At 34.9% G+C, this 66,946-nt stretch overlaps 6 protein-coding genes and 1 long non-coding RNA gene across 11 annotated transcripts; 3 read left to right on the top strand and 4 right to left on the bottom strand.

Annotated features, from left to right (window-relative positions):
- Positions 1-1,027: 1,027 nt before the first annotated feature.
- Positions 1,028-4,190, top strand: LOC110228915 (DNA repair protein RAD51 homolog 2). 3 transcript variants are annotated; one of them, XM_021027238.1, is made up of 12 exons: positions 1,028-1,184; positions 1,258-1,371; positions 1,465-1,593; positions 1,779-1,882; positions 1,956-2,019; positions 2,120-2,175; positions 2,410-2,490; positions 2,603-2,662; positions 2,763-2,854; positions 2,947-3,066; positions 3,149-3,292; positions 3,466-4,190. In XM_021027238.1, exons 1-12 carry the CDS (start codon positions 1,101-1,103, stop codon positions 3,504-3,506), a joined length of 1,089 nt encoding a protein of 362 aa, XP_020882897.1. In that variant the 5' UTR covers positions 1,028-1,100; the 3' UTR covers positions 3,507-4,190. The 3 variants fall into 3 exon arrangements, with proteins under 3 accessions (XP_020882897.1, XP_020882896.1, XP_020882895.1); XM_021027237.1 differs by having other exon boundaries at positions 1,459-1,593; XM_021027236.1 differs by having other exon boundaries at positions 1,441-1,593.
- A 19,369-nt stretch (positions 4,191-23,559) lies between these two features.
- On the top strand, positions 23,560-26,356 carry LOC9315231 (ethylene-responsive transcription factor RAP2-7). Of its 2 annotated transcripts, XM_021028948.1 has the most exons (10): positions 23,560-24,324; positions 24,449-24,474; positions 24,566-24,596; positions 24,678-24,765; positions 24,843-24,988; positions 25,123-25,167; positions 25,274-25,377; positions 25,450-25,577; positions 25,655-25,765; positions 25,848-26,356. In XM_021028948.1, the coding sequence occupies exons 1-10, from the start codon at positions 23,816-23,818 to the stop codon at positions 26,037-26,039; spliced, it is 1,380 nt and encodes a 459-aa protein (XP_020884607.1). In that variant the 5' UTR covers positions 23,560-23,815; the 3' UTR covers positions 26,040-26,356. The 2 variants fall into 2 exon arrangements, with proteins under 2 accessions (XP_020884607.1, XP_020884608.1); XM_021028949.1 differs by lacking the exon at positions 25,123-25,167.
- A 3,323-nt stretch (positions 26,357-29,679) lies between these two features.
- Positions 29,680-35,481, bottom strand: LOC9315230. 2 transcript variants are annotated; one of them, XM_002879117.2, is made up of 13 exons: positions 35,212-35,481; positions 34,769-34,867; positions 34,149-34,276; positions 33,912-34,062; positions 33,705-33,814; positions 33,432-33,515; positions 33,303-33,351; positions 33,115-33,206; positions 32,674-32,806; positions 32,472-32,551; positions 30,982-32,393; positions 30,500-30,613; positions 29,680-30,395 (listed from the first exon to the last, which is right to left on the bottom strand). In XM_002879117.2, exons 2-13 carry the CDS (start codon positions 34,859-34,861, stop codon positions 29,938-29,940), a joined length of 2,904 nt encoding a protein of 967 aa, XP_002879163.1. In that variant the 5' UTR covers positions 34,862-34,867; positions 35,212-35,481; the 3' UTR covers positions 29,680-29,937. The 2 variants fall into 2 exon arrangements, with proteins under 2 accessions (XP_002879163.1, XP_020883993.1); XM_021028334.1 differs by having other exon boundaries at positions 35,250-35,479.
- A 704-nt stretch (positions 35,482-36,185) lies between these two features.
- Positions 36,186-43,100, bottom strand: LOC110229269 (putative disease resistance protein At4g10780). Its single transcript, XM_021029033.1, is given in 7 exon segments — positions 36,186-36,218; positions 37,594-38,843; positions 38,846-39,170; positions 41,240-41,289; positions 41,560-42,292; positions 42,294-42,332; positions 42,334-43,100. Coding segments are annotated over 7 exon segments (2,631 nt in total). The 5' UTR covers positions 42,535-43,100.
- A 90-nt stretch (positions 43,101-43,190) lies between these two features.
- LOC9315228 (V-type proton ATPase subunit a1) lies at positions 43,191-49,332 on the bottom strand. Its single transcript, XM_002879115.2, has 18 exons — positions 48,967-49,332; positions 48,575-48,619; positions 47,750-47,872; positions 47,510-47,617; positions 47,251-47,364; positions 46,989-47,162; positions 46,772-46,909; positions 46,443-46,550; positions 46,219-46,326; positions 45,989-46,137; positions 45,609-45,762; positions 45,046-45,206; positions 44,732-44,938; positions 44,455-44,638; positions 44,274-44,357; positions 43,990-44,192; positions 43,834-43,893; positions 43,191-43,758 (listed from the first exon to the last, which is right to left on the bottom strand). Exons 1-18 carry the CDS (start codon positions 49,108-49,110, stop codon positions 43,554-43,556), a joined length of 2,469 nt encoding a protein of 822 aa, XP_002879161.1. The 5' UTR covers positions 49,111-49,332; the 3' UTR covers positions 43,191-43,553.
- A 3,030-nt stretch (positions 49,333-52,362) lies between these two features.
- On the bottom strand, positions 52,363-53,983 carry LOC9315226. Its single transcript, XR_002332887.1, has 8 exons — positions 53,812-53,983; positions 53,476-53,519; positions 53,310-53,374; positions 53,126-53,189; positions 52,961-52,999; positions 52,778-52,853; positions 52,547-52,621; positions 52,363-52,419 (listed from the first exon to the last, which is right to left on the bottom strand). It is a non-coding gene; the product is annotated as an uncharacterized LOC9315226 (long non-coding RNA).
- A 7,480-nt stretch (positions 53,984-61,463) lies between these two features.
- On the top strand, positions 61,464-62,477 carry LOC110229427. Its single transcript, XM_021029573.1, has 4 exons — positions 61,464-61,655; positions 61,740-62,010; positions 62,092-62,176; positions 62,257-62,477. The coding sequence occupies exons 1-4, from the start codon at positions 61,518-61,520 to the stop codon at positions 62,471-62,473; spliced, it is 711 nt and encodes a 236-aa protein (XP_020885232.1). The 5' UTR covers positions 61,464-61,517; the 3' UTR covers positions 62,474-62,477.
- Positions 62,478-66,946: the final 4,469 nt, after the last annotated feature.

The raw sequence follows: 66,946 nt of genomic DNA, 5'->3' as shown, positions 1-66,946 counted from the left end.
GTCATATAATTCGAGTTAATTTGAAAGTTGCTTTCAAATAGTTTCCATGTATATTGTTAAATCTAGTGTGTGTTTTTGGACCAACCCGTGAAAATAATTTATAATTGTATCTTAAAATACTAATTAGGATTTCACCTGTGATATACTGTCCCATTTTAGATAATTGTAGATATACTGTCCCATTTTAGATAATTGTAAAAATTAAAGAAAGATCCGAATGACTCAATTTCGGGTCTGAATAAAATAACGACATGATTAAATGCTCAATTTGTTCTTAAAAATGTTAATATAGATTACACACATATTTTTATTCATCGATTGAGTAATATATGTCCGTTTTAAAAAATTTGAATTGTAACATATGCAGAAAAAAAAAAACTAAAATTTACTAACTATTTATATATTTTATAATAATTTAAAATAATATAAATATAAGATCAAATAAAAGTGAAATAAGAATCATATATTTATGTTTAAATTAGGTAGAGAAGTTTTAGGAAATTAGTGTAAATTTGTTATATTAGCATTAAATCATCATATTTGATTTCTTTATCTATAAAAATCGTGGAGAATATACCATAAATAAAGCGTTTAAATATAGTAATTAGTTGAGAAAGTATATATATTTTAGATTTTATTAATTATTTTCGTTTTTTAATTTTGCCAAAATTTAAGGAAAGATCCGATTGAAGATTTCCGGGTCAAAATTAAATAAATTTGACCCGATTTGGGTACCCCAAAAACTGCTGCAAAAATGTATAGTAGATAGTGTTTTAGCATATATATATATATATATATATATATATATGCATAAATAATTAATTACCCGTTAACGGTTAACCTCATCATGTCTAGAAACAAAAGAAAATCGATGAATTTGGTATTTTTTTTTATTTTAATAGCCAAAACCCAAAAGGCCCAAAACTAATCATAAATCTGGTCATGGATAATACAAAACGGATCAGGCCTAGTATCTCTTTCAGGCCCAAATTAATTTAGTAAGGACTCTCAAAATGGCGGGAGAGGGAGAGAGAAAGCTTCTCTAAATCTCTCTCCACCGTCTAAAGAATCTTTCCGACGCCGGAGACGTAAAACCAAAAATGTCAAACAAACTCATCGGAGAAATGGGTCTTCACACCAAAATCTCAAACATCTTCGCCGCAAGAAACATCATCACCGCCAAGGTTTTCTCAATCAACCCATCCTTTTTTTCTATTTTTCCGATGAGAGATTCTTACTTAGGTTGTGGTGATTCAGGATGCATTATCAATGACAGAGTTTGAACTAATGGAGCTTTTAGATGTTGGAATGAAAGAGATTAGATTAGCAATTGCATTGATTAGTGAAGCTACTTCTCCGCCATGTCAATCAGTAAGCTCTCTTTTGTTGTTACAAATGATGGATATGGTTTGTGTGATCTTTAATCTAATGTTGGAGAAGGCTCGATCTTTGTTGGAGAAAAAGGTCGAAAACGAGCACTTATTAGGTCATCTTCCTACACATTTGAAGGGGTTAGATGAAACTTTGTGCGGTGGTATACCGTTTGGTGTTCTTACTGAGTTAGTTGGTCCACCTGGTATTGGTAAATCACAGGTTAGTTTCTTCCAAGATTGAAGATTTCGTAATATCGCATTGTTGTATAGTTAAGTCGAAAGTTGTTAACTTTGTTTCTGTTTGATGAGAAATGCTCATGTATATGTATCTATCTAGCTATGTTTCTTCTATCCTCTTTGCTTCAGTGTGTTTGCATACAGTAAAAGGTTTTCTCTACTATGCAGTTTTGCATGAAACTTGCCTTATCGGCCTCGTTTCCAGTAGCGTATGGAGGATTAGATGGTCGTGTGATATACATAGATGTGGAATCCAAGTTTAGTTCAAGAAGGTAAACTGATTTATTTTGTTTTCCCAGCATGGTTTTATTTTGTGCACAAATACTCAGAGAATGTATCTTTCAGGGTGATAGAGATGGGACTGAAAAGCTTCCCTGAAGTGTTTCACCTTAAAGGAATGGCACAAGAGGTTGTTTGGTACAGCTATCTGGTTTATCTGTGTTTTATTCATGCCTTTTGGTAAAGTCTTGTCATATTCCAGATTGCTTACATGACTATTCGGAGTGCAGATGGCTGGAAGAATCCTTGTTTTGCGGCCGACATCTTTAGCTAACTTTACTGAAAGGTCCGTAAGATTTCACTCATTGTTTTGTTATTGTAGGCTTGTAGGACATATTGGATGAATATGACATAGTCAGTTTTACTTGGTAGCTAATAAGAGCTTGCTCTCAACTTCGGTTACTGGCAATTGAATTACTTATCAAATTCGGTCTATATGAGTAGAGAAATTTTGAGAGTACAGCTAAGAACTATTATCATGCTGTGGTAGTTCAATTTTCATCTTCTTTCTAATTGGCAGTATACAAGAACTCAAGGATTCAATTCTTCAAAACCAAGTAAAGCTTCTAGTGATTGATAGTATGACAGCTCTTCTTTCAGGGTTAGTCTAATTTCTATTTCCTGCTGATCATTTTCAAGTCATTCTTGCTCCCTTGGTGACCCTAGTAACAAGGTATTTGGTTTAAGTTTTTGTTATTTTGATTGATTTTCAGCGAAAACAAACAAGGAGCTCAGAGACAGCCTCAGTTGGGTTGGCATATTTCTTTCTTAAAGTATGAACGTTAGTCTCATGTCAGCTCAAAGCTTGTAACTTTTCTTCACATCAGCTCTTCATCTGTAGAATGATTGACATTGGTTCTCTGACATTTTCAGATCGCTTGCTGAATTTTCACGGATTCCTATAGTGGTGACTAATCAAGTTAGATCTCAAAACCGCGATGAAACTAGTCAGTATTCTTTCCAAGGTACAATAAACAGAAACTGAAGTATCTTTTTTGTTGTTTTGTGATCCTTGTTAATTCCCATTCTCCACAGTCATATATTTCCTTGGCAACAGCTAGACTAAAAGATGGATTTCAAGAACACACAAAGACTTATGATTCACACCTTGTTGCTGCGTTGGGGATTAACTGGGCTCATGCTGTAACGATCCGGCTGGTTCTTGAAGCCAAGTCAGGCAAGATTTAACCAATTTCATGCAAGGTCTCAGTAACTACCAAGAATGTTCGTTCATATGATTGGCTTTACGCTTTCTGCAGGTCAGAGAATCATTAAGGTGGCAAAATCTCCTATGTCGCCTCCTTTAGCCTTCCCGTTCCATATAACATCAGCTGGGATTTCATTGTTGAGCGACAACGGGACTGAACTGAAAGGCCCCGGAATCAATACCATTCATGCTCGAGGTATAACTGATCCTGATTATGTCGCTCCATGTCCTACAAACTTTATTAATGATCACATTTTAGCATGAATCCAACTTGAGCTGATAAAGAGAATCTGCTTAAACAAGTCATAAGCCCGCTGTTGCATTTTGTTGATAATATTTTGAGTAACACTAATGATGCGGAGAATGCAGGGCACAGCGACATGATTAATTTTCACGCGGACTGCTCGTAGTGAAGCAAAGGCGGCCTGTTACGATAATCAACAAGAGACACCAACATCAACTTCCAAATTCTGCATATAAGCACAATAGTAAGTCATAAGTAGGAAAGACTAATAGTTAGACATTGATATATAGGCTTCAATGTTACCGATGAAACAGATGATTAGCGATTAAGTCTCACAATTGGTATATTCATTATATGTTTGGTAAGTTAGATCTATGCACTCTATATAACTTCTTTGCTTTTTTGGTAAATGTTTTGTTTGATTTGTGTGTTCTCTCATATGAAGAAAATGTTTATCTTTCTTGGTCTCTTGTCAAGTCAAAAATTATATTTTCTTTATTTAGTGACAAGAAAAGACTTGATAAAGAGGACGTGATGGTTTATCTTATATTATCTTCTTTTTGCCTCTTAAGTCTAGTGTCTTTTGGTTGGTTATTGCCTTGTTGCTTCTGTGTTTAGTTTAAGGGTTTGTCAACTTTCGTTTTGGCTTTAGTTTTTATGCTCTTTGTGTCATAGTGTCTTTAGTTTCCCTTACATAGGGTCTAGTTTCCGGGGAATTCTCGTTTTCCTCCGGCTTTGTCTCCGGGGACTTACCGTTGTCCGCCGGCTTTGCTTCCCTCTTTTGGACGTTGTATTCTACTTCGGTTCCACAACAAATTTATCAATAAAATTTCAAGTGACAAAAAAAAAATATTATCTTCGTTTCCTTTTTAATATTCCACTGCTCGACTCAATTCTATGGGAATCATCTTCTGAAAAAATGAATCATCAAATGTGTCATCTAGTCACTTCATGTATAGGAATCGGTGAAAGTAGCAACCCCAATTTTAAATTTAATCTGGTCCATAACACTAATTTTTAATTTAACATGTAACGTATTTCCTTACAAAATTAAGGTGATTATGATTTAAGTTGTTGAGTTTAGGAATTGGATTTCACGATTTGGGGTTTAAATATAATAAAGGCAAAAGAAAAAAAGCAAAATACTTGTCAAGTTAACTTCAAAAAATTTGACTTGTCAAAGTTTTAAGAAATTTGTAAAAATTTTGAAAATACATTACTTTTTGAAATATGTGCTAACATAGATATGTTGATGTCATGGTGTGAAACTAAGCTAACTCATTAAGTGCCTATCAACTCAAATGTAAGAATACGACTTACAAGGTTAGAAATTAGCCTTACAAAATTTTAACTATTTCCTTTAATTAACCCTCAAATTCGGATTGGATCTTTCAGATAGTGGCATCATCAGTAGGCAAGAGCTTTAAATGCCAAGTCTTCTCTACACGTCAACTCGTAAAGTATCAACATTAAGGTAGCTTGATTAATGATAGTAAAACATTTTTCATTTAAGCAAAATTTGGTGTAATCAATAAAGAAAGTCAAATAAATTTATTTGTTTAATTCTTTTATATATATTGGAAAAACCTCATGTCAACATCATACATTTCTTATAGACAGTTGTCGGGTTCATCTCTTCTTAAATCTAATTAATAACAAAAAAAAAATTCCCCTAGTGATAAAGAAAAATCTGGTTCTGAAGAGTATGATATTTTACTTAAACCGGCTAATCATAATTAATTCAAGGATGACATCATACTCCATGCCCCATGATTATTATATTAATCTATCTTTTATCGTTATTTTAGTTTAAGAAGCCACTAGAAAACTTCATGGGTACTAAATATACTAAATTGGATACGTTTTTTAATTGATGGCATCCACTGCATTTGGATTCGATGAACCAATTATCTTATTTAATTCGTCTCTTAAATATAATATTAGAAACATATATCTATGCAGATGTATACAATAGATTCACGCATAAATGTTGTTGGAGGCAATGAGTTGATTTGATAATAATGCTTGTGATCACGTTAACATTTTGGTGTGAACCAATAATCATATCCTTTTCTTTAAAATGTTTTAGTACATTTAGACTCTCTCTTTACATAATCATTTTACATAACATACAATTTCTTATTCCATATCTAATATTTTTATCTTTCAAGATGTTAATATATGTGATGTCCAAAACAATGAATAAATTTCAATATAAAGAGAGATATTATCCTCGTTTCTGTAATTTATTTATGTATGCAGGTGCCTTCAGACCCACTTTGGGAATTGTTTTGAAGATAAGCAAACTTATATTTTGATTACTTGAGTGATTTCAGAGCGAGTTAAAATGATTCAAACGAATTATTATTAGAGAAATTGTTAAAAATGCCCCTTTTTCAATACCCCTTTTCAAAAATGCCCCCTTTGAGAGTCCATTTTTAAGTTTGCCCTCTTTTAATTTTTAATGACCATTTTACCCTTATTTGAAACAAAATTAGGTCCACAAAATACAAAATATTTTTTGGCGGGAAAAGTGATCCCGCAATTTTCCCGCCAAAACACTTGTAAAAACCTTTAAAAAACCTTGTTAAATTTTCCCGTAAAAATTTTTCCCGCCAAAAAAATTTTTTTGCGGAAAAAGTGATTCCGCAATTTTTTTTGCGAAATTTTTTTGGCGGGAAAATTTTTGGCGGGAAAAATTTACAAGGTATTTTAAAGGTTTTACAGAGTATTTACAAGTGTTTTGTAAGGTTTTACAATGTATTTTAAAAGGTTTTACAAGGTACTTATAAGGTTTTATAAGGTATTTATAACTTGTAAAACCTTATAAAAAACTTGTAAAACCTTATAACTTGTAAAAACCTTATAAAATAGCTTGTAAAATCTTATAATATCTTATAAATACCTTGTAAATACATTGTAAAACCTTTTAAAATACATTGTAAAACCTTATAAATACCTTGTAAAAAACCTTTAAAATACCTTGTAAATTTTTGGCGGGAAAAATTTTCCCGCCAAAAATTTAACGCCAAAAAAATTGCGGAATCACTTTTCCCGCAAAAAAAAATTTTTGGCGGGAAAATTTTTTGGCGGGAAAATTTTACAAGGTATTTTAAAGGTTTTACAAGTTTTTACGAGTGTTTTGGCGGGAAAAATTGCGGGATCACTTTTCCCGCCAAAAAATATTTTGTATTTTGTGGACCTAATTTTGTTATATTTCCTTATATATTTGTGATATCTTTTATTAAAAGAAGGGTAATTTAGTCATTTTGTACATTAAAAGGGGTATTTTTAAAAATGGACAGCCAAAGGGGGCATTTTTGAAAAGGGGTATTAAAAAAGGGGCATTTTTGTGAGTCTCCCTTATTATTATTTTATTTTTCACAGTGGTATTTTTTGTCGTTTTTCAGACTGATTTAAGAAATTATTCAAACGAATTATGTTTAGTTGTTGTCATGTTCTTTATGATTATTATTATTATTATTATTAAGTCATGATGGTCGCTTGGCATGTTATGTATAATTCATGTAACAAGAGGATGAAAAGAGATACAAATTGATAATTCTGAAAGAGTAACGATTAATGTATTTAGTTTTTGGCTCATATATATTATCAATATTTGGGATGGAATATTGAATCTTTTACATAATTTTGAAGCGTAAAAGATTGAGATGTATTTGATAAACATCGTTCGTTGAAATTGTGTCGATTAGATAGAAACACGTTTGATCTTGATTTTATATTTCCAAAAATTAACAAAAGCAATAACATTACGTACGCTCCTAACCTTTTATCATACGAGAAATATCTGCTAGCTATATGATGATCGTGAATCACATGATTTTCTTCCAGCTATTATTCTAATTTTTAATTAAAATTTTCAAAGCTAAAGTAATATATATAAGAGATATATTGATCCATATATTTCTTTATAAAAAAAATTACACCATTTTGTTTAACCAGATAATCCAATATTTAACAAGAGAAAATAAACATTTAACTAAATAAAACCAAATTATTTTAAAACTGAGTTGCACTATCGATAGAAAAGTATCTGATACATAGCTTGGTTTATGGTTCTACATGTTCAATCTAACTCATAATTTATTTCTATACTCAAAATAAATTTAAGTTTTATCTAATTAGTTTTACGTTTTATATAAGTCTTAATTCTCGAGTTTAAATTATTCATATACATCATTAATCTTTGGTGAAGAAGACTCAAGTATGTGTCTCAAAAGGTTGTTTTTCTTAGAACAAAAAAGGACAGACTGTCTTTTTTTTGGTTGCTGCAAAACAAAAGTTCATTACCAAAAAAACAAAGGTTGTAAGAAAACAAAAAGAAATGAACGGTCAGGAAACGACCACGTTAACCCATAGAGATATCAAAACCTCGTACACTATTCTTGCCGACAAGAGATTCTCACCATTAATGGAAACACTGCTTTTGTACTTGGCTAAATTATTATAAAGAAATTTTCTTATTTTGTCCAATCTCATTAGTATTCATTCATTCATGTTGGATGATGTACACTGCAAGTCCCTCCACATAACTTATTATATTCTATCAAAAGATATCCATATGCTCTTTTTTATATCAATTGCGTAATGGTCCCTTGTTTCTTCGTTGGTTTAAGATGATTTTGAAACTTCGTTTGATATAGTCTATGTTAACAATACTTTATTATAATATAGTGTATTATTGTAAGGTCCTCCACTGTCTTTATACAATTTTTCGTTTGCACTTAGTTTGTCGTTACCCAAATCAACAATGATCCGTTATTTGAAAAGTTGTAGAAAATTGTCGACATCAATTATATATCCTCAATACTGTCGACATCAATTATATATCCTCTTTTCGTAGTATTGATCTTATAGAAAGAAAAAAATTGTTTCATAAACAAAAATATTCTGTATTTATCAATATTACTTAAGAGTAAATGCATATTGATATTTAAGAGCCTAATACTCTCAAATGCTCATAGATTTTCGCATACATCTAAGACAAACAATTCGATATCGGTAAACGAAATGAAGATCGTATATCTCTCAAATGTTCTTGGAAGTGTTTAGGGAAGAAATGTTCAAGTATGATGAAAATGTTACAGAAAAATATGCCCATTCTAAAGGGAGCCAAATCTCATAGTTGTAACTTTGTTTGATATTCACGCAAAATTGGAAGCACCTTGACGTGGTGATGAAAAAATTAGTTTGGAACGTCACATTGCTTTGTCAAATCTTCTATATTGACTATTTTTACTTGATCACCATGAGAATGGTTCCTTCAAAGTTGTATTTTCGAGAGATTTTTTTATTTATTTTTCTTCTCTTTGAGTTTTGATGCATCAAGCATTTAGGTTGGTTGTTTGATTTGTATTACTAGACTTAAAAATAGTACTGATTCATTTGTGAGTCCTTTTCTTCATGTTTTTGATATATAGTGCGTTCGACTAAATAATTAAAATTAAATTAACTTAGTTTTTCTAAAAATACAAGAACATAGAGGCTGTGACTGGTTAAAAAGTTAGAAGAAATGAAAAGAAAAAATAGAAGAAAATAAATGTCACATCAAGAAGAAAAATGAATTCTATGTTGTAAACTGTGTCTTTCATTAATAGAATAGGGGATATATATACAAGGATAATAGTAGGATACAGAGAATAAGGTAAAACCCTAATGGGCTGTGGGCCGGTTATGGAGTCCATCCATATGGTTTATAACACTCCCCTTGGAAGACATAACCGTGCCCGATACTAAACCGGGATCTCTATAATGCGCTGGGGAATGTTGCCTCATTAAAACCTTACCAGGAAAACCCAGTGGGACAAAACCATGGTGAAGGAAAAAGAGTACAACACGCATTACTCCCCCTGATTTGAGCATCACTGTAGATCCTTAAGTCCGCACATCCCGATCTGATGAATGAGTTTCTAGAACGTTGAAGTCGGTAATGATTTGGTGAATAGGTCGGCTGAATTCTCACTTGACCGGATCTGTTGAACTTTGACATGACCGTCCTTCTGTAATTCATGAGTGAAGAAGAACTTTGGCAAAATGTGCTTCGTCCGGTCTCTCTTAATGTAGCCATCCTTGAGTTGAGCAATACAGGCTGTGTTGTCTTCAAATATGATGGTCTTTGATGTAGTAGTAGTAGTAGTAGTAGTAGTAGTAGCTGCGCCTTAAGGAAGGCTGCGCCTTAAGGAAGGCTGCGCCTTAAGGAAGGCTGCCTACGTACCCGTGGGAAGGGATCAAGCCACACGTAATTCCTATTCATTGACCATGCCATAATCTGATCTTATGAATAACCTGCATCAGCAAATCAAGCTAAACCAAAGCAAACTTGACCTTCTTTGGTTAGATCATTATAGAATAAACCCAAGTAAACAACGCAGGAAGAATAAACTTTAAAATTTAACCAAACCTTCCTTTAAACCTTTCCAGTGCCTTGGGTTGATCATGAACTAAATTTAGACAGGAGACTCACGGCAAAACAAATGTTTGGTCTAGTGTGTCTAACCAAATTCATTAGAACTCCTATGGCACTGAGGTATGGCATTTCCAGACTGAATGGATCACTATCCAATCTGAGGCTTCTCACCACCATTGGGCCTGGTCAATGGGCGGGCCTGGTCCTTATTAAATTTCCTTGAGTACTCTTTCAGTGTATGCCATTTGATGCACAAGGATTCCATTATTCACGTACTCAGGTTGTAATCCCAAACAGAACTTAATTATTGCCTAGGTCTTTCATTTGAGATTCTTTCTTTAGATATACTCAACTGTTTGGGCGATTACCCAGAGGTTTAAATCATTCATATACACTTCTATGATTACAAATCCTTTGTTTGCAAACTTCTTGATAAAAATACATGGACTGATCGGATCGTTTTTATAGCCTTCTCTGATGAGATATTCACTTAACCGGTTATACCACATATGTCCGCTTTGTTTCAGTCCATATAAGGATTTGTCCAGCCTTATGCAGTGCTGTTCTCGAGAATCTTTCTTATCTTTGAGCTCATACCCTCTGGTAATCTCATATATTATCCAGTGGACTTATATAAATATGCAGGCATTACATCCATTAGCCGCAAATCTTTCTCTTTTATACAGCCAGACTAAGCAAAGATTTAAATGTCTTAGCATCCACCACAGGGGAGTATATTTCCTCTATTTCTGGTCTTTGTGTGAATCCTTATGCGATAAGCCGTGTCTGATATATTACGCTTTCACTATGTTTATTTCACACAATCACAAAGACTCATTTGTCCCACTGGCTTTACATTGAATGGTGTCCTTTGTATTGGACCAAACACATTCTTCTTCTTAATGATTCTTAGCTCCACGTTTTATGGTCTTGTACCATTTTAATCAATCAGGTCTTTGAGTGCACTCTAGTATAGACGTGGGCTCCTGATCCTCATTCATTTCAGTTGCTACCTTGTGCGCAAATATTTTATCATTGATGTCGACATCTTTTCGGTTCCATTGTATTCTAGACATGATATAGTTTATAGAGATCTCTTTACACCTTCAGGACCTTGAGGTTTGGCGTCCCAAACCTCATTGATTGGTACCTTAGGGTTATGTCTATTAGCCGGCCATGTCTATGGTTTCTTGAACCTTCTCGGTTTCCCTTGCACCTTTCTTTGATTTCCGAGGGTTCTTGTCTTTGGAACCTTTTGGGTCTACCACATTTCTTACGTGTTGTAGCCTCTGTAGCAACTTGATTGTGTTCCTTGTGAACATCAATACGTACTGGTGCATTACAAGCTGGTATGTACGATTTTGTTACTCTCTTTGGGTCATTATAGGAATCTTGGCAACTGTTTTAGCTAGCTTTTGCAGATATATAGTCTTTTGGATCTCTGATGGAGTCCGAGGATCTTGCCATGTGAAGGATGTTTGATTCCATGTAAGTTCTTTGACCAGCTTGTTAGTCTCTCCACCCAGTGTTGGGAAAACGGATTCATTGAGATGACAATCCTTGAATCTGGCCTTTGGCTCGAGATATTTAATGATGGTGGGAGAATCATTGTTAACGTATATTCCCATCCCCTTTTGAGGTCCCATCATTTTCTCTCTGTGGTGGTGCAATGGGTACATAGACTGAACACCCAAATGTCTTAAGATGGGAAACGTCTGGCTCATGACCCGTTAGCAATTGGGATGAGGAATATCTATGCTCACTAGAATGGCCTGATGCGTATAAGCTCTTGTTGCATGTAATATTGTGTGTCCCCAAGCAGCTACTGTCAGTTCAAGTATGGACATGTGCCACGGGGTATACTACTCTCCCCCTCATGGACATACTGTAGCCATAAAACGCTTGGGACATAATTTACCAGCATTATCTAGACATATAGTCTTAAGTATGTGGGCTCACAGACTTATGGTCTGGGCCAGCAATCTAGCAAACACCAAGTTTCTAGTTGCTTTGACTGGTGATGACCTTAGTATGGGTTTCCCTTGTGTACATGTTGCACACGTGAGGTCCTTAAGAAGTGTGCCCTTTTGATTTTAATATCAGCTTTACGCATCATGTTAGAACCAGGCTGGCCAAGTCGGTCATGCCATTAGTGAATTTCTCAGTAAACCCTTTTGTTTACTATATTAGCCTCTATCATATTGACCTTGGCATAATAAAGGTCTATGACGCGGGTATAGTCTCTAAGACCTTCTCATGGTCTTGGGTGCTCTTAGTAATATATGGGAATCCTTTGTTCTCTTCACCCTTAGTTTCAATGTGGAAACCATTCAAACACATTTCTTTGAAACTCAACAAGCCCCTTTGAGCTGGGTGAATATGAAGCATCTGAGGATGCGTGCCCTTGGGAATATGGGCCTGCCATGGGCCTGCCCTTAGCCTTCACTAAATTTAGCTATACTCGCAATTTGGCTAATGAACCATGTCTTTAGATATTTCGTTTATTGAATTCTCATAGTCATCTATCTCATGGTCGAAATCTTCTTCACCATCGTGATGAACTAAATGAGCTTCTAGATTCTTTTCAAACTCTCTTGATAGAGATCAACGAGATGCTTAGGTGTCCTGCACGTCTTAGTCCAATGGTTTCCCCATTCCTCATCAGTGGCAAACAAGTTTATTTGAGTGTTGTGGTTTGGGTATACCGCGGCCTCTACCTCGATTACGACCAAAGTCGGGTCGGCGGCCTTAACCATATGAATGGTTTCCTTGATCATATAAATTATAATTGCCACTTCTACCACGTTCATTCCATTTACCATGACTGTGGCCATGATACTTATCTCTTGGGACGTGGTTAGACTCTTTAGTCTCTTTTAGGCTCTTTAGGCTCTTCAGCCCAATGGGCTTCTGGTAATGGGGTATGACCAGGAGGTCTCATTTCACTATTCATAACTCATTGTTTTGCTCAGCAAGTAGCAAAACAAGAGTTTAGACTTGCATATGTGGTCAAAACCTTTTTCACGATATTATTGCTGAGGCAATATATTGTTTGTGTGAAAGGTCGAGAATGCTTTCTCTAGCAAGTCATTCTCAGTAACTTCCTCACCACGGAATCTCAGTATTGACACTATTTTAAATAGTGATGAGTTATACTCATTCATGGATTTGAATTCCTGGAATCTGAGATTCTTTCGATCGAATCGGGCTTTTGGGTAATAGCACCGTTTTTTTTTTTTTTTTTCAACTCTGTCCTGAGGTCCAGAGGATTCTTAATAGTGAAGTACTGATTTTTGAGACTCTCATTGAGGTGATGGCGTATGTTAGTAATCGCCTTATATCTTTCTCTTCTGGTGACATTGTTTCCTTCCAGAATAGATTCACCAAGCCCTTTTTCATTTAGGACAATCTCATTGTCCAAAGCCCATTGTAAATAATTGTCACCAGAGGCATTGAGTGCCGTGTATTCATAATAGTTGATTTCTGATATCTATAATATATAGAGTTAAATGAGAACTCATGTAATCGGTTAGACCAAGTCATGCGGTATTTAAGACCGAGCCATGCTTGTCTTCAGCAAGTGTTTTCTAAACAATCATATTATATATATATGGATGAAATCAACCCTAGAAGATCGATCTAGTATGCAACAACCAAACAATCGGATCATACTAGATTAGGATATTAGGATTTCGCGGTTAAGTTTTAGGGTTTTAGCATCCGCGATTTATAGTACTAGGGTTTTTGCTAGGATTTCGGTTTTATGTATGGAACTTTCTATTTATGGAAACTTTTCTTATATGGAACTTTCCTTTTATGGAAAATTTCTATTTCTCATCTAGAAAGAAATCCTAAACAATTATGTACTTTAGGGTTTTGGAATATTTCCTTATGAAGGGGTTTCCTATTTTGGTAACTTTCCATTTTGGAAAACTTGCTATTTTAGGGAACCTTTTATTTTGGGAAACTTGCTATTTTACGAAACTTTCTATTTCTGTAAACTTTCCTTATATGGAACTTTCTATTTCTGGAAACTTTCCATTTATGGGAAGCTTGATCTTAAACCGTGACTTAGGGTTTATTAAACCGGTTTAACCTAGGATTTAGGGTTTCGGTTTACTTTCGGTTTAACCTAGGATTTATATTAAAACATTCAATCTATCATGCCATTAAACATCTTTCTATTCACTAACTTCTCAATTAATTCTCTAATCATAAATCAAATCACATGTGCCAATTTTCATGCAAATTTTATCTTATCAAACTTTAATTGGATCATGTATATAAAGCATAATAAATAACACTTATCTTAATTGGAGAAGATAACAGAGACCCGAGATCTGATACGGAGATTGGAAACAATTATGTCTCTTAGCTGGTTGGGACCTTCTACAAAATCTCAATATATATAATCCTGATTCCTGAGAAACTCAAAATTTTGCTCATGGAAACATGGCTATTATATATAGTGAATTAGAAATACATGTTATTATGATCATCAAATCAAACAATTAGAAATACATGTCACTTTACACATGCGTCAATCTATGATTTCGTTAGTCATATTCGATCAGACCAATATTAAAGCACGCATATGCAAGTTCAAACAAATCTTAATTAACAAGCACATATCCTCATGAAATTAAACCAGGGAATACCGAACCACAAAAACCAACGATTTGTTAATTTTCATTATTCATTGGTGATTTTCGAATCATAGAATAAAACATGTGTTACTCAATTATCAAGCAACTATACCAAGTACAATATCAATTAAAAATTCCACTAACAATATCTTTATTGTATATATTAAATTTATTAAGCACATATACTAAAACGTGATGGATTGGTGCTTATCAATTTGATAATCAATATAACATTAAACCAAACAATAAACAATAAATATCTCATACGGTTAGTTTTATCAAATCCCTAAATCAGTTTGTAAGTTAACGGAGATTATACGTAGTGGAATATGATCTAGTCATAAAGCATAACAATATAATATAAACTTAACTATAGCAAATCATAAAGCATGAGAAGAGACTAAGTAAATACTCTAATGGATCTGGGTAATTAAAACAATAGTCATCATAAGGAATAACGATCTCTATAATCAAGTGTGACGCGATCTCTTATATAGCATAATACGAACAATAATAAAAGGATGATGTTACTTATCTCTAGAATAAACCGTGTGATATGTGATCGGAGAACGTAAACGTTAGAATAGAGAGACACGATCGACTAGTGTTTCAAAAGATATTTCTCGTAGTAAAAGTGGCTAAGATTTGGTTTGCTTAGTCGGCTAGGGTTTTGGTTTTTGTGAGAGAGATTTAGGTTTCGGGATTTTTGGCTTTTAGGGTGAGGGACTATCGTGCTGATAACGTGTTGTAAACTGTGTCTTTCATTAATAGAATAGGGGATATATATACAAGGATAATAGTAGGATACAGAGAATAAGGTAAAACCCTAATGGGCTGTGGGCCGGTTATGGAGTCCATCCATATGGTTTATAACATTCTACTAGTTTTGAGGAAGGAAGAATTCCTCTCCTTTAGTTACTTTTTGATGTTTTCATCTGATATAATTTTCTTCTGATTTTTTTTGACTGGTGCATGCCAAGAAAATAAAAAATTTTCTCTTTTTCATTTCTTCTATTAAGGGTGACCAGTCACACCCAGAGTGAAAAAAAAAACAATTGCATGCTTGTTAAACATACATTTATAAATAATTTATTTTTTTCAATCAGTTCTGAAACCTTTATTAATTCTCTTGTTTGAAAAATCGCTAGGCGCTAGTCGGACGTTTGGTATGGGCATAGCGACTAATCGGAAAATCGGATTAAAATCAGAGATTAATCGGGGATTAGTTTTAGGGTTATTTTAATATTTTAAAAATATATTAATCTAGTATTGTTTTCAAAATCGTAGTAAAAACATAAAAATATATTTCAAAGCAAATTTTTATGATTTTTTTATTAAAAATTATGACTTTTATTAAAAATTTGAATATAAATTATTGTAAAGCATCACAAACTTTCAATTCAAATGTTTAAATAACAAAAAAAGAGTTGTTTTATACTTGCAATAAAAAAATACTCGGGATATGTAAGAATAGACGAAAAATAATAAGATTAGGCGGAAATTAATCGAATTTAGGCGGAGAGTAATCGGATGACTGATTTTTTAAGAGATTAGTTATTAATCGAGACGGAGATGATGGACCTAGCGATTAAGAGGGAAGGGTAAGCACGGATTTTTAGAACACGGATTAATTCTATCCATATATGTTCAACAACCTAATTAAATTGCTATATTTAACCATTTATTGCATCAGTTTGATTGGCAATGGAAGAAATAATTCAACCTCCCACGCTTCAAATTCTGCTACCAATCACATCAAATTTTCTTTCCTTTTTTCGGTGTGATTTTGATGTATGATTTTTGTTTTCTAAATGTGTCATATCGGCAATGGTGGTGTTTAGATATAAAAAAGGTCACTGGGAAAAAAAAAAATCGAAAAGCAGGGCAAAGTATCGTCCGTTGGATCATATACGTTGGCAACTCCACTACGTGGCATAACATTATTGGGTAGATAAGATTTTTTACATTATCACCAAAATTGACAAAAACAAAAAAAACTATTTTCTTTTTGATTTGTCTGAATTAAGAAAAAGAAACACTTGGTTCACCTACCGGCTCTAGTAGGTAACGAGGAGACCCATTATTGGGAGTAACCAAAATTGGAATAATTTACGTTTTCCAGATTTATAAGTTTTTATATATTTATATATCTTTTAAGGTAGAAGACTTGGTTACCACTTACCATCATGGGAAAGGGCACAAAAGTATTTTGTTGTGTGACTAAGATTGCAAGAAAAGCATTTCTAAGTTCTTCTTTTCTAATCATTTTCATATTTTTCACTTTCTTTATTCCAACACTAACCTATGATCAATTTATTCTCTTTTTCTTTTCATGTCGACCAATTTTCATTATGGCAGAGATGGTGAAAAACTTATAATACGTTTTGCCTTTGATAAACTCATATGATTTGTAATAACTTCTTTTCTTGACATGTTTGTAAACTTTCTTAGTTAGATTTTACATGCGTATTAAAAAAGTATTTATAAATTCTAATATACTTCTGTTTTGTAACTACATATTAAACGGCTTAAACTTTCTTCTATTTAAATTTATCGATTTTCTCTATATTTTAAGAACCCCCATTTTAAAGACTGGTTTTCTTGCTTTACACTTGGTTAAAAAATAGCATATGATGTTAACTTAAGATCTATACGAATGAGTGAATAGTAATGATGGAATTGTTAAAATGTAAAAAAAAACAGTTAAAGCTAAAAACAAAAGTTTTTTTTTTTTTTTTAAATTAAGGATGGGGTCAATTCTATATATTTGAAGAAAACAATTGGTACTGTGATGCTAATTTTAAAACGGAAAGTACGATGTAGTTAGTACTTAGTACTCCTGAAACGCATGAAAAGTTGAAAACTAAAGATAAGTATTTGGTCGTACCGTTTTTGAGGATACATAACAATGATTTTTAAGGAATTTTTAAAATATACTACTATGGGTCTAAATGGTAACCGAGGAATCTGGCTGAATCCGGTTGAATTGCTGAATCTGGCTGAATTTTTAGTGATTTTTAGCTGAATCTGGCTGAATTTTTACATTTTCAAATGGTAACCGCTGAATCTAGCTGAATTTTTTTGTTATTTTAGCAGAATCTGTCGAAATAATTAAGATTTTAATTGAAAAATATCGTCAAATAATTATAAATATTAATATAATAACTAAGAAAAATATCTAAATAAAATAGATAAAATCATCTAATAGTCTAATTAACTCTTATACTATAAATAAATACTATAATTCATATTATTATTAAAAATATATTGTTAGCAAAATTAAGTTGTTCTTCCAAATTTAATTTTTTGAACTATGTAATTAATTAATAAAAAGCTTTGTCAAAGTTTTATTGAAAATTTAATTGAAAAATAATAATATAGTATAGATTATCTAACTGATTGTTAATTGTTCTCTAGTAGTTTAAAATCATTAATATGATTAGGATGATTAAGAATTTTTTAAAAATTTGATATTTTAAATATTTATTTTAGCATAAGTATGAGTTGTTTTTGCGAAATTTTGAAAAAATATATTTAATTATCTAAAAGTTATTTGAATTATCTAAAGTTATCTACAGTTATCCGAACATAAATTCGTCTCTTGTCTATTTTGATAATGATTTTATGTATCTGAATAATTCATATATCGTATTTGTATGATCTGACTTATTTTAAAATATAAATTTGATGTGTAATTTTTGATATCCAAAATATTTAAATTCGAGTTGTGTAATCGCTATAATCCGAATTTTTACCTGAAATAAATATACTACATATCTTTTGGTGTTAAAAGAACTGTTGAATATAGCTGAATTCAGCTGAATTTAGTTTTATGCAAATGGTAACTGCGGAATTGCTGAATCTGGCTGAATTCAGCTGAATAGTTTTTCGATGTTACTATTTACACTCTATATATATTGAAGAAATAAACAATGTTGGGGAAGTGAATGGGATACATAATGATAGGAAATGTCACAATCATGGGAGCCAACTAATTTGGGAGGATCTTTAGGGAAAATGTGTGGAAGAAGTGCGTGTCTACATTTTGGTTTGGCTTTTCCCATGTAACGAAAAAAATCTACACCATAGATTTTATTGGTAAAACATGTATTTATTAGTTTCTTGTCAAATATTTCAACCACTTACATTTTTTTTTTGTTTATATAAATTTTATCGGTTGATCCGGTCAGTTTCGGTAAAAACGCACCAAAGTGTTTTAGAGTAGACTTCTCCTAGAAAGACTACCACAATGTCTTGAGTTTATAATGCTTTCCGACTAATTCTAGGGGTAGTCAGACTGCTTGTATTTTTGACTACCATGTATACCAGTTGGACAAAAACCCTAATTACAGATTTTACAAACAAATGTGTTTTTTTTTTTCTTTTCAGAAAGGATCGAGAACTCGGTTCTTTGGGAGTTTCACCCTTCACCAAAACTTCTCCTACCCCTAGACCACATATGCTTGGGCACCGCTTGCCTCATTTCTGAATTATAATTCCATTTTGTTTTGCAAATATATACTCCATATATATACTATGAATTTTCAATGTTTTCCTTTCTAATCAGTTTGCTTAAGTTTTTGCTAAGATTAAAGAAGATCTGTTGTTGAGACTCATTCCAAAACATTCGGAAGAGTTTTTAGAATTCTCAATAACACCTTATAAAAACATTTTAACAGTGGAGCATATTATTCACAAAAGCAAATGTAACGATGTTCATCTTTTCTTTTGAATGGAATATAAAATACAGATATTTTCATAAGTTTTTCTTAGTGATACTATAAAATAAAAACAATCCAATAAGATGCTAATATTGAGACGTTATATCCACTTAAAATCTGATTAGCAAACACTAGTTACACCCACAACTTATAAAAGTATGTTTTCATAGATACACTTTTTTTTAATAGATAAGTCATTAACATTTCAAATAATTGATGTCAAACCCACTTGTTGGCGAAAATGGTGATTAATAACCTAGAATTTTCAAGACGTATATTCGCAGACTATAACTTCAGTTTTACTACTGACGAATGATCATGCTATGCACGGGCTACACTGTGCCCCGAATTAATCGGTCTCTGGTTCTACGCTTATGGTGATAGCTCGTTTTGATGGCTTTGTCTCGCTTGTTCTCTACTTCTCTATGGACTTGTTGATTCTTGCTCTCCCTCTCTTTGGTTGGTGTTTATTGTGAGCTCCCTGTTTTGGTCTGTTGCCGTTCTTGTGTGAGTATGGCATTATCGGTTTTACTTCAGTTTTACTACTAATGAATGATTATGCTATGCACGGGCTACACTGTGCCCCGAATTAATCGGTTAAAGATCCAAATTACACAAAGATCCAAATTACACAAAAACCAAAAAAAAAAAGTAGCTAGGTGTTGTTACGGTGAAAATTAGAAATTCCAAAATATTAGTGATTTCTTTCCCCCAAAAGTATAGTCATCTAATCACAAGTCACAACCCCTAAACATTAATTTTTCAGCAACTACATCCTAGAAAATATTATTTCAACAACCTTATCCAATCGAAATAAGTTAACCATATTCATCTTCGAACTATTTATGTTAAACAATGGACATTTAATTTTCCACTTGTATATTTCCCTGTCGGCAAGGTGTCTACATTGCTTGCTTTTAAGTTCTTGCAGATATTTTAATTATACAAACAACTAGCTTGGTATAACTTTTTCCTTGAATGATTGGCAATTGTAGCTAGAAATCACTAAAGATATTATTATAATATATAAAAATTAATATTTTGACAAGTAATTAACTAGTTTCATTAATAAACTAATCTATTTCAATTTTTATATCTTTATTTGGTGATTTTTTATTTTATGTTATCAACGAACAAATAAAAACGCGACTTGTGAACATAACGAATATTAGACACAAGACTCCCATATATATTTCTATGCATTGATCCTCATACGGTTGACAATGTCGTGGAAGTATTTGATAGGAACCACTAAAGATCAATTGATTGCACATCATGTTTCATAGATATTGAGACTATTGAGTTAAGCAAAGCTATCAAAATAGTCGATTTTGGTTTCTCAATCATTAATCAAGAAATAGAAAACTAAGTGAACATAAGACCATGCAAGGAAACAAATAATCAATAAGGTAAAAGTAGAATTTAGGAAAACTTCAATAAAGTATACATTTAATTTTAACTCTACGTTATATATAGTAACGTTGTCGACATAAAACAAAAGCCATACCTACGAGAAAGAAAAAACAGAAGAAACCAAAACTATATACAATGCACAAGTTGTTTACATACGAGAGAATCACATGTTACTCATGCACAGCACATGTAGGAGACGATGAAATAAGGGTAACACCGTAATTGATAATTCCTGATCGATCACATGAAGCCTAATCTTTTCTTAAGATTGGCGTTAAGAAAAATATTCTCTATATTTGAGTCAATCCCAACTGTTGGATCACTGACCTAGCTACCTTATTGACCAATCCCAATCGTTAGTACAATGCCGTCCAAGAGAAAGAGCTCGCAATCGCATGTTTTTTAGATGTATTTTATTAACCATAAACCCTCAATTTCTCGATCTCAATCTTGCTATACGTTAATATGGTAGCTGATATATATTATTCTTGTAATCTGATGTTATGAAAAAGTATGATTTTCAAATCTGACTGGATGTTATGAAAAAGTATGATTTTCTGATTGGATTTTAGTCTATGTACGTATTGTATAGAAAGAGTTTAAATTTGTAACGAACCATTTTAAAACCGTTTCATGCGATCAAATGGAGTTAATGGTTTGGCTCAAACTTAAAGTATAGTATAATATGGGTTGTGATAGTATAGTTGTATCGGTACTAGGGACAAAGTGTATCACGCGACAATAGTAGATTCAATTCTACCGTATGAAAACATTGCATGTGGGCTACTAAAAATCATTTGCGGTGGATTTGCGAATTTTTTTTTACAATGAGTGACATTCACTTCCAAAACTAGTACTAGTCAAATGATTCGACATAACCAGAATACCAAATGCTATATTAAAAAATGGCAAATATTCAACTAAGAATAAATAGAAACTTGTAATTTTCTTATATCAGAAATACTACTCCTCTGTATCATAAAGAATGCTTTTTGAGATTTTATTTTTGTATCAAAAAGATTAATTTTCTATAAATTTTATTAATAAATTGTGAATTTCAAAATTCATTAATTGAGAATTTTAAAATTTGATGAATTACTATTAGTTAATAGCTATGAACAAGGGTTTGATATGAATAAATAGTGTATTTATAACTAAATATTACCCCCTTCCTTGTACAAAGAGTGTCGTTTTAAGGTCTTAATCTCGTTTCACAAAGAGTGTCGTTTTGTATTTTCAATGCAGTTTTAAAGACTAATTCCCATTTATATCCCTACTATTTCAGCTTATTAATTAGAGAGATTATTATTTAGTATATTAATAAGAGGTAGAAATGAAATTTGTTTACTTTTCTTAATTTGTGTGAAAAATGTTAGAATGACATTTTTTATGAAACAGAAAGAGTAAATGTTTTTCTTAATTGGTGTGAAAACTTTATAAAATCAATATTTTTGATAAAGAGGAGTAGATGATAACCTTTGGTCTAACAGTTACTAATAGTTTAATACTTTCACACCAAATTGAGATTCGATTCTCGAAAATATTAATTACTGCAGATTATTGAATTAATGCAAAATTACAAGAGATTTTAAATTATGTGATCTTCTAGCAAATGTCGATTCTACAGTATTTGACCACGTGTTGGTGATGGATCTTCTGAACGGATTATCGGGAAAGTTTGACAACGTCATATGTATCATCAATCACCATTCCACAGCTTCACTGAGGCATGATCAATGCTCTTCATGGAAGCATACAAAGTCAAACCCAAGTCATACTCATCACCCACAATTCCACAAAAATATGTTCATAGTAAACTAGGACAAGGAAACTACAAGAACCATAGACACCGTGAACAAAACCCTACAATTAGTACTCCCTCCGTTTCGTTTTACTTGTCGTTTTAGAGTTAAAATTTTGTTTCATAATAGTTGTCGTTTTAGGTTTTCGATGCAAATGTTTTGTGAAAATTCCAGTTTTATCCCTACTATTTTAATGTTTCGGCCAATGATTTTTTTTATAAAATATATTAATAAAGGGTAAAACAGAAAATTTAATGTTTTTCTTAATATGTGTGAGAAAACCTTAAACGACAACTAAAACGAAACGGAGGGAGTAGTAAATACAATACTCGCTGGTGTACTCACATGATTACTTATACTAGGGTTTTGTGCAAAAAAAAACTTCCAACTCGTCCATTTTTGCAACTTTATACTCCATCTCCGAAAAATGCAGATTAATTATACGAAGTCCAAAATAATAAGCAAAAAGAGTTACAAAAATGGACAAGTTGGAGGGATTTTTGCATAAAACCGCTTATACTAACCATAAAAATATGCCTCACTTCAACCATCAACACTATAATTAATAACACCTCCTTCATACAATCATCAAAAATACCAATATCCACTCATCCTAGACATACGACTCACATATCATCTGCCCGCGTTGAACATCACATCCTCTAATGGAGTCTTGGACCATATGTCCATATCCATCAAGCCAAACTGGTGCGCACACTCAATCTCTATGCACAGTTGCACACCAACACATTCATGCTATCAAGAAAATGTCACCCCCCAAAACCCAAATGAAACGACGTGATACATGTACATACACGAGCAACAAACCATATTTCACTCTTGTTAACGGTAACAAATATCTAAATAATATCTTATGTAACAAGCATGTGTTAAAGAAAAAGAAAAAAAATTTAAGCTTCATTACTCTTGTTCTGGTCGGAACTAAAAAAGTTGATGTTTTATTTCATGTATTGTCTTGTCTCCTTTGAAAACCAAAGCATTGACCAAAAGCAGTGCGTACCGGATTTTAATTGAAAAAGGAAATCTACAAAAAAAGATAACTGGAAACTTACTCAGCCGGTATACCACTGCCAAAAAAGGACCAACAACAATATGTTAAAATTTTATAATAAAGTTATTATACACATTAATAGTTACACAGAGAGAGAAAAAAAAAAAATTGATTATAAATAATGATCGTCCTCTAAAAAAAGAGTCTGAAATGTTCCCTCACACGTCTCCTTCTATCTTCTTCTCCAATTAAAAAAAAAACCGGTTTAAACTGTCTCTCGCCGCCGGTAACATTTTCCGGCGACGAAATTTCTCTCTTCTTCACCGTAATTTCGAAATCATTCTTCATTCTCTTTTTCCGATCATGATTATGTAATCGTTGTTGTTAGTTGAAGACGATCTCTGATACTGATTCCATCATCACCTTCTCTAGATTGTGACTTAACCGTTTTGAGATGTTGGATCTTAATCTCGACGTTGATTCTCCCGAGTCGACTCAGTACGGTGGTGACTCATACTTAGATCGGCAAACATCAGACGGGTCCGCCGGGAATCGAGTGGAAGAGTCCGGTACATCGACGTCGTCTGTAATCAATGCCGATGGTGATGAAGACTCTTGCTCCACTCGAGCTTTCACTCTCAGTTTCGATATACTAAAAGTCGGAAGTAGTAGCGGCGGAGATGAAACCTCCGTCGCCGGAGTTACTAAAGAGTTTTTTCCGGTGAGTGGTGACTGTGGACATCTACGAGATGTTGAAGGATCAAGCTCAAAAAGTTGGATAGATCTTTCTTTTGACCGTTTCGGTGATGGAGAAACGAATTTGGTAGCTCCGGTTCCGGTTCCGACTCCGGCGCCGGTTCCGGCTCAGGTGAAAAAGAGTAGGAGAGGACCAAGGTCAAGAAGTTCACAGTATAGAGGAGTTACCTTTTATAGAAGAACTGGTCGATGGGAATCCCATATTTGGTAAGTTTTATCAGTGAAATTCTTTTTGGTCTAGAAAGTTTTTAGGATCACCTGAGTTATCGGAAAAAAAAAAAGAAAGATTTATTGTGAGATTGATGAAATTGATTCAATTTTTGTTTTCCAGGGATTGTGGGAAACAAGTTTATTTAGGTAACTAAAAGATGTTTCAGTTTTTTTTTTTTTTTTTTTAATGGTTCTTGATAGAATCAAGATTTGATTCATGGTGTCTTGATTCATGTAGGTGGTTTTGACACTGCTCATGCTGCAGCTAGGTAAATTTTGGATTATAGAATCAAGATTTGTTTCGAATTGTTCGGGTTTGGATTTTGATTAATGTTTGTATATTTTTGTAGAGCTTATGATCGAGCTGCTATAAAATTTAGAGGTGTTGATGCTGATATCAACTTTACTCTTGGTGATTACGAAGAAGATATGAAACAGGTTTGGATATATAAGTTATATACTTGTTTTGAGTAGGAAGCTAAGTTTGGTTATAACTGTGTTATCTTCTTAAACAGGTACAAAACTTGAGTAAGGAAGAGTTTGTGCATATACTTCGTCGACAGAGCACGGGTTTCTCGCGGGGGAGTTCCAAGTATCGAGGGGTAACATTACATAAATGTGGTAGATGGGAAGCTAGGATGGGGCAGTTTCTTGGTAAAAAGTGAGCAACTTTGTTCTTTAATTTGAAATCTTTGATTTTAGAAAGGGTTTTTATGAAATGAAACTAGGAATGGTGTCTTTAAGTAGAGAGAAAGAGAATGGTTAGCAATGGTGATTAAGATGCTTGAATTGCAGGTATATTTATCTTGGGCTGTTCGACAGCGAAGTAGAAGCTGCAAGGTCCTTAATGATCATGAATTTTGCTAGAAACCTCTAATAGAACTTTCATTTTGTTTTCAAGTCCTACATGAAGTTTCTCTCTTTCTAAACACTTTCTTGCATACAGGGCTTATGACAAGGCTGCAATCAACACCAATGGTAGAGAAGCAGTCACCAACTTCGAGATGAGTTCATATCAAAATGAGATTAACTCTGCGACCAATAACGAAGGTAATCAATCATATTCGTATGAAAGTTCAACGCAATCTATAAGAACGGCTCTGATTGTTTTAATGTATGCAGGTGGTCATGACAAACTCGATCTCAACTTGGGAATCTCTTTATCGTCCGGTAATGCCTCAAAGCAAAATGGGAGGCTCTTTCACTTCCCTTCTAATACTTATGAAACTCAGCGTGGAGTTAGCTTGAGGGTAACTAACTTCAAATACCAATCTCTCATGAATCCGTGTTTCAAAACGTTTCTTATCGTCTTTTAAACAAACTGCAGATAGATAACGAATACATGGGAAAGCCGGTGAATACACCTCTTCCTTATGGATCCTCGGACCATCGTGCTTTTTGGAACGGAGCATGCCCGAGTTATAATAATCCCGTCGAGGTAAACAGATAGAATCTGAACGCAAATGCAACATTAGTAGAAACCGAGACGATGTAACCATGTATTTATGTTTGGTTTTCAGGGAAGAGCAACAGAAAAGAGAAGTGAAGTTGAAGGGATGATGAGTAACTGGGGATGGCAGAGACCGCAGCCACCGGGACCACAACCACCACCATTGTTCTCAGTTGCAGCAGCATCATCAGGATTCTCACATTTCCGGCCACAACCTCCCAATGACAATGCGGCACGTGGTTACTTTTATCCACAACCTTAACTTATAAGGGGACATATGAGAGTTTTTTACCATCTCTCTCTCTCTCTCTAGTCCCCTTCCAAAAATGTCATTTGGGTTTAGTTTTTTACATACAATGATCAAATTTTTCCAAATTCAGATGAGAAAATGTGGGTTTTTACATCAAATTTGGTTCGTTGAGAGAAACTTGATCAACTAAATGTGTGTATACAATTGTTCATGAAATGTCTTTATCATATAGTATGGTTGTTTATGTGAAAATGTGTCTCTTTGGTAAGAGGACTCTTGAAAGTTGGAAGGTAAATAAAATAAAATATGAGGATGAAGTTTTGTCGTTTTATGAGGTTTTGATATAAGATATCTATAATCGCAGCACTTTTTGTGACGGGTGGATAAAAAAGCTTTCGGGTATATCGGATATCCGACCCATTTTAAAAATTCCTTCACAAAAAATTTGTTGGGTCGGGTTATATTTAACCCAACTCATACACCGGATATTCCATATTTAATAATTTAGATTTTTAGAAGATTTGATTAAGATTTATAATTATGATTCTCCTATCATCTTTGTTTGATTTGTTTCTAACTGTTTTGAATCATCATATAATACATAAAGTAAAAAAAAAAATCATTTTTTTTTCTGCATATACTGTGATTCGAAATTTAAAAAACGGACATATATTATCTAATTGACGAAAATGTGTGTTCAACGTTCTACATCGATTAAAATATTTAGACAATGATTCAGAATCATATCATAAATAAGAACATTAATAAAATAAATGATTTTTTTGGCGGGACGGATTTTTGAATCAACAATAATAAAGAAATTAAAATATCATTAATCCGCCGCTTCAATACGGATTTAATCCTTATTTTTTTTAATACAAATCACAGGACGGGTTAAGAAATTACGGAACGGGTTATATTTCGGAAATGATTTATATGGCGGACGAATTTGAATTAATATTTATATACCACTTTAATACGGGTTAAATCCTCAGTTTATTAATAATTATCTCGTAGACTCGTGGTATACCGTTACTTAATAACAATTGTAAACTATAATATAAATAAATATGTTATAAGAAGATACAATTTACAAAATATTTTTATACTAACTTTAAAATTAAATCATTCCACGGTACACCGAAGGTTAAAATCTAGTTTTTAACTAAAATAACACTGTCGAAAAAAAACTGTGATAGCTGATAGGTTTTGGCTGCCTCTTCGGAACCCGAAACGGTTTGGTAAAAAACATTACATTCCTATTTGTATACATATTCGGATATAGAGCCAAATCAAATTGCTTATTCTATAGTCACGTGTGAAATGTATTGTACTTAACTATTTAGTGAAATGAAATGAATATGGTCGACCAAAAAAAAAAACACTATTTAGTGAGCCATGTACAATATGGACTTTTGGAAATAGATTAGATGCTCTATTTTAAATTTATTTTTATTTAGTTAAATAAATAATTCGAGAAGTGTTTTTAGTCAAATTTTTTTTTTTGAATTATTAAGAGTTTCTATTCAGACACGTACATCCATTTAGCCAAAGATCAGAGCATTTATTTAAATACTTAACGATCTATCTTTACGATTTAACCATTAGAGTTTGATATATTCTTGTAAATCATTAGATATTAATCCGTCGTACACCGCATGCTTATATTTTTGTTAAACAAAAAATTAATTTTTAAAAAATAATCTATAGATATATGCTATTGTTTTGTATGATCTAAATGTATGGTACACTGTATGACGATAGTTTATAACTAAAATTAAAATTTTAAGTTGTATTTGTTTTGTTTAGTGTTTAAGATTGTATATTTGATTGTTAATTTTAAGATTTCACCCATTGTATATTATTCCGTATTAATATCGACCCAAATCCGTTTCAGTAAATATGAAAATTTATATTCCTTCTGTTTTTTTTAAATGACGTTATTTTTATTTTAAAATATATGATATTTTCAGTTTTTAATGCAATATTAATTTGAGTGAAAAAAGTAAAACGTCCACAAATGAAGAAGAACCTAGGATATTTGTTTGCTCAACTGGAATGAAACTTTAGTACTATTTTTATATAACAAGGACGAAACGTGCGAACTACTTTTTTGGGCTACGTTGGTTTTTTTTTTTTTTTTTTTTTTTAAAATATATATATATATATATATATATATATATATATATATATATATATATATATATATATATATATATATATTAGTCAACAAAAAATTAAAAGAAATGTGTGTAGTTGTTTGTTATTATGCCAATTGTCAAGCAAAAAGCAAAATAAGAGATACCCGATCTTCTGCTCTGTCAAATCAAATCTCTACGTCTATCTACCGTTCGGGGTAGTGTAATAATTAATATTCAGTTGTCTTAAGAAAAAACTAAATATTCCAAAAATGGTCCTTTCCTATGACTCGTATCCTATGCCTTCACCAGTAATCTAAAACTCTCACATGTTTCCTTCTTTAAACATATCATTATCTTTCCTTTTCCGAATAAATTAAGAATACCATCATCTTCAATCGACAATTCTCTGAACACAAAATATGCTTTTATGATGAAATGTATTCATGTGATTTACAATAACATTTAAAAGTATTAATCTGGTGTAATTTTTAAGGCATGCAAGATCATTACTAATACATGTGGGTTCGGTCGGCTATGCTTGGCCTAAATTGGCCATGTTTAAGTTAGCTTAAAAAGATCAATTCACAACTTCTAGTTTAGTCGAATCATGTAACGCTAACAAATTTATTTATTCTTTTGGTCTTTCATTAAACTAATCGCTTTATGAATTAGAGATGTTTGATCCAAATCTTTTTATTATTTTGGTAAACCGTATGAGTTCTGACCTTTTAGTCCATAACCTACCGTTGATAATACTACTTTTAAGAGTAAATCATTTTTAACAAGTAGACCCTAACCAAATAAAATTTGTAAGCGATTTTCATGAAAAAGATCTTCCAATAGATCTATATTATTATTATTATTTTGTGGACATGACAAAATCTGACCCAGATTGTATTAACGTTTTCCACGCTCAAGCAAATTGGGGCCAACTAAAAAGATATGGTATAGTTTCTATCAAATTAAATACGATGAGTAATGAATATTTTTCTGACCAGACCAAATACTAAATACATTGAGAGAAATAAAATTTTGGAATTGCGTAGGGTATATGGTAGTCAAACAGGAACAAGGCAACAAATGCATAAAAGCAAAATAAATACGATGACCTACATTGTCGGATAGAATCCTTAATATAAACAATTGTATTTTTTAGTGGCACAAAATGAGACAACGTGAGACGATTTGTGAAAACATAATGGGTCCAATTCCTTAAAAACAATATGTAAATTATTATCATGTAACAGAATCAAAGATGTGTCTCTCTGCAAATTCATAAATATCTGCATTAAACTATATATGATTTTGTTGTTGTAATAGAATACTAAGAAACCCATCTCACTTTGTTTACTATTCATATCTTATGTCAGAAAAAGGACATTTAGTGTTATTAAATTAGTGAATATCTTTTCTCTTTTGGTAGTATCCATGTTAATTAGTCAACTAATGATTTTTTTAAGTACGAGTTGAGAATTTTGGTGCTAATCAATGAGTGATTTTGATATGGAAGCTAAAAGAAGACAGATCTTATGTTAATCTCGAAAATCCATATTTGACATATTTCAAAAACCAAAGTAAATGTTATAAAATGCATAAACGAATAAAAAACCTTCCTAAAGCTTTTTTTACACCAAACCTTACTAAGTGTAACCAGAAGAAAAGATTCAAGGTCGAGGCGATTTAAGCGCGGCTCCTAGACCAGACTGATGATGGTTCCTATCAGTCAAGTCCAAAGGTAAACCAAGCTCACTGATTCCGACAGACGGTCTTTAAATCCTGAACGTCCCATTGTAACCGGGGATCCAATTTGTCGATCCAACAAGTCTCTCATTTTGGAGTCTGTTTCGAGTTTGGATCTCGTTACTCATCAACGCATCCCAGTGACGACCATTAGGCAAGGGCAGATTTCTAGTCAGTATGTTATTGCCTTGAGATTGATCCATAAGCCTTGGTGCCATACCCAAAGAATCAGTGAATCTACAGTTTTGATGCGAAGACAAAGGGCTCTGCATTACCGCTTGCTGTTGTTGTTGGAGCTTTGCCGCGTTTCCAAACATGTTTGTGTTTCCTTGGAAGTTTGATCTGAAATCTAGGCTTGCATTCTCAAAGCCTTGACCAACGGCCAAAATGGCAGGATCCATGAATTGAACATCCCTCACATTATCAATTGGAAGTGACTGCCGATAATGATTACCATACGCTATTGAATCAGAAAAACGAGAGTTTCCTACAAGTAACGAGAACAAATAGTTAATTTATCTACAGATAGGTGGCAGCAACATATGTGATACATCATAAGATCCCAAGCAACTTTTAAGATATATAAACTACCTGAAAGGCCATCAAAAATCTGATGGTCTCTCCCATTTGAGGAGAAGCCTGGAGGAGGAGGTCGACTTGCAACTGAAAAGCCGGGTGGTGCTGAAACCGGACATCTTGGAACAGCTACAAGACAAAAACAAAGGATTGATTAAGATTACGCAAATGCTCCACAATCCCAATAATATGTAGGTACTACGGCTCCATTACACAAATACTCCAAAACACACCCAAGTCAATATCCCGGAAGTATAATATTTCCATAACCAAGAAACACATCAACTCAAAACAGTGGAAATATATATTCATTTTCAGCATCTAACAGACCAATACGCTTGAACTAGATGTTATGAACATTACTATTGATCGGCACTAGAGTGTTTGAAATCCAAATTTACAACCATCAACTAGAAAGAACCAGTTTGGTGCAGTATAAGTATAAATGAACCTAGAAGGCTAGAAGCTAAAGGTAAGGACAAGAAATCAACACTCACAGTTAGGTTTATAGGATGAGGGCAAAGTGGAGCTTTCCGTGACATAGTCTAGTCCTCTGCGATAACCGGATGAAAGACCATTATACGTCCCAAACATACCCATATTAGGACTCTGTCCTTCTAAAGAATCCTGGTAGAATCCATTGCCACGTGATATCTGGTTATGGACGTTATAAGAATCAAAAGATTGATCCTTTGATTCCTCTTGCCTTGCAAAAGAAAACCGGGACTGATTATCCTCAACTTTACTGGAACTGGCTAGCTGAAGAGACCTGGCCTCTTCGTCACTTTCCCCAAATAGGTTTGCAAAGTTATGAGGTGAAGTTAAGTATTCATCAAGATCTAAAGACATTATATTTGCAATTATCCTGTCATCTATTTCACTCCTAGAGTTTTCTTGCAAGTCGACGAAACTTTTTTCAATTGGCTGTGTGTCCCTTGCCTTGTCTGGAACCAAAATAGAATGGTTAAGACTGCCGTTTAAATGATTGGGCTCCCTATGTGGCATCTCGGTATATCCATGTGAGATGGGTGCTATATTACTTCCTCTGCTGTCAGAATAGGAAGATCCAAACACAGTCCTGGTTTCATCATGCTCACCCTTGTACTGGGATGAACAAGGCTGCATACTATTTGACGGGCGTAGGAAACCATTGGGCTGACAGCTAAGAACTTCTGGATCCTTGAGTCTTTGTCTATTGAACAACGATATATCATCCTCGGCTTCAAGATAATGATCTGTTCTCAATGGTGACATCAAAGAAGTACCTGTATTAACTTCTTCTCTCGAGACACCGACCTCATTTGCGTTAGTTCTACTGGACTTTTGTAATGGCTGAACTTCTCTAGGTTCATCGACACAACGCTGTAAATAATCTTGGGACACCTCTGTATGAGATGACTTTATGGAAGCATGATCAAAATGTGAATTGTCAGATCTTGTTATTCCATGATAGCCATCCACAGCACTATCTGCATCCACTGACACATCATCGCTGCATACACTCTGTATTCTTCTGTTAATCATTTTGTTTCCATTAGACAGCATGGATCTACTAGACTGAGAAGTATGTTCTGGAAAGTCTGTGCAATCTGATGGCTCACTAATAGCTCTAATATTATCCACACTGACAGAGACTACTTCCCTACTATTACTGATCTGGGTCTTATTAGACACGGAGAGCTCAGGAAAATCAGTTTGACCATCCAATAGGCTTGGTGGTTTCAAAGCATTTCCATCTGCAGTACGATTATCCTCTAATGTTGGCTTCTTTAATTCATCACTGCGATGTAACGACATCTGTGTAGGATTTATTGCAACCGCAGATGAGACTGTAGCAGTCTTGTCTTTTAAGGGTTCCCTAGAACTTGGTGTATTTGGTACCGAAGACTGGCTTGAAGAATGCATTCCCCTGAAAACCAGTTACAAGTGTCTGAGAAAAAGGAGGTACACAACTGAAACAAAACACTATCATAAGAATTCAGTGTACCACATGGCTCCAGCAGGAAGAGTAACAGATTGACTGTTGCTGTCATTTGGAGGAGAATTTTTAGCGACACTATGTGCATTCTGCAAAGGAGAAAAGGGCGAAAAAGAAAGAAGCCAAAAGCAGAATATATTATGCATAAACACATCTAGTCCTTCTCATAAAGTATAATTTCAAGAGGCTCCAAGAAGAGCTGGCAACTTACATTCAAAACAACGTTTGGAATTGTTCTTGTGCTAGACTCATTATCAACATAATCATCAACTGGTGGAGGTAACATGCTCCCTGAACGCCGCACATAATGATCCCTCCAACCAGTAATTTCTTGAACCATTCTCCTATTCAAACAGAACGAGAATCAGATAACCACCTAACAAGCACAACATATAGAGCAGAAGAAAGAACTGATGCAAAATCAAATCTCTCCTAGCCTCATGTAAGGATGAAAGTTAAAAAGAAAACTAGATAGTGAACAAGTTCACATCTGCATCCACAAAACATGTGCTAAATGCACTATTAATGTCAATTAAAATATACTTCACTAACAGAGCCCACCATCAGCATCAGAGAAAAACAAGAATTAACCACAATCTATTTCATTTAACTAAAAGGCAAAGCAATATCGGGATTATTGACATAAATTTACCTCATATGCACTGATATGGTCTCATCTTTTGTGAAACTATCCTCTTGGGAACCAATCTCATGCAAATAAAGGCATTCAGAATTGGAGCAAGGCTGCAGAAACAAAAAGGCATCCACGAAACACAATTGGATTTGTATTCAAGTATTTAGAAGGAACTAGTGAGCAAATGCAAGACAATATCTGTTTACCATATTTCTCAACCACGCATGACAATACTTCATGGTTCCAAAACATGCCCTAATGACATCCAAAAAAATATTAGAAATTGTACCACAACCTACAATAACTAATTTTGAAATAAAGGAAACATCACATACTTCAAATTTCTACCATCCAAAATAAATCCATGTACTGAACGGATACATCGAATTGCTTCCTCCTCTTTGGAGTAAGTAATATATCTGGGAAATTTCAATTTTAGAGACAAAAAGAAATGAAAATGTTAGCTCAATGAATTTTGTTAAAAGCAAACATGTCAAACAGACCGCAGAAAGAAAGGGGGTTCCGCTTAGCTATATGGAATCACAAATATTAGTTCATCAAGAACTAGATACAATCAATGGAATGTGTAAGGAAATACGAATACATACACACTGCAAGTATTATTTGGAAATTGTTGGACAGCCCCAGCTGCAGTCCGAGACATTGCTACTTTGACGACTTTCCCATATTGACCAAAGTATTCTCTTCGCTGAAAAAGCTGCATACATAAAAACCCGGATTAATGATATGAAAAAGGTGATCTCTTTTCAAAGCAAATGTAAGTGCCAGAAGATAAGTTAGGCTGTTGAAGTTACATCTTCATCTGCCAGGTCAAAAGGCAAGCTCATAACGTAAACCAGATTTCTCTGGATGACTCTCACACCAGTTAGATCTTTCCTTCCCTCCGAAGGTTTAGTTCTCGCCTTCTGTGACTTTTTCCGGTCATTGTTAAGTTCAGCAACCAACCTAGTGAATTATCAGAACAAAAAAAAGGATAAGTTTTTACACGTTCGACAGAAACAAAAAATTTTTGTTTTCAGCTTCAGATGTACCTTTCACAGCTGACTGTCATCCCAACAATCTTTTCCTTATCATAACGGGTACGACATGCAGGACAGCGACCCTCTGTCTTATCTTTCTCAGCCATCTCTATAATATGATGCCAACACCAAACACATATCTGCACAAAGTATTTAAATAAAAAAGGTAAAAGATTATAGATCACCACAGTAGCACAATGAATGGGTAATGTCAGTCTCAAACATCGATTATAAGAAAAGGTCCATTCACAAGATACTTAAAACAATGTGGGACAACCTATAACACAGTTCGAAATCTGAGACTACACAGCATGGTCCTTTTTAAGCAGAACACAACTCTCTACAGAGGCATGTGTTACTATATATACACCATACAGAATTAACAGAAGCACATATTCTTTTAATGACTCTTTGGTGCTCAAACTCAAAATAATGTGCTATGAAAAAAATCTGTTCATAGCAAATTATTTTTAAACTACCAACCAGAGTAGTTTCAATACCAAATTAATACCCTCAAAGAAACATATCAACTGCCAATGGTTTCAGACTATAAACAAGACCCCAAAACACATTCTGCAACAAACAAGAGAGCCACATTTAAAGGGAAGTGGTTTAATAATAATGTATCAAACCTGATAACCACATTTGCAAGGTTTAAGATGTTGATCAGTCAAGTCCATCTCCTCTGCACATAGAGGACAAGTTTTTTCTCCTTTCTCATTCATCGTTACCTAATCATATTTTAATTAAACAAATTATTAAACAATCATTAGAATCAGAACATAATCCACAATTCTCAATAATAAAAAAAAACACTACCGCAACTAGACATTACTCCTTTTAAACAATGGAGAAACCAGTGAAGACAAATCTCAAACCAAAGTTAACTCTCAAAAACACAAAGGAACAATTTTTATCAGAAAGAAAAACTTTTTCAACTCTCAAAAACCTTAAATTTCGAAAAGATTATCAAGCAATGCAAAAAAACTTTGACCCACTCCAAAATTCCAACAAAGGGCCACGAAAAGGTTCAAGATTCAAGCTTAAAACTCATACGAAAGTAGAAATCTTTAACCTTTAAAGCGAATTTGGTGGAGAAATTGAAGTTCGTACCCTTTGGAATCAACGAACAAAAACCCTAATCCGTACGTTAGGCTTTGAGAAAACGCGGTTTGAAGAATTGGGTGGAGAGATAATGAAGAAGAGAGTAACGGTTTTGGGGAAGGAGAAGAGATTTGCAGAGGGAATTCGAAGGAAGAAGAAGAAGAAGATTTGCGAAGAGACGAGAAAAAAAAAAAAAAAAACTGTGGCTAAACCTTTGTTCTGCCAATGGCTGGTGTTTTTTCAAAGATGTCAAATTCAATTTTTTTTGTCAATTAATATTCTTAAATAATAATTATTATACCTAATTTATTTTTCATGTTCTTTTTTTTTGACGGCAAGTTATTTTTTCATGTTAGAAGTACATTAATCTCATGTGACCAGTTTTTAGGTTTTCTAAAACCTATTTTTCTTATTTTTTTAGATATTCCGGTTTATTTATTTTGTTGACTGGATAAATATTGATATTGAATATTGATTAGTCGTGTGTGGTTAAAAGTTAAAAGGTAAAATACTTTAGTCCGGTTTATTAATTTAATCTCAAACACTTAGTCCGGTTTATTAACTGTTTTTGGTTTATTAGTTAAAACACAAACACTTAGTTAGTCCGGTTAAACACATACACTTTATGTGGAGAGTTGTGTCTAGATGACTCGACCTGTTGTGGTGTGACATGGCCGGTGAGTAGGTAGTTGTTGCGGCGATGAATTCATATCGTGAAACCAATTATTTTCGGAAAAAATCACTTAAATTTAGAGTTTAGGTTTAATTCTACTTGATCTACTAAAGATTTAATAATCAACTTCGGATTTAATCAAAATTAAAATATGTAAAATCGATTTACCTGTTTATCATATATCTATATCGGTCTAGTTTCGTTAGAAATCTTTTATCCCACAACTTAAAATTATGATCAAAATTTTTAATTTTTAGTCTAGAATTTTCGGTCTACACTTTCATATTCGGACCATAAACATTCCACTGAAAACCAATCCACACATACTCACAATCAAACATTTAATTTACAAGTTTGTTCTAAAATCAATTAAAATTTACGTTTCATTTTTGGATCGATATTGTATAACTATCCTACCATATTCGATCCTTATTTGGAAGCTCGGAAATGACATTGCGGCTAGGCTTGGCAACAAGGTGAATGTCCCTTTAGTCATTTTAGTTGTCTTTACAACAAAAATTTGACCATCAATAGAATCCCGTATACCGTTGAACTAACTAACAAAACTAAACAAACAAAGTTGAAGCACAACTAGGCCGAGTATGTGGCATACTGGTAATTCGGGAATAAAAAAGAACAACCTACAAATATTAAAGAAATATCGCAAGCACAACAATTTTCTGATCAAGTTCAGGATATATGAGCTCGATATCCTTCGGAATGTTAGATTAATGCGGAAACGTCCGAATGATTTGGGTGTGTCTACTCAAATTTCTTGCTCTTGAAAGTGGAAAGTAACGCTCCAGTTCTGAGAAGGTGGGTTATATCTCAAATCATTCAAGCATTTATGAGTTATTTAATTGCATTTAGGTTATGATCACTTCTTTACCGTTGCGCCAATAGATTCTATAATGATATACTTTATATTATCATATGATGAATTTAATGTCAATTCTCGAATAATAAGATAATTGACTTTTCATCGGTTATTCAAAGAAATGAAGTTCTTATTTTTCTTATGACTTCTGTATATAGTGATCTGGTTACACAATATATAGAACAAATTTGGAAGAAAATATAGAAAATATCTAAATATTTAGCTTATAGAACACCTTTAAGAAAATGTGATGATTTTTAAGAGGTTTCTAGAAAAACTCTAGGAATGTAACATTGTAACCTACCTAGTACAACTATAAAATAACGTTTGGGAGTTAATCCTTGTAATTTTAAAGGATTGGTGTTTTTATATTTCAATAACCAAAGACCTGTAATGATTAAAAGATTAAACTAGTCTCTTCCCACCACTTAGACTTACCGCAATTCGATTGGTGAACTAAATAAATATTTGAATAAAAATATGAGTTTTATTGATACCAAAGCAATTAAGGGAAACAAAACAACACCATATACAAGAATCAAAGAGTCAAGGAAAGTTTGGAATACCAAGAAAGAGATGCGGTTATTATGAATTTACAAAAATCACTCCAAAAACAAAATACACTATGTACACATACTATAGAATAAAGAGGAGTCTGATGCAAAACCAAGTGACAAGGAAGCAAGCTAACAGTGTTAAGATGATAACACTTACAAGAAAGAGATGCGGTTTAACGTTCATGTCAAACAACAATGGCTTAGAAACATATATATGAGCGAGGTACTTGGACAAGAGGGACTTACTAAATGCATTTTTGTAGTCACACACGTTCCCGCAGAGCTAGATAGTTTAGTCATTTCTTTATGGGTTTTGTAGGAAGAAGATAAGAAACGAAGTCTTGTGGCTTCGTCTTCCCATTTAACTCTTTCTATCCATTCCTCCTCTCCGTAATTTATGACAAGATCTTCACCTACAACACCACTTTTAGAGTCGAATGGAAGCCTTCTAAGTTTTCGACACTTTTGTACTTTGATTCTCTTAAGAGATGGAAAAGGTAGAGGACTCCAGTAGATGCTTTTTAACGTAGGTAAATCAATCAAGGAGAGAGATTCCAGTTTTTGAAAAGGAATAATATTACCTTGCTCTTCTCTAGCTTGATCAGCTTTCTCTTTGCTTATTATATCCTCTAGTTCATTTATCGAACCAACCGTCAGATCAATAAGGTTTGGTGCAAACAACAACCACGTCAAATCCCTTAGACCCGAACACTCTCGTATCCATATATATGAGAGGTTAGAGAAGCATGAACTTGTTGGACTTTTGTTCCATGATGGTGACTTCTCTATCTTTATCTCCAACATGTCACACTTCCATATGGCGAGACTATTCAGATTATCCATGACTGGAAAAGATAATATCTTGAATGTTTTTTCCTCAAGGTTCTTTATAGATACCTTTTGAATGCATTTCACCAACTTGTGAGCAGAGAACAGTTTCTTCAAACCCAAACTTGATGGTATTGTTAGGGTAAGAGTTTCTAGATATTCCAAGAGTTGCAGCTCCTCTATTAAGCTGTTATCTACCAATACCGTGGAATTTCGTAGTTTCAATAATCTCAAACTCGACAAATTCGATATCCCGTAAATACTCTCAAGTCTCCACATGGATTCCATATTTAGATGTAATAGTTTTTTCAACTTTTGTATTCCAACTGACAGTCGATCTATACTTGTGTATGACAAGTCAAGAAACTGCAAGGAGACCAACTCTGATATTTCTTCTGGCAATTCTTCGAGGCGGTAGTTCATTGACAGATCCAAGACTACTAGCATTGGCATAGACATAAAAAATTCACCTGAAATATTTTCCAACTTGTAGTTTGTTTTGAGAAGGAGAGTTGTAAGTTGAGGACAATCGGGGTTGCCAGATATCATTTTGATGTTAGTACGCATCAACGACATACTTCTCACAGTACTCCAATCTTTAGCTTTGGGTACTTTGCGTAACTTAGCTCCACCTTGTACAATACATCTCTCCTTGTGATTTCCAAGATAGCCATTTCACGGACCACATCATGCATTTTCACATATGATTTAGTCTTTGCATCCTCCAACAATAAACCTGCACGTAAAAGGGTACCAAGTATCTCATAACCTTGGTTTAGAGCTCTTTCTCTACCATCTTTCCCATCAACAAAACCCTCGCATATCCAATACTCTATCAATTCTTCTTTACGTATTTTGTGATCTTCAGGAAATAGAACACAATATTGGAAGCACGACTTAACATGTTCTCCTTTCAAAATGTCGTAGCTATACTTAAGAATGTTGAACCCGAACCCCCCCAGGGTTGGTAACATCATGTAAAAGATGGGAAAAAGCTCTCATAAGACAAACACAAAGATGGGTTGAATAGATCGTATAAATTTGTGGAGAAAATAATATAGATTCCGTTATAGCTGGACTCGAGAGACGAGCTGCCTACGTACCCGAAGTGGGATCAAGCCAAAACGTAGTTCGATTACAACAAAAAGAATGTATTTCGTCATTATTAGGAATGACATTCGTCATTATTAGGAATGACATTGTTTGTGCCTAAATAATGGTGAGAAATGTAGAGGATGAATCTTGTGTAGAAGAATATGGGTCCCCCTTTCTTGGAGTCTTCACTTCTCTTTTATAGCCTCTTCCTTCCTTCTAGGGTGTCTTTACTTGGCCATTAATTTCAGAATTAACTCCACAAAATAACTCCAATTTTTGGCAATTAACTCCTAATCTTAAACTAGATTTGAACCCGCGATACACCGCGGGGCTTCTAGGGTGTCTTTACTTGGCCATTAATTTCAGAATTAACTCCACAAAATAACTCCAATTTTTGGCAATTAACTCCTAATCTTAAACTAGATTTGAACCCGCGATACACCGCGGGGCTATAATTTTTTTAAAAAAATCTAAATATAATTAGTTTTGTTTATTAATAGAGAGTATATAATATAATATTTTGACCTATTTTATAAATGTACCATCCATATATCTATATTAATAATTTTGAGTATATTAATTGTGTTTTAGGTTTAAATGGTATATCTATATATACACTTAAACGACATTTGGCTTTCTTCTTCTTCTTACCTCAGTTTAGGAGAAAGATTTTTCTTGCGGTACACCGCGGAGCTATTTTTTTAAAAAAAATTTCTCCTTAAACTTCTAAATCTAGATTTTATCCCGTGGTACACCGCGGATCAATTTTTTTATAACTAAAAAATTATTTTGCAAAATTTTAAGTTGTATTTGTTTTGTTAATATTGTTTATTTTGTTTAGTGTTTCTGATTTTATAATTAAATTTTGATTTTTAATTCTAGGATTTCATCCATAATATATTGTTTAATATTAATATTGATCTAAACCCGTTGCACCATATAACCCCGTCCCGTAAAATTAAACATCATTTGTTATTTTTTTTGAATAATATTTTTATCCACTACGGGTTGCAGGTTCATGCGGATAAGCCCGTAGAGAGTTGCGGGTTTGCGGATCGACCCACCAAAAGAGAAGCTATCTTTTGAAACCCTTTGTTTTGTTTAGAGGTTTTAAGAAAATATCCCTAAAAAATAATTTTTATTATATGAAAAAAAGAAGTAGAAGAAATTGTAGTATCAACATTCCCGATTTTTACATCACTCGTTACAATTAATTTTTTTTTTGCAGATAAAAATCAGAAGTTAACTAAGTCGAGATTTTTAAAAAGATTGTGTAGAAATTTTTGGTAAATTGTTGAGAACATATTTGATTTCAGAATCTTTACTTAAATAGATAAGGAAAGATTTTGTAGAGACTTTTGCTAAATATATGAGAAATGAATTTCAATTAAAAATCTTTACTTAAATAAAATAAATCTAAATAATTAATGCTAGTGACATGTCATTGTAAATATTTCTCAACTTCAGGATTTATTTGCTAATTATGATCCAAAAATGTATATATAGATGACAAACTTTATTCCTTTGACTTAATTCATGAATTTAATCACAAATTAATGTCAAAATTTGACCACCCCCTTTTGCAAGATAGGGCTCCTTGGATTTTGTAAAGTGATGGTTCTCCAACATGTAAAATGGACCCCTTGCGGGATCCGGTACCAACAAAGAACAGGGAGAATATACTCTTCCATTCTTGAAAATTCTCTAGCATATGAGGTCAAAACGTGTTGTAATTCTCACGATCTCTCTATATTTTACTCTTTCTTTCTCATTTGTGTTCACTTGTTCTAGAGAGAAAACAAGAACACATTTACTTTAATCTTCTACATTGATAATTGCTTAGATACTTTTCTTACAAGACACACACACATACATATAGTGGTTTTTTCTCCACTTGCTACATTACACTCACTTAGACTCGAGACCATACTTCTAGTCATCATTACCCTAAGACTAGAACCAAGCTTACAAGCAAAGAACTACTAAACCTTACACAACAACAACTCCACTCTACTCTAGCTAAAATCATAAGCAAACTCCAACAACTATTAGTTGGACAAGCTAACAACAACACTAACACATGTTTGGGCCTAACTAAACAATTAGCCCAATCCCTTTTAGTATTACAAAACAACAAATCCAACTTCTTCTACCTTGTTGACTTGTTCTATTGTTGTCGTTGACCTCTTTCACGACAACTTCTCTTCTTCGCTAGCTTCTTCTCTTTGCTCTGTTCTTCTTCTTCTTCTCACTAAAGCTTTCTCCTTTGTTGCAGGTTTAATCAAGAACTCAATCTCAACAAAACGTCGATTGCGTGTTTCCATTCATATACAGAGGTTTTACATGACATGGTCTCACCAATGACATTGAGTGCTAACGGTAGGCCATGACATTTTTTAGCAATTTTTCTTGCTAGCATAGAAATGTCTGGATGACTCAATAATGTTTTTTGTCCGACTTTTCGTTGAAACAATTCCCATGCATCATTCTCTGCCAGATACTGAACTTCCATAGGATCATAAACTCCCATGTGTCCACATATTTCTCTAGACCGAGTGGTAAATACTACTTTGCATCCATTTTCCCTTCTCGGAAATGGGACTCCTATCTCTGTTATATCCACTTTCTTCCACACGTCGTCCAATAATAACAAGAATCTCCTTTTCCTTAAGAAAGTGTGTATCTAGATTGTTTTACAGTCCCACTCCTCATTACAAATAGCTAGTTTTTCAGCAATGTCTTCTTGAATCTTTTCTATATGTACATCTCTAGACACGTCAACCCAAATCACAAGGTCAAAGATCTGCCTTTCTTCATATAACTTATCATAGATTTGTGCGAGAAGAGCTGTTTTTCCCACTCCTCCCATATCATACATACCCATAATCCATGTTTCATCATCCATGAGGGTTTTCCTTGCACTTTCCATCATTATCTTCTGAGCAACAAGCGTCCGAGGTAGAGGCCTTTCCTCAACCATAACTCTTCTCAATGGCGTAGCCTCTACCTCAAAAACTCCCATCAGATTTGAGATTATTGACCTCTTTCCACATCAAGAAATTAAACCTTTTGACCGTAAATATAACTCTTCTTCAAATTCTTGGAACCAACACCACGAAAACACAACCACTCAAGTTCCACGACACTGGTACTAATTAGATCATTAAAGCTGTTTTCGATGACATCAACTCTATTGAGCCATACCTGAACTTGTTGAAGCCTTTGTTGACCTTTATCCTCCACAATATGCACCCTTGTCAACATGCCTTTATCCTCCACCTTGCCTGTAGGTCTTCCATGGTTTTCTTTAGAGCCGCGAGATTATCCTCGAGAGTCGAGATTATAAATGTGATTGCCTTTACCGCAAAAGCACCCACATACTTGGTTTAACACCTGATCACACGATATATTGAGGGCTATACAATTCCCCATCGTTCCCAAATAAACCAAGTTGAGAGAGATTTCCCAATACAAGTATACAACCAAGAAAGTTCACTCTCTCCTGTTTTTGAAGTCAATGCATGAAATTTGCTCAACTTGGATATAAGACGCTATCTTGCTAGCTAAAATATTTCGATAACCACAATTAGCAAGCCTCTTTGCTTTACTAATAAATAAATAAAGATCGCAATTACCATCTGACATTTTGGTTTATTTCTGGTTTTCAATTGGGATTTAATACGGTTTGATTAGTTTGTGAACTCAAACAAAAGTTAATATGGTTTAGTTAAATGCAGGATTGAAAGCTCTGTCTTGAGCAATGAAATGTCTGCTCGACCAGCCAATAATTTGTGCAATTTTTAGGACGAAATGTTAGGATCGTCTGAAGATGACACAACCTCACCATCAAAAGCTTACCATTTTGTGAGAGAAATACATATTCATCATTACCATTACAATTCCAATGTTAAAAGGTTATGTATAGTTTATAAAACGGGTAAATGATAGCCAAGTAGCCAACATAAGGTTCCATTTATATCTCAAACCTCCAAAAATCCATGACAGGGGATGTATGTATGTTTAAAAAAAAAAGAAAGAAAAAAACCTCAAAACCTCCAAAAAGAGATCTAAATTGTCCACTTCTGACATTAACTACTACGGCATAACAAATTACCAATTTGAAAGATTCGGTTAAAAAGATTCAAAAAAAAAAAGACAAAGCAGAGGAGTTACCGTATAATGAGTTTTGGGGGTTTGGAAAAAAAGCCAATTTTCTTCTATATATATTTTTGGGGGAGATTTGGGAAAGTGGGATGTGCAAATGGCTGAGGATTTTACGGTTTTTATTCATCGTCATCTGAGATTAAAGCGAAAGAGAATGGCTTGAACTTGTAACCATCTCCATTGAAGAACTTCCCCATGAATTCTACCCAGTGAAGACGCAGAGCATGGAGAAATGCACTTAGTGTTTCCATCATCAGAAGTATGAATGCTGTTGCAAACGCAAACACCGCTACTCCAATTAACCGGATCAAAATGTTTTCATACCTGTTTACAAGAGAAAAATTGTATCAATAAAAGTGAGATATTAAGTTTAAACATGTAATTTAAACTAATACTCACCCCCAGGCAAGAATAAGAACTTTCTCATAGAAGACTGTCGACAATTCCGAATGAGCCAAACTGTAAGACCAAATTAAAATTCATAAGACCATATTGGAAACAAGTGAGAAGGATTTATGGAACCTTTTGTAAAAAGCGGAAACGTTGGTAATTTACCTAAGAGCCCAAAGACGAAGGTAAGATGCTGTGTTAGAAACTGAACCTAGAACAAATTCTATGGAGTGAATCAATTGATGTACAAAAATCTCGCTGAAGTTAAACTCTTCTTCGTGATGGCCTCCTCCTCTAGCGGAGTCTGGTTCTACGTCGAGATCCACCTCAGAAGTACCAAGAACCCCGTAAGTGCGACCTTGAAACCTCTGGAAAAAATATGTCATCACTTTGATAAGCCCCGTGCCCAAAATGAACTGTAAATAAAACAGTTGCTGTGAAAGCCTTACCTCCATGTGAATTTTCCTGAGGGCAAAAGGTTTTGGAAAAAGCATCCATGGGACAGCGATGAATGCCAGAAGCAATAACATAATCTGCGGATTATTGTATCTTGTGTGAGTGTCAAGTGGAGTAGGACGGAAAAATAAACCAATGTAGCTTTGGATAAAAAAAGAGAGAAGGAAAACGTGCCTGAAGCGAACGCTGGCCCCAGAACAACTCATTTTCTCCAAGTTCTTCGGTGGGACTCAGAAACATGTAGATCATTACATGATACAAGTCTGCTTGAGATCCAGTGCACCACTTGATGATGATGAGCAGTGAAAGATAACCGAAGAGGCTGTTCAGAAATATCATCTGAGGTATAAACTGATACCTGATGACACATTACAAAGAAGCCATCCCGGTGGTTTTAAAAACATGAAAGAAGTCAGAAGGTTTGGAAGATAAAGTAACAAATAAGCCAAACCTTATGTCCAATGAAGAGCCAAAAAAGCGAGCATTAAAGAAACTTAATATTAGTCCCAGATTCATCTGAGCAATTCCCAGCAGAATAGACATCTTCATCTTAAGAGAGTTTAGGTAAGGCAGTTCTGTACGACTTCCACGCCAACTAGGATCAACGCCAAAAGGGTATGGATCACGGTACTTGACTAAACCAACCGTGTAAGCATCACTGGAAAAAAAGTAATATGCGTATCAGCAACAGATAGAATAATAATAATAATAAAGAAAGATACGACTCCTTACTAAAGACATCAGAGATTCAAACAAAATACATACCTACAAGTAGTATCTCTGCATTTGTAAGCTGAACCACCAAAGATATGGAAAGGAACAGAGAAGAACTCATTGTAGATAAGCCCACAATATATTGAAAAAAGTGCCATTAGTAGGATTACATAGCGGCCTCCAAAAAGCATCTCCATAAAGCTTCCAAGTTTCTGGTAAAGATAAGACACAGAAAAGTCATACCACATAGGTTGAAATTTTACATAGGGTCAATGATATTCACACCACAACAGTTCTTTTTTAACCCTCATGTTAACCTATATCCTACAATGAAAAGATGAACTAAGTGCAATTGCTGTATATTCTATACCGACTCTAAATAATTACAATTCACCATCTTTCATTTGGAAAATAAAAATCCTCTAAGAGCACAGGAAATTGCATCACAAGCTGAGAGCACGAGAATGTAACATAACTATTGCTGCAGCTCACTTCAAAACTGAAGGTACAAAATATATATTAGCCACAAAACAAAACTCTATGTTATGGTGTTATCTCAAAGCCAGTATTGAAACTGGTTTCTCGTTCAACTAATACAAAAACATGTACCATACCTGCGTACTCAGCTTTCTTTCACGAGCAAGAAGATACAACGCTCCTAGCAACAAGCATAGACCATGACCCCAATCACCAAACATAACAGCAAACAAAAAGGGATATGTGACAACTGAATACACTGCAGGGTTTGCCTCTTGATATCTCGCAACACTGCCAGGTAAGCATCAAGTCAAACACACAATGGAATGGTGATCAGCGGAAATAAATTGGCATATGCAATCAACAAATAATTTGATTAAGAAGATTTGAAATGAAGAAAGTTAAGCTTTGATAGAAAGCAGCCAGTTATTCTAAAATCATGTATGTATGATGAAGGAAACACAGGAACAAAAACTTGCATCTTAATGATGAGGTAATGGTCAAAAGTGGAACTAACCCGTAAGCATCAATAATCTCCTGGAAGGCATTTGTAAGTTTGTTCGTTCTGAAATAGGTGGGAGGTGATTCTACTGCTTGCATTACATGAAATATAACGCCCACCTGTGAATTGCTGTCGAAAGTGGCTCGCTGCAGGACCTCATGAATCTGCACATAAGTTGTTGATGAATTGCACTTGCAACGAAATGATAGTCGAGTGTGTAAAAGTGTAACAACGTTGTAGTATACCTGGGTCTTAGCAAATGTGGGGCACCAACCTTCGCCAACAAGGCATTTCTTGGTTACATCAAAATTTAGCATATTCAGAGTATCATAAACTGCTTTTTCTCTCCGAACCTACCAGTGAAAGGCCAGCTAAAATCATGGATGTACCATACTGTATGGACCATAAATCCCACATATACTTCATATAATTAAAGAAAAAAAAACTAATTGCAGATGTTATTTCTTACCGTGGTCATCCAGTTAGTCAAGCTATAGCCAACAGAATTAAGGGCATTATTCCGATGGCGAGTTCCAGCATCTAATGTGGCTTCCAGATCAGAGAGTCGGGATAAAACCTACACACCAGATACATTGATAATTTAGGAACACCATAGTGTGATGCACACAGTGTGACAAAGAAATAAACAGTCACATATGATTGGATACAAAAGTCAGTAACAAATCATATGAACGAGATGAAATCAACTTGCAAAAATCGCTTTACAAAAACATTGTATAGAAATATCTTCAAATAGCTCTATCTAAATAAGAACACGTTTTGGAATGTTCAACTTACTTCTCTAGTAAGCTGCCTCTGCTTTGTTGTATCCTCAGGGACAGGATAGCAATTTGCACCAAATGCTTCACATATTTTCAATATTTTTGTCCTCGCTTGCTCCCCAGAAAAGAATACCACAAATACAACTTTCTCCACCTACGAGCACAAAACCAGTTAGTAAATAAGCATCTCACTGAATTAACATATGATCACTGAGATAAGAGATTATGCTGACCATTTCTGATGTTGAAGGATCCATGATTTCCTCATCAGAGGTTGTTTGGTTGAAAAGCATATTGCCTCTTGTTGCACGAAACAACATTCTTTCAAACCTAAGAAGTTTGTCTTTGTTGATGATTCCACTAATAAATCTCAATCCTGATTGATTAGAGGGTCCAGGATTCATTTCCTGTGAATAAAGTGACTGTTTTCTTAGTAAAGATAATAATGAGATTCCAGGTAACAACAGTAAAATGGAAACTTTGACATGCAATCACCTGCTCAAGTAAAGAGGCAGTCTCAATAAAACCGTTATTAGAGTAGGTGCTTTCATGTAGTTCTGTTTCATCTCCAATTGCATGAGCATTACTTGAGACAAGGAAACCACTTGCCTGTAAAAAAAAAAGTAAAAAGAGCAATATATGAGAAGTTAAGCATAAAGAGAGGAAGTTAGATGAAAACTGAACAACAGCTACTGCGCTATATAACCTTGTCAATTACTAGATATAGATCTGAGACGAAGGCAAATACACATACCTTCTCAAGAACTATCTTGAATTCAAGAAGTTCGTTATATGTCTGCCGAAGCTTTTCACTGTTTGAATTCATTTCAAGTACTTCATGCTCGTGATCAGCAAGTTGTCTCTGCCAGAGAAAGCAATTGACGATGCAAGAAAAAAGTACAAGTGTCATAAAAAAGCAAGTCATCCCACAACAAAAGATGGATTGAAATAGAGACTTCTCAGCCAAAACAGAGTTATAAAATTGAATTCTGACCTCTAAATCTCCAAGTTCAATATCTGGTTCTATTTCATGGCGTGGTGAACATCTTAGACCAGCTTTATCAATTTGATCTTTAAAAAATCGCAGCTTTCTTGACATCTCACCACATCGTTTTACCTGTTAAAAGCCCCCAAGAATTTGCATAAGCAAAAAAGCTCTGTGCCTGAGAAAGTTTTCACCACATACCGCTTGATATCGAAAATAAATGTGGTTAATAAGCATTTGTACATGTCAAAGTTGTATTTTGGAAAACATATTTTCAGTGCAGCAATTAAGTAAATACCCAGACCAGCCCATATATATCCACTCCAAATCTCTAAGCTACATCAAACTCCTAGAAATTTCAAACCAAAGTGCACAAGAAACGCTAGGACTATATGGAATATAAAACGTATGACTAAGGAACCAATAATTTCAATGCATGTCCAGTTTCTCATTGTGGGTAATCATGGCCTCGTAAACAAGTTCTACCTGCGTGGGAGTTAATGTAATACAAACTAGAAAAGAAATCTCGATTATACTTCAAAAATAAATGAATTCTTAATAAGAAATCATGTAGAATTTTTTAAAACAAAGTAAAAGAACCACATCAAAAATATTGGTGACACTCAGAGATAAATTCTTCACGAAGATATACTCCAACAATCACCATATTTCTACAAATTTTGTACTGAGCCTAATATATACACACACACACATCTATATCAAGCCATATTGTCCCACCACATCAATATAGTAAAAACTATCTGCACTGAATCACATACAAGTATACAACAGAGCTCGAATATAGTAGAATTACAGAGAACATGGAGTTGATACCTGATTAGCAAATGTCCGTTGAAATGGACTTTTATCAGCATTTAACTGTTAAGGAAACAGAGATAGAGTGTGTCAGATTTTTCGATTATACAACATCTCATATTCTCAGTCATAAGCTAATCTAAAACCTAATTTCCAACACCAATTGAGATCCATTAACGCTAAATCCAACCAATTTCAATCCAGTTCCACAAAACATCAACAATTTCGAAAGATCATCACTACCATGTCCACTCGTGGTCGAAGTAACACATCAATCGAGACGGATCAACATTGTGAGATTAAACATCTCGCTTCTCACTGAATTCTAATCAACCTTAACCGATAAATTACGAACAGATTCGATAGATTCGTAAAGAGAAGAAGACGGATCTGAGTTTAAACACACTCACGTCGCGAAACTGCAAGAGTCCGAGTTCGCCGAGATAAGTGATGGAACGATGAGCGGATTCAACAGGGATGATAAGCTGAACAAGCGTCATCTTCTCCGAACGCATCAGATCCATCTGCGGCAACTTATCTAAGAACTCCTCCATTTTTCTTCTTCTTCCTTGGTCTCGCTTCACTCTCTCGAGAAAGAGAATTTAGAATGGAGAAAAATTGAGAAAGATTCTCCGATCAGATCTGAAATTTTGTCTCTCCGTCGAAGGATCTTAGAAGCGGAGTTCAGTTTTTGTTCCCGTCGACAACTGCCATGAGAAAACGAGGATTTTGCATCTCCAATTAAAAAAAAAAAAAACTAAAGACTAAAACACTTTTCTTCGGGTAAAGTCTGGTGGAAATTCATTTTCATTGGTTGGAAAACAATTATAAACACAAAACAAATGTTGCAAACATAATCATAACAATTAAACGTTTTAGGATTAGAGTTAAAAAAAAAAAAAATTACATACAGGATTTAAAAACTCTATCCATAAAACTGGTTCAATATAGATATTATTAATTTTTATAAATTAATACTCAATAAAATAATATTTCGATAAATAAATATAGTTCTTCGGTTCCAAGTTAGTCTTTAAGTCAATTAATATACGATAAAAAGGTGATAAGAAGCAGCTAGACATCCATCAAAATTGCTATAATCCTTTTTGGTGTAGGACGGTTAAGATGACTAGTATGTAGAAATAGCAGCAAATGCAGATCGTTGGGACGTAGAAGCTCGTAATTGATTTTAGGGATCGACCAACGCCGTAAAGAACGCCAAAGCAGTGACCAGGAAGCCCGATTTGAGAAAGATGAGAATGTTTTGGAATCTGCGAAGGTGACTGCGGTTGTGCGGCTGATTCAGTAGCTCCTTTCGATTAGGTATATGGTAGCGATGCTTAGGATAAATAGAATTTTTTTCTCCATATTCATAAAAATTTTCATTCCGGATGATGTAGTTAAAATGGTGAGAAGCCCCAAAGAACTAGCTCCAAGGTTAGCGAAAAATATTCCATAGTAGACGAACCATCCATCGATTTGTGAGGGTACAGGAGGCATTGAAGAATCAAAAATAAAAATTTGAATAAGTCGCGTGCTAACTAACCGTCGTCGTCGTAGAATCTGAAGTTATTTAGAGAGTGACGAAGAAGAAAGCTCACTTAGTTATGCTACGATTGCCAATATCTTTTGCCAGTTAGAGAAAGAGGAGAAGAGAGCAGCTCCCATGTTTTCCAATGATTATAACTTAGTGAGAAATTAAATATTTAATCTCACAATTTAGAGAAGTGAGTAAGTGACTTAATCTTGATATTGTGGGTTCGATTTTTTCACTTATTATCTCATCAATACTCTCAACTCCGAAATGAACTTTGTTCTTTTGGCTTAAGAACATAAAGCTTGTATGAAGTTAGCTCATATCTTCCCAAGCGGCATCGTCTCTCGACAATCCTTCTCATAGACTTGCCATTTTTGTACTTGAACTTGTTATTGTCGTATTAAATCGGGCGACATCTCATGGTATCAAAACATCTTTTGGTTGTTGATTTCATATATTAATATATTAAAAAAATACTGAACTTGTGAAGTAGATAAATACTTCCTCTGTATCCAAAAGATGATTTTATGAGGTTTTATTATTGTATCAAAATATTGATTTTCTATGGTATATTTATTGCATTTTGTTTTTCAAAATCAATTAATTAATTAATGTTTTTACTTTTATAATAAATAATTAATATTGAAAAAAATAAGCGGAGTAAAAAGCAATTTAAGATTAACTTTTAAAAGATTAATACAAAAGTATTTAATTAAAATGTATCATTTATTATTTTCTTAATTTTGGTGAAAATATGAGAAAATCATTAGATCTGATACAGATCGAGTATAAAGTTGGAGAAAATTGATACATAATATATATATATATATATATAATTTTTGTTTTAATTTTTTCTGTTAACTATTAAAGTATTAATTAATTAATTAAAAGGGTTTACAAATTTTTACATGAGATATATATTTCATATAGATAATTTTACAGAAGTAAAGTCTAATGCTTCATCCAATTAATCTCTAATACTTTGGGGATAATTCAGCTTGAACAATGTAAAACTATATTGTACAAGACTATATGGATAAGAAACCATATGATTAACGAGACAAAAGATTTGATAAAATAAAGGAGACAAAAGATTTGATATATATATAAAGATTCATGTAGATCCACACCTAAATTTCCGGAGCTATGTTAAACTCACCTCGTCTTTAATCTTTTAGGTTTGGACTCAATCCCCTATATATTAGAACTTTAGAAGAAGCCCTAATCAAGTCTCAACAATGAAGTTTTACGGCCAAAAGAAAAAAAAAGTCTCAACAGAGAAGAAACAAACAAAACAAAACAAAAACTCAGATGCGGAAGTGGAAGTGGAAGTGGAAGACACTAAATACCCTTGTTTAACGACAATGGCTTGGGAAAATTTGGAGAAAGGGAGATTGATGGGTTTCCGAGTATTCACTCGTGGGATTTGGTACACGCTGACAATTTTCTCAATCTTTGGCTTGTTGAAATCAGGAAGTGAGGTTTTGTTTACCCCGATAAGATTTGGCGTCACGACCTTGTTCACCGTGATGTTACTCAAGTGTTTATTCTACGACGATGGCTATCCGGATCCAACGAAAATGCCGGTACTAAAACATCTCAGATTTTTAACATCATTGATCATATTACCTGTGATGTTTTATATCCCTTTCTATTACCCTACCATGGATGTATTAGTTTCGACCTTTTCGTTGCTCGCCGGAGGAGTCTCAATCTATCAACTCTCTAGCACGATAGACATTGGACATGGTCTCATCATTCTCTTTCTTGCCTTTACTAATGGTCTTCTAGCCATCGACTTAGCTACTCATGACTATGATGACCCATGCTTGGGTGTTCTTTCGATTTCTTTCTTTCAATACATTGTCTATGTTTATAATTTTGAGTTTCTAGCTAATGTAGTTTAGTCTAGTAAGAGCATCTCCAATGGTGAGAGTCCATGGTGGGCTCTCACCATTTTTTTAAGAATAAAATTTTCAAATTTATGAGATGAGAGCTTTTATTAAATTTTTTTAGTTTTGCAAAGTCCAATAGTAGGTTCTCTTTGTAGGGTTCTCAGGAAAAAATTAAATTATTCTTTTAATTATTTTATTTCATAAAACTGAAAAATATTACAATTCATAACATATTAAACATACAATAATTTCAAACATTTGAAAATAAATTTGCAAAAAAAAAAAACGATTAGTTATTCGGTTCAATCGGTTCGAACAAAGAAACCAGACAAATATAAGAGAGTGGAAACATGCAAAACCTTCGCTGCAGAAAATTCTAATCCTAAAGCAAAAAGGAGAAAGATAACACCAAACTGAGCTACTGTTTCAACCTGTGCTACACAAAAAATTATAAATCAAGTCCTTGTCCAGGCAATCTTGTACTCATGAAAACTTCCAAACGTATATGAAGACAACAAAAGATGAACTTTGAAGTATAATAAAGCTGATGTAAGCTACCTGCACCATTTCACTAACAAAGCTTAACCCGCCCGGTCCAATGATAGATCCAGCCAATAGATACCCAGTAATGACCTGCCATATAAGTAGTGTAGAAATTAAATAACACTGTCATGGTTTGATCAGTTAAGAGCTAGCAAAATCGTTTCTACAATGCCGGAAAGCTGGATACTCAATGCTAACAAAATAATATTGAAAGTTACAAGCTTTGCAAAGGAAGTGTGTGCGGACCGGTTGACCAGCACATGCAAAGGCAATTCCACCACAAGTAGCAGAAACAATGACGACGACCAAATCTGATATCAACCTACAAATGTACCGTTTTAAGAGAGATGCCCCCAACAAAAAACAGTAAGTTAGATACTAACAAAATATAACCGAACGAAGAAGTTATCTTACGAATGCTATACTTACCTTAAATCTAGCTGCAGTACAGGGTCATTGGATTTTGGACTGGACATTATAAAAACGTTGTCTTGGATTAAAATTGCAGCAAAGTCACATTACGAGAATGCTTTTACAAACGATTACATTTTTCAACATATATATCACAAATGACTTGAGACTATTTAAGCTTACCTTCCTATCTATCAGTCTCGGAGTATCTTCTACGCCATTCTCATTATCCAAATTGAAGAACGATCTAGAACAAAATACTCATATGTTATAGTTTTCTTTAACCTGTGAAACAAAATTAAATAACATCCACTACTTGCACAAATCGACTCCAAACAGGGCAATGCATGCATCAGAAAAAACTCACTTCTCCTCCTTGGTCTTGGTTTCATTTTTCTTAGGCTTAACTCGAGCAACAGTCTCTAGAACAGCCTAATAAGCATAACAAATAGCTTAATGGAAAGAAAAGACAACATTGAGTAGTGTGCTGCGTAAGAGCAATCAAACAAAGATCAAATCTTGCAACAACAAACCTGTTAATCAGCAACACTATCATTGAAGCTTCCTGGATCAGGAACTGCAAAAGCATTTCACAAAAAAAGCATATTGAAAGAGTTCACAATTCATTAATTGGTAAAAGCCATTAACCTTGAGAAATCTATAAACCTAGATAGACTAAATGTGAGCACAAAGCGTCTAGAGTCTAGACCACTTAGCTAATCAATGATAAATCCCTAGAGAAGGATCAATTATCACAAAATTGAAATCCCTAAAGAAAAACTGATCTCTGAAGACAAAAACCCTAGCTCCACAGGGAACGTAAGAAATTGAAGAAATGCAGAACAATGAAGATCTAGTGAGAGAGGAACCTTCGTTCTGGTCATTATCAGGAAACTCTTTCTCAAGTGCCCGATCGATCATATCAGCGAAACTATCTTCCTTAGGTTTGGCACTCGTGGCATTGGACCTCAATCGTCGGAGACAATCGATTGTCATCGCCATCTCTCGCAAAGAAAGAGAGAGAAACAGTCGGGAAATGAAAACGTGAAATGCTTCTTTCCTTTCTTTTTTTTTTGACGCTTTTTTGTTTTTTTTTGACAAAAAAAATCGACGGCTGAGAACAAGCCACGTCATCGTCTCTCATACTACTCTAGATTTCTTTCAAGAGAGTTGTCTCTCTTCATAATTCATAGTTTTGATTTATTTTTCAACATTTTTTTCAAGAAAACCTTGAAAGAGAACCCAATAATGCATCCATTGGAGATGCTCTAATGGGCTAATTACCTTAGATTCTATATTGGGGTTTAGTTGTTTATGTTACATTGAGTTGAATCATAATAAAACTAGTTGATTCATTTTTTATTTTTCAGTGATTGGTATTAGTACGTTTGGTTTAATAATTCAGAGGGCATAACGTCTTCGGAAAATGTGCCAATAGTAAGATTACATAGCTGCCCCCAAACATCATCTCCTTCAAGTTTCCAAGTTTCTGATATACCACTTGTCTTGGACGTTACAATGCTAAAAATCTTCCATAAGTTATCCTGTTGGTTGACTCATGACTCATGAGCTGAATCACTCCCTCCACTGTCTTTGCCCCTCTGCCCACGTCTTCTTCATGTATCAACCCAAGTGCAAAAGACCTTTCTTGTTAAAGCTCTCGAAATCTTTTTTGATAAGATTGTGATCCGATATGTAAAACACTCAAAAGTATCGACCAGTGAGAAGAACCAGCAAGAACGCTAATGATTGAGCTTGATCGATCCGCAAGAATCGATGACATCAACGTTAATGATTGAGTTTTCCTAAGTAGGTTTTCGGCGTATAAACGTTTTTTGGATTTATGAGGTGGATACGAGTGTTTCATATTCTAAATAAAAGTTTTTTTTGGATTTAAGAGATATATCATTGATAGTAAAAAGAGGTTGTTCTGCTTTGGTTTGTCATATAAATTTGGCTTCCAGTTTCATTTGTTTTTCCTCTCCAAAACCATAATCTTTTGTTAGATTTTTAGTTTTGCAAAGAGACGGAGACTCACTAGTCTTTCGAGTGCAAACTGTTCATGAATAAAACTATAAAAGTAAAAACATAGACTCAAGTTAACTATTAGAATTCGGATTAAAAACTTTGCATCATCAAAATTTCCACCAAAAACAATAAACTAGAGAAGGAAAAAAAAAACGATAAAGACTTTAAATTATTCAACCCTATATTTTAAATTATTTAAGTTTAATGAGTTCTTAGATGATTTTGATGATTTGGAGAAATGTTTTATGTTTTGTTGTAAAATCTCCTCAAATCCCACTAAAACCATGGGATTTATATATTTGTAACTTTAATTAATAAAATCCTCTAAACTCCCTTAAAGGCATTAATATCCAAAGCTTAAAATATCTTTGTTAATCTCCCTAAAACATTTCCAATATTCGTAGATTTTAAAATACTTTTGCAAATCACTAATTAAGTAAAACTCGTAAAGCAGTGATGGTGATGTAGTAGCATGTGATCAGCACCGTTGGAATTTTCCACGTGTAGGGTGGAGGAGACAGGTACTAGACATAATCCTCTGCTTCTCTAGTCTGCCACTATATTCGCCGGCATAAACGTCTACGGTGACGACTCTACCGCCCTGACAAATGTCAGCAATATCATTAGCTATTTTTAATTAAAGAGTGTTTATACTCTTTTACCTCTCAAGAAAACACACATTTCAAATATTGTAATTGTAACGATGATCATTAACCAAAACAAAAGAAAAATATAAGAAAAACAAATGAGTATACTGTATTTAATTTATTGATCCAAGTGTCATCGTCTTTCTGATTTTCACATTCGATGCCATATGCTAGCTACACTACCCAAATTGCTTTATTTCTTAAGCTTCCTTTGGGAAAACTAAATACACCTATAATATAAAATCCATATTTTCATTTCTCTGGTTATAGAATTAGAGGGTTTCGAACCAAGTGGTGTGGTCCAGTGGTTTCACTTGCAGAGGAGCGACTCTATTGGTTTAGGCCAGGGATCGACTCCCTGCAAGCGCGACACTCTTGGATTATACCCCATTTGGTCACTGTCACGTCCTTAGCGATGTGATAACGTGAATCCGGTATGTAAGGCCACCAGGACCACACTTGAGGGCAATGTCCGATACGGTGCTAGTCGGAACCACCAGTGGTAGGATCCGGACAACCTAGTTAAAAAAAAACTTTGACAAAAAAAAAAAAAAAGAATTAGAGGGTTTGGCTTGCTTGACTTAATTTTTAAAAAATGGTACAAAGGTACCATGGAAGATATGTTAAGTCAAAACATTAATTTTTAAAAATAGGTATAAGGTATGAGGAAAAATAATAAGGGTGAATTAAGGTCAGTATGAAGAAACCAATTGCTGCAACGCTGCGATTATTTCCCCTAATCTTTCTTTCCTTACTAGTTTTCAAACAACTAGGCAAATCTCTGTAATTATAATACATCATTTTGTCGACATGCCGCTTTGAGTTCCTTAGGTAGAGAAAAAAAAAATCAGCTGTAGAATTTATTTCATATTCATATACAGAATGAATCATCTAATTTGATTATATCCATTTAGAGTATTTATAATTTTCATCAATGTAAAGTATGAAAAAACTCTTTCACTAGTTTGAATTTCGGTATATTTGTAGTATGTGTGACATTTATTTAGAGAACTAAATGTCACGTTTTAGTACGTGAAAGGAAGTTTTTTTTTTGGAAGCTAATTAGAGAGACGATTAGATAGATACTTCGTGACAAAAATTGTAAAAATTTAACAAAAAAAAAAAAAAAAAAAAAATTGTAAAAAAAAAAAAAATTGTAAGAAAAGAAAAGCGAGACGGTCAAATCTCAAATAAAAGAAGAAAACTATTGGTTTAGAAAGAATGAAAAACTAGTATTGTTTCAAAAAGAAACATTAAAAATTTGGTTTTGTTGATGCATGGAGAATATATGTGAAAATGTAACTCTACGTGAATATAACTACGCGCTCTATGGAACGCGCGTGAGAGAGAGATACGAAGGCAGCAGAATCGTCAACGTGATTATTATTTTGGGTAAATTGCATGTTATGGCAGTTGACCGAGTTTTAATTTCAAGTTTTGGCAAATTGAGCAGAGCCGGTCCAAAGTTTCAAAATTTTCTTTGATACCCTACGCAAAACTAAAAATTTAGGCCTTTTTGTTAATGTAAAAAAAAAAATTCTCCCAAAAAAAATATTTTATAATGTGAGACCCTAAGCGATGACTTCACTTGCTTGCCCTCCGGTCCGGCTCTGAAACTGAGAATGGGCTTTCAAGTTTTGACATTTTGGCCAAAATCTGACCATTTTACCCCTACCAACGGACCGATGTACTGTTCACTGTACGGTTCAGTTAAGCGGTTCAGTTACGTACACTGTTCCGGTTAAGCAATATATTTCGTTCTTAATTGATTTGTGCGGGAGTACAGTGACAAGTTGGGATTAATAACATTAAAACACAATGAGACATCAATATTTAATGCCCAAAAAGTTTAGACATGACTCATGTCACAATTAATGCAAAAGTCATCATTACTTTTTCTAATATTAGTTTATATGTGTGAATAGTTGTAAGAGACAAACATGATCCATCAAACAAACAAATTTTTCTGAACGAATGTGATTCTGCATCGGTTTGATCTTCCTGATTTACAAAGTTTGGAGCCAAGACAAGCATTGAACGTGTAAGTAATGAAATTGGTTAAGAAGTTTTTTGTTTTAACACACTAGGGTCTTGATTGTGTGCTAAGATCAACATTGTTTTTATATAAAAACCCAGAATATTTTTATTTCCACTTTTTTTAGTTGAAATTGCTAAATGAGGATAGATTTATGTTTATAAGTGTGTAGTTGGGAATTCTTTTTGTTTTTTGTAGATATAATCATGCTTTCATTTGCATTTAATGGGGTTCTGCTGAATTTATGATGCAGGTTGGTAATGGATATTCCCGTATTTACTATGGTGGGTGAGTGGAAATGCAAAGAAGAAGAATGGAAATTTGAACCATGGGAAGGCTGGTTTGGTCGTTGTGTACGTGTTAGGCAAAACATGACGTACACGGAATTTGTACGTACATTATGCGAGGTTTTCAGTTTGAAGTGCACCGAATGCAATCTAATAATTAGTTACTGGATGCCGGGAAAGATGTCAGTGATGATAGAAAGTAAACGCCCTCCTGTATACATTGACAATCAAATGAACCTGGATACATTCTTTTTGATTCGTGGTGGGGATCCTAGTGTCACCTTGTTTGTCTCTTTCAAAGCACTCGGGAATACTGTCCCTAGGACCGATGGTGAGAGTTACCGTGTGTGTGGGAGTGCAACGACACCAAATCCCATCCTAGCGGCTTCAAATGTAGATGGAAATAATGAGGCCGTAGATGAGCAAGACGACGTTGAAGACGATAAAACAGATGAGGATGAAGAAGAGGAGGAGGACAACGAAGATGGTGCTGGGTATGATGATTATCAAGGTGATGATGGATCTATGGGGGGAAGTACCCTCGATCCTACTATAGACGGTAGTGAAGGCAGTGGCGAAGATTACGATTACAACAAGTGGAACGATTTAATTATTGAAGAATATGGAATAGGGAATGTTGAGGAGGACGTCATTCTCACTCAACAAACGGTTCAACATCCAGGGGAATTCAGTCGTCTATTGGCAGAGTGTACGTACACAAGTCATCGTGTACGTGGGGGAAATAACTCGGTTGACCATACACCAACGGTGACTCCAAGACGTACGTGTCAACATGGTTTATACCAATGTACGTACACAACAGAATGTGTACAAGATACAGGCTGCGAAGGTAACACCGATACCAATATTAATGGTATAGACGATGTCTCTGGGGATGATGTTATCGACCGTGGTATTGGAGATTCCCCAAGTGGGACACTGAATGATAATCAGCTAGTTACTGCACCTGGCGGAGATAACATTTCTCATTCGGGTGACCGTACACCAACGGTGACTCCAAGACGTACGTGTCAACATGGTTTGTACCAATGTACGTACACTACAGAGTGTGTACAAGATACAGGCTGCGAAGGTAACACGGATACCAATATTCATGGTATATACGAAGTCACTATCGACCGTGGTATTGGAGCTTCCGCAAGTAGGACACTGAATGATAATCGGTTAGTTACCGCAGCTGAGGCTTACGAAGTGTATAATGACTTTTCTACATTACATGGTGGCGAGTTGGAGATTCTCGATAATGATACTACTCCGATATTCGATGATTTAGCCAATTTACGAGATGATGAGACACAAGTCGAACTGAGTACGACAGGTGAGACTTTGTATGTCGGAGTGTTTTTAAGAACAGAAAAGTCATATAACAAACAATGTCTTATCTCGCAATCAAACAATGCTTTTGCTACAAGCAACGTAGGTCATGTCCTACAAGATTGGAGATGGTCTGCGTTGATGACACTTGTCCATGGCATTTGACAGCTCAAGTTGTCAAGAATTCAGAATGTTTCAAAATCACATCGTATGATACCACCCATACGTGTGACATCGACACTCGTAAGAATTATAATAAACATGCTAGTTATAAGCTTCTCGGAGAGGTAGTGAAGAGCAGATACAGTTCTACGCAAGGGGGTCCGAGAGCTGTCGATTTACCACAGTTGCTCCTAAATGATCTCAATGTTCGGATTTCATATTCTACCGCTTGGAGAGCTAAAGAGGTTGCAGTGGAAAATGTAAGGGGGGGATGATATAAAAAGTTACAGGTTTTTGCCTACCTATTTGTATCTTCTTAAATTAGCTAATCCGGGTACGATAACTCACCTACACTCTAGACCTGAAGCTGATGGTACGCAGCGCTTTAAGTATGTTTTTGTATCTCTCGGGGCTTCTATAAAAGGTCTGAAGTATATGAGGAAGGTAATTGTCGTAGATGGAACGCAGCTTGTAGGACGTTACAAGGGATGTCTCCTCATTGCATGTGCCCAAGACGGGAACTTCCAAATATTTCCAATAGCGTTTGGTGTTGTGGATGGTGAGACTGACGCTTCATGGGTGTGGTTCTTTGATAAATTAGCTGACATTGTTCCAGACAATGAAGATTTAATGATTGTATCGGACAGACATTCTTCAATATATAAAGGCCTCAGTGTGGTTTATCCGAAAGCTCATCATGGTGCATGTGCAGTACACCTTGAGCAAAATATCTCCACCCATTATGGTAAGTATGGTGTATCTGGATTATTCTTCAGCGCTGCTAAAGCTTACAGAGTGAGAGATTTTGAAAAATACTTCGAACAGTTAAGGGCTAAGAGTGCTGCATGCGCAAATTACTTAGAGGAAATTGGATTTGAGCATTGGACAAGAGCTCACTGTAAAGGGGAACGCTACAATATCATGTCTAGCAACAATTCGGAGTCTATGAATAATGTCTTAACAAGAGCCAAATCATATCCGATTGTGTACATGATAGAGTTCATTCGAGAGGTCCTAATGCGATGGTTTGCAGCGAGGAGGCAAAAAGTGGCTAGGTGTAAGTCTTTAGTGACGCCTGAAGTTGATGAGCGTTTTCTCCAAGATTTGCCTGCGTCAGGGAAATTAGCGGTTAAGATGTCTGGACCGTGGAGTTATCAAGTTACAAGCAAGTCAGGTGAGCATTTTCATGTCGTTCTGGACGAGTGTACGTGTACGTGTCTTAGGTACACAAAGTTGAGAATCCCATGTGAACACGGTCTAGCAGCTGCAATCGAGTTTGGAATAGATCTGAAGGTTGTTGTAGGATGGTGGTATGGACTTCAAACGTTTTCTGATTCTTTTCAAGAACCGATTATACCTATCGCGGATCCGAAGGATGTTGTCATCCCACAACATATATCGGATTTGATACTAATTCCTCCATACTGTAGACGACCACCAGGAAGACCAACAACCAAACGGCTTCCATCTAGAGGTGAAAACCGGGTAAGTGCTATCATTCAAACCCCTTCAGATTTTTCAAACATTATGTTTTGAGTATAAGATACGTAGATTATTAACTTATTGTTGTTGTCATTTCAGAAAAAGAGAAAGAAAAGACTTATTCCGAATCAGTGCACACGATGTAGACAAGCAGGTCATAACAAGAAGACTTGCAAAAATCCTATTTAGTTCTCCTCATAAGCTTTATGTCTCCGCGAAGACAGTGTACGTTTATGTGTGGACAGTGTGTACCAAAGTGTTGTGACGGTGTACGTACGTTTAATGTTTGCCATCGTATAACTATGTACGTTTTCTGAGTGTACGTTTTTGTTAGTGTACGTTTTTGTTAGTGTACGTGTTTGTTGTGTCTGTGTACGTATAATCTTCATGCAATAAACGGTTACAAACGGTTACACACATTTGTATCTCAACCGTTGGAACACTTTCGCACTACCCACCGCGTCCGTTACAGAATTTCCTTATTTAAGCCACATCTCCTCCTCAATTTTATCCACGTTCCTTCAAACAAAAACCCTTCCACATTCGGCAGTTACATCAATCAAACACAAAGTCTTTCGATTGTTCTTGCTAACCGTGTGATGGACGGGTATCACACCATCTCCGAATTGTGTCCTCAGATCACTGGGTGGACAATTTGTGTATTTGTCGTGAGAGTGTTTAAGAAGTTTGTTGCGCCCAACATCTTCGAACTCGGCCTTATCTTGGCAGATAATTCGGTAGTTTCCCTATGCCGTGTTTGTGTTTTTTATCATACGTTAGGTTCAATTCTATATAAATCTGTTATATATCATATTCTGTAGGGATCCCGTTCCCGTATCGAGGCCACCATTGATCGTCGCCTTGCTCCTTTTTACATAGACCGAATCAAAGAAAATGAGTGGAAAATTGTGACCAATTTCTTGGTCCGTAACGTCGCTGACCCAGTGAGAGCAACATCTCATGACTACGGCATATGGTTTATGGATCAGACCGTCGTTACTAACGCCTTACGAAGGGACCCAATATCGTTTTACGATTTCACTCAATTCGACTACATTTTGGAGAAAACAGTTGATAAGAAAGTTTTAGTCGGTGAGATGTTTTTTAAGTTACGTTTTATTTACACATTTTTGAAATTAGAAGTTTGTTTCTATTTTTTGGCCCTTGATGTAGATGTCATTGGAGCGTTGTTGGAGGTTGGCCACTTGACCGGAGACTTCTACGGTCTCAAGCTTCCTTTCAAGATCAAAGATAGATAGTAAATGTTCTTTTCACATTTGATTCACTTACACTTTTTAATCTAAACGCTGACTTGATTCTTCTTTTAATCTAATGTAGCAACGAAGTTTTGGAATGCGAAGCACACAATGAACAGGCGTTGGAATTCCAAACCTTCTTTCGGAGTCTAGGTCAGCGCAATGTTGTTGTCGCACTCGTCTTCTGGCGTTTAACCGACAGAGCTAATCCTAAGGTTGTGAGTCATGGTCCTGTGTCAAAGGTCTTTGCCGATCCGGACACACCGGAAGTGGAAGAGATCAAGCAGGTCGTTTTTTAGATAGGGGGATTTGTTTTTCCAGTCTTCTTATTATTAAAGACCAGATTTATATTAAGTATTGTAAAACTACATAAACTTGTTGTCGTTTTCTAATTACTTGAATTTGTATAATAAACTATTGGGTAATTGTACGTACATTTTATACGTACAGTGTCTACAATTACAATTAATTTGCCAGTGTACGTTTTACTAGCTTTTTGGTTCTTCAATCAGCAAATTGTACGAAACCCGTGTTCGTACACGAAAACATACATATATCATAATTGTTGTCCTCAAACAACAAAAACTTCATACATTCATAATTAAGTGCCCGAAGAAGGACATACATTCAAGAAATACAAACTATATATTAGATGCGGAAGCAATAAACTAAAAAGTACAGCCCGAAGCATACACATGAGCCAGAAAATTGTATGCCTCATCCGTCATTATCAAAGTCATATCTAATAGAAGACACACATCTCCCTCGCGTACCAGTAAAAGAAACACCCTCTGCAGCCGGAACTGTACGTGCAAAGGCCAAGACATGCCGGTGTGTGCACATACCTCCATGAACGTTGCCAGAGCCGAGGACCTTCGGTGTGAAGCTGGCTTATGTGATACATCACCATCTCCCCCACTGCGTGAGCTGCCGCTAATGTGGGTGTCATCGCCCAGAACATATCGCTGACTGGAAGAAAGTCGACATGGTTGCCAGTACAAGTTAGGAATAAGCCGGTCGCGAAGCAGGCGAGAGGGTTGGATGGAGCGACGGAGTTGAGTAGTGTAATGCCGTGGGCCACCGTTAGGAAGCTGCTTGCCTGGCAGACACCTTCGAGGTATATAGCCGGGATCGCACCCCTTTCCAGCAAGAGGCTGAAGTAGGCCCTGAAGGGAGACTCCGGCTGCACGAAGTGAGGCCATGTGATGAAGTCGTCCATCACTATTGCGTTTACGTCACTTGCTTCGACCAAGTGGCGGAGGGTCTCGATGGGAGTCTGGGATACGGGCAGATAGTTGATGAGGACGGAAATCGGGTTTGGCAATTGTATTGCAAGGTACATCTCGGTTGGAGGGGTTGCGGGGAAAGCCATGTTTTTAACAAAGGAGGTTTAGAAATAATCTTGCAGTTGATGAAAGAAGGAAGTTTTAGAATAATGTGAGCAAATAAATTAGTGTGTGTGATATCGTTTATATAGGGCCTAAATATTGAGTTCATGTATATGGCTACATTTGGGGGGGAACGCATTAATAAAGTGTCATTATTTTAAAGTTCCTCTTGTCTGACAAATGCAAGTGTACATTAATTGCAAACCGTGTACGTAAAGTAAGGAGATTTATGCGAAAAGATAGAGGTCATTCTATGAATAGAGCTTGACAGTATGCATTAAATAACCACTCCAAAACTTGTAGATATGGGTTATTACAGGTCAAATCAATCAGCATTGCATCATCATTTACTACTATCTTGAAAGTCGCTTCTCATATTTCTAGTTTCAAACCAACTAAAATACGTGTACACAGTAACGTATACCCGTGTACGTATGTCTACCCTTATTACGTTCTCTGACTAAAAGTTTGAGTTGATGTCTGTCGCCGAATTAGGGGAAAAGATTGAGTTCATGTATATGGCTAAATCTGGGGAAAACGCATTAAAAACCAAATCTCTTTCTTTTGCAATTTCGTTTTATCTGACAAAAGACAGTGTACATTAATTACAGGGATGTGTTCATATATATATACATTAATTTGCGTTTCTTTTTTTTTTTTTTTGAAAAGATAGAGGTCATTATCAATGGCTAAATCAGGTCAGTATGTATTTACTGATAATTCGTAAGCCTGTGTAGACAAGGCACCATTATCTAACATTAAGAAACTTGTTTCTCAATTTAATATAAAATATTACAATTATTTGTAACCATTCATAAGATTGAGTAGTATATGAGAAACAAGCAAGGATGTAGATAAAAAGATATTCATTACTAATAAGCCTATGTACAATTGCAAATGCCACATATTATAACATAAAAACTTAGAAATTCAGATAATATTACGTAAGAAATCCCTAGAGAATTTGACTAATTCTTCTCGCACACCACCAGAGGTAACATACGTTGCACACATTCTTGAAGGGTCCAGATCTGATGTAACACAGCATCGCGCAAGGAGGCGTTTGAATACCACGTTCCTCAGGGTACGAAAAGGTTGCGCCGTATGTGTTGTTTAACCTAATTCCATAATTTTTTATTTCTTCTAGGAGTTCCTCACACATGTCACGTGTTTCTTCTGATTCCAAAGCGTAATGGTTGTTTGCGAACAGGCGTAGGTACACACCACCCATGTGAGCATTCCCGTCGCATATGCACAGAATAGCGCAGGCCAGGGTTGCATCGGCGTGCCTTGGTACATTCCGCTGTAAAAGTACAATGGCGCCCTTAATGTCAGACTCATGGGTAACTAGACGCAGTCCTTCATGGTAAATAGCAATCGGGTTACCAGCCTCTAGACACCTTTTGAAAAAGGGTCTATATCGACCTTCAGCGTTGATGTCATTCGGATCATGACCTGCCGCATGGAAGTCATCGGGATCACTGCACATGCTATAAATATTAGCATCTTTCAAGACATCCGGCCTGTAGACAATGTTTCTTCCACCACGCCCTGATCTTAACAGAGGTCCGAGGTACCACCAACATTTGTCAGCCATTTTTTTGGCTATCTTGGCTAGCAAATCTTCTGGTAGATTTGGTGTAGACATTTCTTGGAATTTGGTGTTTCAAAACAATGCAATTCCTACTCTTAAATAAAGAACAATGAAGTTAGTTGGTTAAGTTATGGTTGTAGTTAATGCAATCTTACGTAAGTGATGATGCAGTGAGGGAGGGTTGTCAAATCAATGTAAGTAAAGAAATAGATATCTTATTATGAGAAAAATCGACTTTGTGTAAAAGACGTACGTTATATAAGATGTACGTACACATGTTGGTTTTTGAATAAGTGTACGATGTGCAGATTGTTTAGAGAAGATAGTTATAACGATTACATAAATATTTTGAGGATCTCCATAATTAATTACGTTGTTCTAATTAGGTTGTTGAAATAAGGAAATAAGTACTAGGAAATAAAAATAATTCAACATCCAGGGATGATTACAATAAACGCCGATTACCACACTCGCGCTTGCCGTGCTCGTAGATTTCTGTTGCGTACACCTGACGGTAGGTGGCCATATCTGCTTCTTGAATATTCACCAAGTCTGACATTGGGTTACCAAACGCCAGCAACTCCAAGAACTTCATTGCGTAAGGCCCGCAATCTCCTGTACTTGGGTTTTGAGCGACCATAACATTTCTCTCATAGGCAAAAGGTTCAACTGAGTACTTCGCAGGCAATACATCCGCGCACATCGCTCTCACTAGGTACGGCATCATCTCGCAGACAGGCTGCATCTTTGACCATGCAACAGACTCCCGCGTGTGTTCTATGAGAGCGTCATAGATAACTATATTCCGGGCTCTGAGGTGGATTGCCAACCCAACCCAATGATCACCTTTCCAGTTCATCGGAGCATATACCACGTCGACATCCTTGAACCACCTAAGACTAGGTTCACGGTGTATGTGTATTCCATTGGCCATGTCGTATAGCCGGTCGCCCCATTTGAACCCAAGCTTATTTATACAATTCCTGAAGCTGACAGCACGCTTAGTAAGCTCATAAAGCAGGAAGGAGTCCAAAACAACGCATCGGTTTGCTATCATTTGTTGACCGTTCTTGTGCCACATCAAGATTGCGAGCATTTCCAAGACTTGAAATGATAATAGCATAGGCAGTCAGTGTACGTACAATTCAGGCATATTTAAAAAATGTACACAAATGTACTATTTCAACTTACCATATTATCCACCCACTGTCCTTGTGCTATAAGCATGGAGAAAAACTCGTTGTCCACTTTGCGATACCCGAAAAGAGTGTGCTTCCTGTATATCCAATATTATAGTATGACTGGTTGTTATAGAAAACCAATGTATCAATTAAGGGATAATTTTGATAATGCACGATACTTACAAATTCGGACCGCGGAGGACATTGGTTAAGAGCTCTAATTTGGAAGCATCAACCTTCTCCAAGGGGTTGTAAGGGACATTTCCAGCCGCTATAACCACCTCTGAATCTTCAGCTCGTCAGGAACATCCTCCACGAGGACAGTTGTTTCCTTAAAACCTTCCGGAAGGGCTTCATCCATCTCAACAATTATTTGCTTCTTCACTTTTTTGGGTACAACCGGCGTAGGAATTTTAACTGCTATTGCTTCGACTGCAGCATCGTTGTTTGGTTCATCCTGTAAAGAAGTATTATTGTAAACAGCATGATTAAACAATTTCAAAATGTAATGATAATATTTATCTGGGAAGATACTCACAATATTTTCTAGTGTACCAACTGTCGTGTCTGCTTCATTTCACCCTAAGGCCGTCTCACGTAGTTCCTCGA

The sequence above is a fragment of the Arabidopsis lyrata genome (genome assembly GCF_000004255.2).
Source record: "Arabidopsis lyrata subsp. lyrata unplaced genomic scaffold ARALYscaffold_4, whole genome shotgun sequence".
Lineage (NCBI taxonomy): Eukaryota > Viridiplantae > Streptophyta > Magnoliopsida > Brassicales > Brassicaceae > Arabidopsis > Arabidopsis lyrata.
This window is presented reverse-complemented; position numbering and strand designations above follow the sequence as displayed.

Bases quoted from the DNA above. Each gene is read 5' to 3' on its own strand.
- LOC9315231 (XM_021028948.1), top strand. From the start codon at position 23,816: ATGTTGGATCTTAATCTCGACGTTGATTCTCCCGAGTCGACTCAGTAC. The intron at 24,597-24,677 runs GTAAATTTTGGA...ATATTTTTGTAG, and splicing joins ACTGCTCATGCTGCAGCTAG to AGCTTATGATCGAGCTGCTA. The intron at 25,578-25,654 runs GTAACTAACTTC...AACAAACTGCAG, and splicing joins AGCGTGGAGTTAGCTTGAGG to ATAGATAACGAATACATGGG.
- LOC9315230 (XM_002879117.2), bottom strand. From the start codon at position 34,861: ATGAATGAGAAAGGAGAAAAAACTTGTCCTCTATGTGCAGAGGAGATG. The intron at 32,552-32,673 runs GTAAGTTGCCAG...TCTCCTTTGCAG, and splicing joins TTCCAAACGTTGTTTTGAAT to AATGCACATAGTGTCGCTAA. The intron at 30,614-30,981 runs GTGAGTGTTGAT...TTTGTCTTGTAG, and splicing joins CTCATCCTATAAACCTAACT to CTGTTCCAAGATGTCCGGTT.
- LOC110229427 (XM_021029573.1), top strand. From the start codon at position 61,518: ATGGACGGGTATCACACCATCTCCGAATTGTGTCCTCAGATCACTGGG. The intron at 61,656-61,739 runs GTAGTTTCCCTA...CATATTCTGTAG, and splicing joins TTATCTTGGCAGATAATTCG to GGATCCCGTTCCCGTATCGA. The intron at 62,011-62,091 runs GTGAGATGTTTT...CCCTTGATGTAG, and splicing joins TGATAAGAAAGTTTTAGTCG to ATGTCATTGGAGCGTTGTTG.
- LOC110228915 (XM_021027236.1), top strand. From the start codon at position 1,101: ATGTCAAACAAACTCATCGGAGAAATGGGTCTTCACACCAAAATCTCA. The intron at 1,883-1,955 runs GTAAACTGATTT...TGTATCTTTCAG, and splicing joins TCCAAGTTTAGTTCAAGAAG to GGTGATAGAGATGGGACTGA. The intron at 2,176-2,409 runs GTCCGTAAGATT...TCTAATTGGCAG, and splicing joins TTAGCTAACTTTACTGAAAG to TATACAAGAACTCAAGGATT.
- LOC9315228 (XM_002879115.2), bottom strand. From the start codon at position 49,110: ATGGAGGAGTTCTTAGATAAGTTGCCGCAGATGGATCTGATGCGTTCG. The intron at 47,873-48,574 runs GTATCAACTCCA...GGCTTTTAACAG, and splicing joins AACGGACATTTGCTAATCAG to GTAAAACGATGTGGTGAGAT. The intron at 47,163-47,250 runs GTGATTGCATGT...CTTTATTCACAG, and splicing joins CTGCCTCTTTACTTGAGCAG to GAAATGAATCCTGGACCCTC.